Raw genomic sequence first — 72,089 nt, 5'->3', positions numbered from 1 at the left:
CAGGTTTTCACTGCCAATACATGGCTGAGGTGGGTGATTGACTTGTTCTGTCTTCTGTCTTTTCTTGGTTAGGATTCTGAGTCCACCATTTTGATTGGGGAGGTCTCCAAAGAAATTTTGTGTGAGGTATTCCCAGTCCAGTTTCTTGAATGTACTAGCAAGTGCAGGGCCCGGCACAGCCCATCAGCCCGCTCAGCTGGTTGTTGCAGTTCTTGGGTTGGTTCTGTTTTCAGTCCCGACTTCCACTGGAACCAATGGGTGTTGCAGTCCAGCCTGATGCTGCCCAGCACAGGCTCGGCCATCACTCTTGCTTCACTCACATAACTTCTGTGGCTGTTCTGATGACAGGGAGCATTCTGATTGGCTGCATCTCTAAGACCTCACAGGACTGTGTGGACCTATAAGCTGTCCAATCAGCAGCTGCCTGGTCATAGCAGCCCAGAATCCTGTAGCCTCAGCATTCTAGAAGAGCCATGGGGACAGCCTCCTCTGCATGGTGGAGAAAAATGGGTGAGTGGCTCAAGATCTGCTTTCTCTGGTCTTTCTTCCCCACAGGCCCTGGAAATGAGGATTTTCAGGCTCCATGGAAGCCAGCAGAGCGTGAGTGTGTGTGGTTGGGTTTCCCTTGAGTGTGAGTTTGGAAATCCGCTGAAAATGTAGTGAAGCCTGGGGCCTTTTCAGCACTGGTAGTGTGAAAGCATTTCACTTTTCTGTCAGTCAGAATGCTTGTGCCTCTCCGATGAGCCCAACGGATCCTAGCTCCCCATTAAATGTAGTGTGTGGAAAAGCATTTGGATTGTAGAAGAGCCAAGTCAAGCTGATTTCCATAGGCAGACATTACATGACATTTCCTGTCATGACTCTCAGTGAATTTTCTCTAGTGCAGTCCAGTGTCATGCAACTGGGTCCCCATAGTGCAAAAGGGGTCAGTCCAAGGACCAGGTGAGGTTCGATGTTGTGGTTAGGTGTAGGGTTAGAATCAGGGTTATAATTTTATCTAGAGATATGATAGTGTTTATGTCAAAGCCTAGATTTAAGGTTAGGACTGATTTTCTTTCCAAGGTTATATTAGGCCTATGTAAGTTATTAGGAATAGATCTAGGAATAAGTTTAGATGTAATTAGGGTTAGGGTTAGAACTAATGCTAAAGGTTAGGTTTAGTAGTGACATAACTTTTAGGATTGAGATATGACTTATTGTTAGCCCAGTGGTTAGGGTTTTGGGTAAACTTACAAATAGAATTAGGTACAGACCCTATGTTTTGTATGTTGCATTAAGCAGGATTCGCATTAGGATTTTTTGGGGGGGATAGATTAATGTTTGGATTAGTGGCAGATACAGAGTCTTGCTGTATTTCTGGTTCATAGTTAGTTTTCATTAGTGTTGGATTGAAGGTTATTGTTAGGATTGGTGTAAGGACTATGTGGCTTTAGAATACAGTTAGGGTTACAATGAATGTGAGGATTAAAGCTTGGCTACATTTAGGGTTAAGATGCTGTTTTGTGTTTAGTTTGATGGTTAGGTTAGAGTCCATGGTAGGATTACTCTGCTTAGAGCTTAGAGCTAGAGTTAATACTGGGGAGGGCTAATGCTAGCGCTAAAGTTCTGCTAGGGTTAAGGTTAGGACACAATCTAGTGTTAGGTTTATGATTAAGGTTTGGCTACATTTGGATTTAGGTTTTGTGTTATAATTAGGGCATTGATTTGGCTTAGCATTCGGGTAAAGATTCGGGTTAGCATTAGGGTTAGGTTTAGAAATACAGCTAGGGTAAGGTTCAGTATTAATGATAGGCTTAGTTATGTCTACATCTGTGTCAGGGTTGGAGTCAGGGTGAGGGCTATGCATTATGCCTAGTTTAGGATTAGAATAACCTGTATGATTGGGCCTAGAGCTAGAGTTAGTGTCGGAATTAGGGTTAGAATGATGGCAAGGATTAGGGATAATCATCATTTCTGGCTTAGGGTGTGCTGTAGGGTGTAATTAGTATTAGTGCTAGGCTATTAGATGGGGTCTGGGTAAGGGCTATGTCTAGGTGTAGGGTTAGGTTAATGCCTGGGTTTGAATTATGTTAATATTAGTGCTGGAGCGAGATTCGGAGTAAGAGTAGAGTTATTCCAGGATTATTGTTACGATTAAGACTTGATTCATACTTAGTAAGATTAGGATCATGGTCATAGCAAGAGTTAGGGTTCTTGTTAGTAGCTGAGTAAGAATTATGCTGGGTCTGGCACAATAGCCTAGCAGTAAAAGTTCTTGCCTTCCATGTGCCGAGATCACATTTGGTGCCAGTTCTAATTGCAGAAGGGCCACTTCCCATCAGCACCGTGATTGTGTTCTGGGAAAGCAATCTGGTATGGCCCAAAGCTTTGGGTTCCTGCACCCATGTGGAAGACCTGTGAGAGGCTCTGTGCTCCTGGCTTCAGATTGCTATGGCTATGGCAGTTATGGCTGCTTGGGGAGTGAATCATGAGATGGAAACTTTTCCTCTCTGTCTCTCCTGCTTTCTGTATATCTGACTTTGAAATGTAAAGAAAGAAATTATATAAAAAATGAATTAGGGCAAGTTCGGATTGAATTTTTGACAAGGGTCAACTTCAGTGTTAGGATTCTGCCTACAGCGTGGCTGATGATTACAGCTGTAAAAGTCAAGAGACTGAGTTAGCATTACACTCAGGGTTAGGCTTAGGAATAATGCTAAGGTTGGTTCTAGGTTTAGAGGTAGGTGTGGAAGGAGATTGAGGGTTAGGGTCAAGTTTAAGGCTGGGGTTTGAGATAGAGCTTGGGTTATTCCTTGAGATTATTATAATTTTGGTTTAGGATTAATGACAACCAAATCTTAACTCTCATCTAGCCCTAATGTGAGCACTAACCATAACCCTATCGTTAACCCTAAACTAATTTCCAATTCTAAATCTAACCCTGATTCGAAGTCGAGCCCTACCCCTGGCCCAAGTTCTAACCTTAATCCTATAATGAATCCTACTGTATCTCTGACCCCAGCACTATCCAAAGCTCAAATTCTAAATCTAACCCTAATAATTATGCCCTGATGCAAACTTTAGCCCTGCCCTAATCCTAAAGATGGGTTTACCTTGAATTAAAGCTCTAACCATAATACCAAATAAGTCTTAGATCATGGCCCTCTTCCTGTCCTAAACCTGACACTTCCCCTGACATTAAACTTAGCTCTAACCTGAACCCTCACACTGAGTTTCAACCAACTGCAGTCCTGGCCCTAACACTAATCATAGCTCTAAATCCTTTTACTAACTATTGCCCTAGTTCTAATGTTATCCTATCTGTATAACCATGGAGGTCTCCCTAATGTTAACCATAACATGAGCACCAATCATAGCCATAGTTGTAACTGTAGTCCTACTTTTCCTCCTAACTGAAAACCTAACCCTACTCTACCCTAAGAGTAACATCAAGTCATAGCCGTAATACTAACACTAACCTTAACCCTAAAACTAATATCCATTATCACTCTACTCCTAACTCTAGTTCTTTTTTTTTTTTCATTACAAAGTCAGACATACAGAGAGGAGGAGGACAGACAGACATGAACATCTTCCGTCCCATGATCCACTCCCCAAGTGAGCCACAACGGCCGGTGCTGTGCTGATCCAAAGCCGGGAGCCAGGAACCTCTTTCGGGTCTCCCACATGGGTGCAGGGTCTCAAGGCTTTGGGCCATCCTTGACTGCTTTCCCAGGCCACAAGCTGGGAGCTGGATGGGAAGTGGAGCTGCCGGGATTGGAACTGGCACCCATGTGGGATCCCGAGTGCATTCAAGGCGAGGACTTTAGCCACTAGTCCATGCTTCCGAGCCCTCTAGTTCTAACCTTAACTTCAACCTTAGCACTTGCCTTCACCCTAGGCCGAATGCTAACACCAGTCTTCAACCTAGTGACAATGTAGCACTCACCCAAACTTTGACACTAGCCCATTCCTAACACTGCAGATTTCCTTAACCTTAACTGTAATGCTAACCCTAATGCCAATCAAATCTCTAGCCATAATCCTAACGCTAGTCTTAACTTTTACTATAAAACTAGCCCTAATTCTAATCTTAACCCCAACATTAATACTTATCATAGATCTATGCTTTGACTTAACCCTGTGCCAAACACTAACCTTAATCCTTGTCCATCTCTACTGCTCACCCTAACCATAGTCCTACACCAATCATAATCCCAAGATTTTTAAAACAATGTAACTCATCATCTAAATATGAACGTTCAAGCTCAACATAATGCCAAGCAGAGTCATAGCTCCAAGTGTCACACCAGACCCAAACACAACACTAAAGATTCCCTTCATCCTGAACCAGCCGAGTTCCTGAAACAAATCTTCCCTGAGGCCAGCCCTTTCTGTAACTCTAAGCCAAGCCCTAGACTTTACCTGATCATACCCCTAGACCAAATGATGACCTGATTTCTACTACTAGTACTAAGTGCATCCCTAGCTCAAACACAAATCAAACTCCTAAAGCTAACCAAAACTCCTTTGGGCTTTGTTTAATTCTATTTTTGACAATCTTGACATAGTTCATTAGAGTGAAAAGGTTCAAGGGCGACAGGACAGTGGGTAAGGCTATTATTTCCACATTCTCTTCTTTGACTGTATGTGGGGGTAAATGGGGAGGGAGATAAAGGGAGAAGTCGCACCCAGTCTCCACCGGACCCCAGGTCCCTGATGTGGGGCATGCTCAGAGGGTCCTGCTCAAGTGGGTGTTTTGTTTGTTTGTTTTTTCTCAAGTGGTTTAGAGAGTTCAACAGTCATGAATTGCTGCCAATCTTGCAACTGCAAGTACGATGAGGTCTTTGAAGCATACACTGATTGACACAGTCCATCTCCGAGTCTGCGTGTGCCCAGGTTTTCACTGCCAATACATGGCTGAGGTGGGTGATTGACTTGTTCTGTCTTCTGTCTTTTCTTGGTTAGGATTCTGAGTCCACCATTTTGATTGGGGAGGTCTCCAAAGAAATTTTGTGTGAGGTATTCCCAGTCCAGTTTCTTGAATGTACTAGCAAGTGCAGGGCCCGGCACAGCCCATCAGCCCGCTCAGCTGGTTGTTGCAGTTCTTGGGTTGGTTCTGTTTTCAGTCCCGACTTCCACTGGAACCAATGGGTGTTGCAGTCCAGCCTGATGCTGCCCAGCACAGGCTCGGCCATCACTCTTGCTTCACTCACATAACTTCTGTGGCTGTTCTGATGACAGGGAGCATTCTGATTGGCTGCATCTCTAAGACCTCACAGGACTGTGTGGACCTATAAGCTGTCCAATCAGCAGCTGCCTGGTCATAGCAGCCCAGAATCCTGTAGCCTCAGCATTCTAGAAGAGCCATGGGGACAGCCTCCTCTGCATGGTGGAGAAAAATGGGTGAGTGGCTCAAGATCTGCTTTCTCTGGTCTTTCTTCCCCACAGGCCCTGGAAATGAGGATTTTCAGGCTCCATGGAAGCCAGCAGAGCGTGAGTGTGTGTGGTTGGGTTTCCCTTGAGTGTGAGTTTGGAAATCCGCTGAAAATGTAGTGAAGCCTGGGGCCTTTTCAGCACTGGTAGTGTGAAAGCATTTCACTTTTCTGTCAGTCAGAATGCTTGTGCCTCTCCGATGAGCCCAACGGATCCTAGCTCCCCATTAAATGTAGTGTGTGGAAAAGCATTTGGATTGTAGAAGAGCCAAGTCAAGCTGATTTCCATAGGCAGACATTACATGACATTTCCTGTCATGACTCTCAGTGAATTTTCTCTAGTGCAGTCCAGTGTCATGCAACTGGGTCCCCATAGTGCAAAAGGGGTCAGTCCAAGGACCAGGTGAGGTTCGATGTTGTGGTTAGGTGTAGGGTTAGAATCAGGGTTATAATTTTATCTAGAGATATGATAGTGTTTATGTTAAAGCCTAGATTTAAGGTTAGGACTGATTTTCTTTCCAAGGTTATATTAGGCCTATGTAAGTTATTAGGAATAGATCTAGGAATAAGTTTAGATGTAATTAGGGTTAGGGTTAGAACTAATGCTAAAGGTTAGGTTTAGTAGTGACATAACTTTTAGGATTGAGATATGACTTATTGTTAGCCCAGTGGTTAGGGTTTTGGGTAAACTTACAAATAGAATTAGGTACAGACGCTATGTTTTGTATGTTGCATTAAGCAGGATTCGCATTAGGATTTTTTGGGGGGGATAGATTAATGTTTGGATTAGTGGCAGATACAGAGTCTTGCTGTATTTCTGGTTCATAGTTAGTTTTCATTAGTGTTGGATTGAAGGTTATTGTTAGGATTGGTGTAAGGACTATGTGGCTTTAGAATACAGTTAGGGTTACAATGAATGTGAGGATTAAAGCTTGGCTACATTTAGGGTTAAGATGCTGTTTTGTGTTTAGTTTGATGGTTAGGTTAGAGTCCATGGTAGGATTACTCTGCTTAGAGCTTAGAGCTAGAGTTAATACTGGGGAGGGCTAATGCTAGCGCTAAAGTTCTGCTAGGGTTAAGGTTAGGACACAATCTAGTGTTAGGTTTATGATTAAGGTTTGGCTACATTTGGATTTAGGTTTTGTGTTATAATTAGGGCATTGATTTGGCTTAGCATTCGGGTAAAGATTCGGGTTAGCATTAGGGTTAGGTTTAGAAATACAGCTAGGGTAAGGTTCAGTATTAATGATAGGCTTAGTTATGTCTACATCTGTGTCAGGGTTGGAGTCAGGGTGAGGGCTATGCATTATGCCTAGTTTAGGATTAGAATAACCTGTATGATTGGGCCTAGAGCTAGAGCTAGTGTCGGAATTAGGGTTAGAATGATGGCAAGGATTAGGGATAATCATCATTTCTGGCTTAGGGTGTGCTGTAGGGTGTAATTAGTATTAGTGCTAGGCTATTAGATGGGGTCTGGGTAAGGGCTATGTCTAGGTGTAGGGTTAGGTTAATGCCTGGGTTTGAATTATGTTAATATTAGTGCTGGAGCGAGATTCGGAGTAAGAGTAGAGTTATTCCAGGATTAGTGTTACGATTAAGACTTGATTCATACTTAGTAAGATTAGGATCATGGTCATAGCAAGAGTTAGGGTTCTTGTTAGTAGCTGAGTAAGAATTATGCTGGGTCTGGCACAATAGCCTAGCAGTAAAAGTTCTTGCCTTCCATGTGCCGAGATCACATTTGGTGCCAGTTCTAATTGCAGAAGGGCCACTTCCCATCAGCACCGTGATTGTGTTCTGGGAAAGCAATCTGGTATGGCCCAAAGCTTTGGGTTCCTGCACCCATGTGGAAGACCTGTGAGAGGCTCTGTGCTCCTGGCTTCAGATTGCTATGGCTATGGCAGTTATGGCTGCTTGGGGAGTGAATCATGAGATGGAAACTTTTCCTCTCTGTCTCTCCTGCTTTCTGTATATCTGACTTTGAAATGTAAAGAAAGAAATTATATAAAAAATGAATTAGGGCAAGTTCAGATTGAATTTTTGACAAGGGTCAACTTCAGTGTTAGGATTCTGCCTACAGCGTGGCTGATGATTACAGCTGTAAAAGTCAAGAGACTGAGTTAGCATTACAGTCAGGGTTAGGCTTAGGAATAATGCTAAGGTTGGTTCTAGGTTTAGAGGTAGGTGTGGAAGGAGATTGAGGGTTAGGGTCAAGTTTAAGGCTGGGGTTTGAGATAGAGCTTGGGTTATTTCTTGAGATTATTATAATTTTGGTTTAGGATTAATGACAACCAAATCTTAACTCTCATCTAGCCCTAATGTGAGCACTAACCATAACCCTAGCGTTAACCCTAAACTAATTCCCAATTCTAAATCTAGCCCTGATTCGAAGTCGAGTCCTACCCCTCGCCCAAGTTCTAACCTTAATCCTATAATGAATCCTACTGTATCTCTGACCCCAGCACTATCCAAAGCTCAAATTCTAAATCTAACCCTAATAATTATGCCCTGATGCAAACTTTAGCCCTGCCCTAATCCTAAAGATGGGTTTACCTTGAATTAAAGCTCTAACCATAATACCAAATAAGTCTTAGATCATGGCCCTCTTCCTGTCCTAAACCTGACACTTCCCCTGACATTAAACTTAGCTCTAACCTGAACCCTCACACTGAGTTTCAACCAACTGCAGTCCTGGCCCTAACACTAATCATAGCTCTAAATCCTTTTACTAACTATTGCCCTAGTTCTAATGTTATCCTATCTGTATAACCATTGAGGTCTCCCTAATGTTAACCATAACATGAGCACCAATCATAGCCATAGTTGTAACTGTAGTCCTACTTTTCCTCCTAACTGAAAACCTAACCCTACTCTACCCTAAGAGTAACATCAAGTCATAGCCGTAATACTAACACTAACCTTAACCCTAAAACTAATATCCATTATCACTCTACTCCTAACTCTAGTTCTTTTTTTTTTTTCATTACAAAGTCAGACATACAGAGAGGAGGAGGAGAGACAGACATGAACATCTTCCGTCCCATGATCCACTCCCCAAGTGAGCCACAACGGCCGGTGCTGTGCTGATCCAAAGCCGGGAGCCAGGAACCTCTTTCGGGTCTCCCACATGGGTGCAGGGTCTCAAGGCTTTGGGCCATCCTTGACTGCTTTCCCAGGCCACAAGCTGGGAGCTGGATGGGAAGTGGAGCTGCCGGGATTGGAACTGGCACCCATGTGGGATCCCGAGTGCATTCAAGGCGAGGACTTTAGCCACTAGTCCATGCTTCCGAGCCCTCTAGTTCTAACCTTAACTTCAACCTTAGCACTTGCCTTCACCCTAGGCCGAATGCTAACACCAGTCTTCAACCTAGTGACAATGTAGCACTCACCCAAACTTTGACACTAGCCCATTCCTAACACTGCAGATTTCCTTAACCTTAACTGTAATGCTAACCCTAATGCCAATCAAATCTCTAGCCATAATCCTAACGCTAGTCTTAACTTTTACTATAAAACTAGCCCTAATTCTAATCTTAACCCCAACATTAATACTTATCATAGATCTATGCTTTGACTTAACCCTGTGCCAAACACTAACCTTAATCCTTGTCCATCTCTACTGCTCACCCTAACCATAGTCCTACACCAATCATAATCCCAAGATTTTTAAAACAATGTAACTCATCATCTAAATATGAACGTTCAAGCTCAACATAATGCCAAGCAGAGTCATAGCTCCAAGTGTCACACTAGACCCAAACACAACACTAAAGATTCCCTTCATCCTGAACCAGCCGAGTTCCTGAAACAAATCTTCCCTGAGGCCAGCCCTTTCTGTAACTCTAAGCCCAGCCCTAGACTTTACCTGATCATACCCCTAGACCAAATGATGACCTGATTTCTACTACTAGTACTAAGTGCATCCCTAGCTCAAACACAAATCAAACTCCTAAAGCTAACCAAAACTCCTTTGGGCTTTGTTTAATTCTATTTTTGACAATCTTGACATAGTTCATTAGAGTGAAAAGGTTCAAGGGCGACAGGACAGTGGGTAAGGCTATTATTTCCACATTCTCTTCTTTGACTGTATGTGGGGGTAAATGGGGAGGGAGATAAAGGGAGAAGTCGCACCCAGTCTCCACCGGACCCCAGGTCCCTGATGTGGGGCATGCTCAGAGGGTCCTGCTCAAGTGGGTGTTTTGTTTGTTTGTTTTTTCTCAAGTGGTTTAGAGAGTTCAACAGTCATGAATTGCTGCCAATCTTGCAACTGCAAGTACGATGAGGTCTTTGAAGCATACACTGATTGACACAGTCCATCTCCGAGTCTGCGTGTGCCCAGGTTTTCACTGCCAATACATGGCTGAGGTGGGTGATTGACTTGTTCTGTCTTCTGTCTTTTCTTGGTTAGGATTCTGAGTCCACCATTTTGATTGGGGAGGTCTCCAAAGAAATTTTGTGTGAGGTATTCCCAGTCCAGTTTCTTGAATGTACTAGCAAGTGCAGGGCCCGGCACAGCCCATCAGCCCGCTCAGCTGGTTGTTGCAGTTCTTGGGTTGGTTCTGTTTTCAGTCCCGACTTCCACTGGAACCAATGGGTGTTGCAGTCCAGCCTGATGCTGCCCAGCACAGGCTCGGCCATCACTCTTGCTTCACTCACATAACTTCTGTGGCTGTTCTGATGACAGGGAGCATTCTGATTGGCTGCATCTCTAAGACCTCACAGGACTGCGTGGCCCTATAAGCTGTCCAATCAGCAGCTGCCTGGTCATAGCAGCCCAGAATCCTGTAGCCTCAGCATTCTAGAAGAGCCATGGGGACAGCCTCCTCTGCATGGTGGAGAAAAATGGGTGAGTGGCTCAAGATCTGCTTTCTCTGGTCTTTCTTCCCCACAGGCCCTGGAAATGAGGATTTTCAGGCTCCATGGAAGCCAGCAGAGCGTGAGTGTGTGTGGTTGGGTTTCCCTTGAGTGTGAGTTTGGAAATCCGCTGAAAATGTAGTGAAGCCTGGGGCCTTTTCAGCACTGGTAGTGTGAAAGCATTTCACTTTTCTGTCAGTCAGAATGCTTGTGCCTCTCCGATGAGCCCAACGGATCCTAGCTCCCCATTAAATGTAGTGTGTGGAAAAGCATTTGGATTGTAGAAGAGCCAAGTCAAGCTGATTTCCATAGGCAGACATTACATGACATTTCCTGTCATGACTCTCAGTGAATTTTCTCTAGTGCAGTCCAGTGTCATGCAACTGGGTCCCCATAGTGCAAAAGGGGTCAGTCCAAGGACCAGGTGAGGTTCGATGTTGTGGTTAGGTGTAGGGTTAGAATCAGGGTTATAATTTTATCTAGAGATATGATAGTGTTTATGTCAAAGCCTAGATTTAAGGTTAGGACTGATTTTCTTTCCAAGGTTATATTAGGCCTATGTAAGTTATTAGGAATAGATCTAGGAATAAGTTTAGATGTAATTAGGGTTAGGGTTAGAACTAATGCTAAAGGTTAGGTTTAGTAGTGACATAACTTTTAGGATTGAGATATGACTTATTGTTAGCCCAGTGGTTAGGGTTTTGGGTAAACTTACAAATAGAATTAGGTACAGACCCTATGTTTTGTATGTTGCATTAAGCAGGATTCGCATTAGGATTTTTTGGGGGGGATAGATTAATGTTTGGATTAGTGGCAGATACAGAGTCTTGCTGTATTTCTGGTTCATAGTTAGTTTTCATTAGTGTTGGATTGAAGGTTATTGTTAGGATTGGTGTAAGGACTATGTGGCTTTAGAATACAGTTAGGGTTACAATGAATGTGAGGATTAAAGCTTGGCTACCTTTAGGGTTAAGATGCTGTTTTGTGTTTAGTTTGATGGTTAGGTTAGAGTCCATGGTAGGATTACTCTGCTTAGAGCTTAGAGCTAGAGTTAATACTGGGGAGGGCTAATGCTAGCGCTAAAGTTCTGCTAGGGTTAAGGTTAGGACACAATCTAGTGTTAGGTTTATGATTAAGGTTTGGCTACATTTGGATTTAGGTTTTGTGTTATAATTAGGGCATTGATTTGGCTTAGCATTCGGGTAAAGATTCGGGTTAGCATTAGGGTTAGGTTTAGAAATACAGCTAGGGTAAGGTTCAGTATTAATGATAGGCTTAGTTATGTCTACATCTGTGTCAGGGTTGGAGTCAGGGTGAGGGTTATGCATTATGCCTAGTTTAGGATTAGAATAACCTGTATGATTGGGCCTAGAGCTAGAGCTAGTGTCGGAATTAGGGTTAGAATGATGGCAAGGATTAGGGATAATCATCATTTCTGGCTTAGGGTGTGCTGTAGGGTGTAATTAGTATTAGTGCTAGGCTCTTAGATGGGGTCTGGGTAAGGGCTATGTCTAGGTGTAGGGTTAGGTTAATGCCTGGGTTTGAATTATGTTAATATTAGTGCTGGAGCGAGATTCGGAGTAAGAGTAGAGTTATTCCAGGATTAGTGTTACGATTAAGACTTGATTCATACTTAGTAAGATTAGGATCATGGTCATAGCAAGAGTTAGGGTTCTTGTTAGTAGCTGAGTAAGAATTATGCTGGGTCTGGCACAATAGCCTAGCAGTAAAAGTTCTTGCCTTCCATGTGCCGAGATCACATTTGGTGCCAGTTCTAATTGCAGAAGGGCCACTTCCCATCAGCACCGTGATTGTGTTCTGGGAAAGCAATCTGGTATGGCCCAAAGCTTTGGGTTCCTGCACCCATGTGGAAGACCTGTGAGAGGCTCTGTGCTCCTGGCTTCAGATTGCTATGGCTATGGCAGTTATGGCTGCTTGGGGAGTGAATCATGAGATGGAAACTTTTCCTCTCTGTCTCTCCTGCTTTCTGTATATCTGACTTTGAAATGTAAAGAAAGAAATTATATAAAAAATGAATTAGGGCAAGTTCAGATTGAATTTTTGACAAGGGTCAACTTCAGTGTTAGGATTCTGCCTACAGCGTGGCTGATGATTACAGCTGTAAAAGTCAAGAGACTGAGTTAGCATTACAGTCAGGGTTAGGCTTAGGAATAATGCTAAGGTTGGTTCTAGGTTTAGAGGTAGGTGTGGAAGGAGATTGAGGGTTAGGGTCAAGTTTAAGGCTGGGGTTTGAGATAGAGCTTGGGTTATTTCTTGAGATTATTATAATTTTGGTTTAGGATTAATGACAACCAAATCTTAACTCTCATCTAGCCCTAATGTGAGCACTAACCATAACCCTAGCGTTAACCCTAAACTAATTCCCAATTCTAAATCTAGCCCTGATTCGAAGTCGAGTCCTACCCCTCGCCCAAGTTCTAACCTTAATCCTATAATGAATCCTACTGTATCTCTGACCCCAGCACTATCCAAAGCTCAAATTCTAAATCTAACCCTAATAATTATGCCCTGATGCAAACTTTAGCCCTGCCCTAATCCTAAAGATGGGTTTACCTTGAATTAAAGCTCTAACCATAATACCAAATAAGTCTTAGATCATGGCCCTCTTCCTGTCCTAAACCTGACACTTCCCCTGACATTAAACTTAGCTCTAACCTGAACCCTCACACTGAGTTTCAACCAACTGCAGTCCTGGCCCTAACACTAATCATAGCTCTAAATCCTTTTACTAACTATTGCCCTAGTTCTAATGTTATCCTATCTGTATAACCATTGAGGTCTCCCTAATGTTAACCATAACATGAGCACCAATCATAGCCATAGTTGTAACTGTAGTCCTACTTTTCCTCCTAACTGAAAACCTAACCCTACTCTACCCTAAGAGTAACATCAAGTCATAGCCGTAATACTAACACTAACCTTAACCCTAAAACTAATATCCATTATCACTCTACTCCTAACTCTAGTTCTTTTTTTTTTTTCATTACAAAGTCAGACATACAGAGAGGAGGAGGAGAGACAGACATGAACATCTTCCGTCCCATGATCCACTCCCCAAGTGAGCCACAACGGCCGGTGCTGTGCTGATCCAAAGCCGGGAGCCAGGAACCTCTTTCGGGTCTCCCACATGGGTGCAGGGTCTCAAGGCTTTGGGCCATCCTTGACTGCTTTCCCAGGCCACAAGCTGGGAGCTGGATGGGAAGTGGAGCTGCCGGGATTGGAACTGGCACCCATGTGGGATCCCGAGTGCATTCAAGGCGAGGACTTTAGCCACTAGTCCATGCTTCCGAGCCCTCTAGTTCTAACCTTAACTTCAACCTTAGCACTTGCCTTCACCCTAGGCCGAATGCTAACACCAGTCTTCAACCTAGTGACAATGTAGCACTCACCCAAACTTTGACACTAGCCCATTCCTAACACTGCAGATTTCCTTAACCTTAACTGTAATGCTAACCCTAATGCCAATCAAATCTCTAGCCATAATCCTAACGCTAGTCTTAACTTTTACTATAAAACTAGCCCTAATTCTAATCTTAACCCCAACATTAATACTTATCATAGATCTATGCTTTGACTTAACCCTGTGCCAAACACTAACCTTAATCCTTGTCCATCTCTACTGCTCACCCTAACCATAGTCCTACACCAATCATAATCCCAAGATTTTTAAAACAATGTAACTCATCATCTAAATATGAACGTTCAAGCTCAACATAATGCCAAGCAGAGTCATAGCTCCAAGTGTCACACCAGACCCAAACACAACACTAAAGATTCCCTTCATCCTGAACCAGCCGAGTTCCTGAAACAAATCTTCCCTGAGGCCAGCCCTTTCTGTAACTCTAAGCCAAGCCCTAGACTTTACCTGATCATACCCCTAGACCAAATGATGACCTGATTTCTACTACTAGTACTAAGTGCATCCCTAGCTCAAACACAAATCAAACTCCTAAAGCTAACCAAAACTCCTTTGGGCTTTGTTTAATTCTATTTTTGACAATCTTGACATAGTTCATTAGAGTGAAAAGGTTCAAGGGCGACAGGACAGTGGGTAAGGCTATTATTTCCACATTCTCTTCTTTGACTGTATGTGGGGGTAAATGGGGAGGGAGATAAAGGGAGAAGTCGCACCCAGTCTCCACCGGACCCCAGGTCCCTGATGTGGGGCATGCTCAGAGGGTCCTGCTCAAGTGGGTGTTTTGTTTGTTTGTTTTTTCTCAAGTGGTTTAGAGAGTTCAACAGTCATGAATTGCTGCCAATCTTGCAACTGCAAGTACGATGAGGTCTTTGAAGCATACACTGATTGACACAGTCCATCTCCGAGTCTGCGTGTGCCCAGGTTTTCACTGCCAATACATGGCTGAGGTGGGTGATTGACTTGTTCTGTCTTCTGTCTTTTCTTGGTTAGGATTCTGAGTCCACCATTTTGATTGGGGAGGTCTCCAAAGAAATTTTGTGTGAGGTATTCCCAGTCCAGTTTCTTGAATGTACTAGCAAGTGCAGGGCCCGGCACAGCCCATCAGCCCGCTCAGCTGGTTGTTGCAGTTCTTGGGTTGGTTCTGTTTTCAGTCCCGACTTCCACTGGAACCAATGGGTGTTGCAGTCCAGCCTGATGCTGCCCAGCACAGGCTCGGCCATCACTCTTGCTTCACTCACATAACTTCTGTGGCTGTTCTGATGACAGGGAGCATTCTGATTGGCTGCATCTCTAAGACCTCACAGGACTGTGTGGACCTATAAGCTGTCCAATCAGCAGCTGCCTGGTCATAGCAGCCCAGAATCCTGTAGCCTCAGCATTCTAGAAGAGCCATGGGGACAGCCTCCTCTGCATGGTGGAGAAAAATGGGTGAGTGGCTCAAGATCTGCTTTCTCTGGTCTTTCTTCCCCACAGGCCCTGGAAATGAGGATTTTCAGGCTCCATGGAAGCCAGCAGAGCGTGAGTGTGTGTGGTTGGGTTTCCCTTGAGTGTGAGTTTGGAAATCCGCTGAAAATGTAGTGAAGCCTGGGGCCTTTTCAGCACTGGTAGTGTGAAAGCATTTCACTTTTCTGTCAGTCAGAATGCTTGTGCCTCTCCGATGAGCCCAACGGATCCTAGCTCCCCATTAAATGTAGTGTGTGGAAAAGCATTTGGATTGTAGAAGAGCCAAGTCAAGCTGATTTCCATAGGCAGACATTACATGACATTTCCTGTCATGACTCTCAGTGAATTTTCTCTAGTGCAGTCCAGTGTCATGCAACTGGGTCCCCATAGTGCAAAAGGGGTCAGTCCAAGGACCAGGTGAGGTTCGATGTTGTGGTTAGGTGTAGGGTTAGAATCAGGGTTATAATTTTATCTAGAGATATGATAGTGTTTATGTCAAAGCCTAGATTTAAGGTTAGGACTGATTTTCTTTCCAAGGTTATATTAGGCCTATGTAAGTTATTAGGAATAGATCTAGGAATAAGTTTAGATGTAATTAGGGTTAGGGTTAGAACTAATGCTAAAGGTTAGGTTTAGTAGTGACATAACTTTTAGGATTGAGATATGACTTATTGTTAGCCCAGTGGTTAGGGTTTTGGGTAAACTTACAAATAGAATTAGGTACAGACCCTATGTTTTGTATGTTGCATTAAGCAGGATTCGCATTAGGATTTTTTGGGGGGGATAGATTAATGTTTGGATTAGTGGCAGATACAGAGTCTTGCTGTATTTCTGGTTCATAGTTAGTTTTCATTAGTGTTGGATTGAAGGTTATTGTTAGGATTGGTGTAAGGACTATGTGGCTTTAGAATACAGTTAGGGTTACAATGAATGTGAGGATTAAAGCTTGGCTACATTTAGGGTTAAGATGCTGTTTTGTGTTTAGTTTGATGGTTAGGTTAGAGTCCATGGTAGGATTACTCTGCTTAGAGCTTAGAGCTAGAGTTAATACTGGGGAGGGCTAATGCTAGCGCTAAAGTTCTGCTAGGGTTAAGGTTAGGACACAATCTAGTGTTAGGTTTATGATTAAGGTTTGGCTACATTTGGATTTAGGTTTTGTGTTATAATTAGGGCATTGATTTGGCTTAGCATTCGGGTAAAGATTCGGGTTAGCATTAGGGTTAGGTTTAGAAATACAGCTAGGGTAAGGTTCAGTATTAATGATAGGCTTAGTTATGTCTACATCTGTGTCAGGGTTGGAGTCAGGGTGAGGGCTATGCATTATGCCTAGTTTAGGATTAGAATAACCTGTATGATTGGGCCTAGAGCTAGAGTTAGTGTCGGAATTAGGGTTAGAATGATGGCAAGGATTAGGGATAATCATCATTTCTGGCTTAGGGTGTGCTGTAGGGTGTAATTAGTATTAGTGCTAGGCTATTAGATGGGGTCTGGGTAAGGGCTATGTCTAGGTGTAGGGTTAGGTTAATGCCTGGGTTTGAATTATGTTAATATTAGTGCTGGAGCGAGATTCGGAGTAAGAGTAGAGTTATTCCAGGATTATTGTTACGATTAAGACTTGATTCATACTTAGTAAGATTAGGATCATGGTCATAGCAAGAGTTAGGGTTCTTGTTAGTAGCTGAGTAAGAATTATGCTGGGTCTGGCACAATAGCCTAGCAGTAAAAGTTCTTGCCTTCCATGTGCCGAGATCACATTTGGTGCCAGTTCTAATTGCAGAAGGGCCACTTCCCATCAGCACCGTGATTGTGTTCTGGGAAAGCAATCTGGTATGGCCCAAAGCTTTGGGTTCCTGCACCCATGTGGAAGACCTGTGAGAGGCTCTGTGCTCCTGGCTTCAGATTGCTATGGCTATGGCAGTTATGGCTGCTTGGGGAGTGAATCATGAGATGGAAACTTTTCCTCTCTGTCTCTCCTGCTTTCTGTATATCTGACTTTGAAATGTAAAGAAAGAAATTATATAAAAAATGAATTAGGGCAAGTTCGGATTGAATTTTTGACAAGGGTCAACTTCAGTGTTAGGATTCTGCCTACAGCGTGGCTGATGATTACAGCTGTAAAAGTCAAGAGACTGAGTTAGCATTACACTCAGGGTTAGGCTTAGGAATAATGCTAAGGTTGGTTCTAGGTTTAGAGGTAGGTGTGGAAGGAGATTGAGGGTTAGGGTCAAGTTTAAGGCTGGGGTTTGAGATAGAGCTTGGGTTATTCCTTGAGATTATTATAATTTTGGTTTAGGATTAATGACAACCAAATCTTAACTCTCATCTAGCCCTAATGTGAGCACTAACCATAACCCTATCGTTAACCCTAAACTAATTTCCAATTCTAAATCTAACCCTGATTCGAAGTCGAGCCCTACCCCTGGCCCAAGTTCTAACCTTAATCCTATAATGAATCCTACTGTATCTCTGACCCCAGCACTATCCAAAGCTCAAATTCTAAATCTAACCCTAATAATTATGCCCTGATGCAAACTTTAGCCCTGCCCTAATCCTAAAGATGGGTTTACCTTGAATTAAAGCTCTAACCATAATACCAAATAAGTCTTAGATCATGGCCCTCTTCCTGTCCTAAACCTGACACTTCCCCTGACATTAAACTTAGCTCTAACCTGAACCCTCACACTGAGTTTCAACCAACTGCAGTCCTGGCCCTAACACTAATCATAGCTCTAAATCCTTTTACTAACTATTGCCCTAGTTCTAATGTTATCCTATCTGTATAACCATGGAGGTCTCCCTAATGTTAACCATAACATGAGCACCAATCATAGCCATAGTTGTAACTGTAGTCCTACTTTTCCTCCTAACTGAAAACCTAACCCTACTCTACCCTAAGAGTAACATCAAGTCATAGCCGTAATACTAACACTAACCTTAACCCTAAAACTAATATCCATTATCACTCTACTCCTAACTCTAGTTCTTTTTTTTTTTTCATTACAAAGTCAGACATACAGAGAGGAGGAGGACAGACAGACATGAACATCTTCCGTCCCATGATCCACTCCCCAAGTGAGCCACAACGGCCGGTGCTGTGCTGATCCAAAGCCGGGAGCCAGGAACCTCTTTCGGGTCTCCCACATGGGTGCAGGGTCTCAAGGCTTTGGGCCATCCTTGACTGCTTTCCCAGGCCACAAGCTGGGAGCTGGATGGGAAGTGGAGCTGCCGGGATTGGAACTGGCACCCATGTGGGATCCCGAGTGCATTCAAGGCGAGGACTTTAGCCACTAGTCCATGCTTCCGAGCCCTCTAGTTCTAACCTTAACTTCAACCTTAGCACTTGCCTTCACCCTAGGCCGAATGCTAACACCAGTCTTCAACCTAGTGACAATGTAGCACTCACCCAAACTTTGACACTAGCCCATTCCTAACACTGCAGATTTCCTTAACCTTAACTGTAATGCTAACCCTAATGCCAATCAAATCTCTAGCCATAATCCTAACGCTAGTCTTAACTTTTACTATAAAACTAGCCCTAATTCTAATCTTAACCCCAACATTAATACTTATCATAGATCTATGCTTTGACTTAACCCTGTGCCAAACACTAACCTTAATCCTTGTCCATCTCTACTGCTCACCCTAACCATAGTCCTACACCAATCATAATCCCAAGATTTTTAAAACAATGTAACTCATCATCTAAATATGAACGTTCAAGCTCAACATAATGCCAAGCAGAGTCATAGCTCCAAGTGTCACACCAGACCCAAACACAACACTAAAGATTCCCTTCATCCTGAACCAGCCGAGTTCCTGAAACAAATCTTCCCTGAGGCCAGCCCTTTCTGTAACTCTAAGCCAAGCCCTAGACTTTACCTGATCATACCCCTAGACCAAATGATGACCTGATTTCTACTACTAGTACTAAGTGCATCCCTAGCTCAAACACAAATCAAACTCCTAAAGCTAACCAAAACTCCTTTGGGCTTTGTTTAATTCTATTTTTGACAATCTTGACATAGTTCATTAGAGTGAAAAGGTTCAAGGGCGACAGGACAGTGGGTAAGGCTATTATTTCCACATTCTCTTCTTTGACTGTATGTGGGGGTAAATGGGGAGGGAGATAAAGGGAGAAGTCGCACCCAGTCTCCACCGGACCCCAGGTCCCTGATGTGGGGCATGCTCAGAGGGTCCTGCTCAAGTGGGTGTTTTGTTTGTTTGTTTTTTCTCAAGTGGTTTAGAGAGTTCAACAGTCATGAATTGCTGCCAATCTTGCAACTGCAAGTACGATGAGGTCTTTGAAGCATACACTGATTGACACAGTCCATCTCCGAGTCTGCGTGTGCCCAGGTTTTCACTGCCAATACATGGCTGAGGTGGGTGATTGACTTGTTCTGTCTTCTGTCTTTTCTTGGTTAGGATTCTGAGTCCACCATTTTGATTGGGGAGGTCTCCAAAGAAATTTTGTGTGAGGTATTCCCAGTCCAGTTTCTTGAATGTACTAGCAAGTGCAGGGCCCGGCACAGCCCATCAGCCCGCTCAGCTGGTTGTTGCAGTTCTTGGGTTGGTTCTGTTTTCAGTCCCGACTTCCACTGGAACCAATGGGTGTTGCAGTCCAGCCTGATGCTGCCCAGCACAGGCTCGGCCATCACTCTTGCTTCACTCACATAACTTCTGTGGCTGTTCTGATGACAGGGAGCATTCTGATTGGCTGCATCTCTAAGACCTCACAGGACTGTGTGGACCTATAAGCTGTCCAATCAGCAGCTGCCTGGTCATAGCAGCCCAGAATCCTGTAGCCTCAGCATTCTAGAAGAGCCATGGGGACAGCCTCCTCTGCATGGTGGAGAAAAATGGGTGAGTGGCTCAAGATCTGCTTTCTCTGGTCTTTCTTCCCCACAGGCCCTGGAAATGAGGATTTTCAGGCTCCATGGAAGCCAGCAGAGCGTGAGTGTGTGTGGTTGGGTTTCCCTTGAGTGTGAGTTTGGAAATCCGCTGAAAATGTAGTGAAGCCTGGGGCCTTTTCAGCACTGGTAGTGTGAAAGCATTTCACTTTTCTGTCAGTCAGAATGCTTGTGCCTCTCCGATGAGCCCAACGGATCCTAGCTCCCCATTAAATGTAGTGTGTGGAAAAGCATTTGGATTGTAGAAGAGCCAAGTCAAGCTGATTTCCATAGGCAGACATTACATGACATTTCCTGTCATGACTCTCAGTGAATTTTCTCTAGTGCAGTCCAGTGTCATGCAACTGGGTCCCCATAGTGCAAAAGGGGTCAGTCCAAGGACCAGGTGAGGTTCGATGTTGTGGTTAGGTGTAGGGTTAGAATCAGGGTTATAATTTTATCTAGAGATATGATAGTGTTTATGTTAAAGCCTAGATTTAAGGTTAGGACTGATTTTCTTTCCAAGGTTATATTAGGCCTATGTAAGTTATTAGGAATAGATCTAGGAATAAGTTTAGATGTAATTAGGGTTAGGGTTAGAACTAATGCTAAAGGTTAGGTTTAGTAGTGACATAACTTTTAGGATTGAGATATGACTTATTGTTAGCCCAGTGGTTAGGGTTTTGGGTAAACTTACAAATAGAATTAGGTACAGACGCTATGTTTTGTATGTTGCATTAAGCAGGATTCGCATTAGGATTTTTTGGGGGGGATAGATTAATGTTTGGATTAGTGGCAGATACAGAGTCTTGCTGTATTTCTGGTTCATAGTTAGTTTTCATTAGTGTTGGATTGAAGGTTATTGTTAGGATTGGTGTAAGGACTATGTGGCTTTAGAATACAGTTAGGGTTACAATGAATGTGAGGATTAAAGCTTGGCTACATTTAGGGTTAAGATGCTGTTTTGTGTTTAGTTTGATGGTTAGGTTAGAGTCCATGGTAGGATTACTCTGCTTAGAGCTTAGAGCTAGAGTTAATACTGGGGAGGGCTAATGCTAGCGCTAAAGTTCTGCTAGGGTTAAGGTTAGGACACAATCTAGTGTTAGGTTTATGATTAAGGTTTGGCTACATTTGGATTTAGGTTTTGTGTTATAATTAGGGCATTGATTTGGCTTAGCATTCGGGTAAAGATTCGGGTTAGCATTAGGGTTAGGTTTAGAAATACAGCTAGGGTAAGGTTCAGTATTAATGATAGGCTTAGTTATGTCTACATCTGTGTCAGGGTTGGAGTCAGGGTGAGGGCTATGCATTATGCCTAGTTTAGGATTAGAATAACCTGTATGATTGGGCCTAGAGCTAGAGCTAGTGTCGGAATTAGGGTTAGAATGATGGCAAGGATTAGGGATAATCATCATTTCTGGCTTAGGGTGTGCTGTAGGGTGTAATTAGTATTAGTGCTAGGCTATTAGATGGGGTCTGGGTAAGGGCTATGTCTAGGTGTAGGGTTAGGTTAATGCCTGGGTTTGAATTATGTTAATATTAGTGCTGGAGCGAGATTCGGAGTAAGAGTAGAGTTATTCCAGGATTAGTGTTACGATTAAGACTTGATTCATACTTAGTAAGATTAGGATCATGGTCATAGCAAGAGTTAGGGTTCTTGTTAGTAGCTGAGTAAGAATTATGCTGGGTCTGGCACAATAGCCTAGCAGTAAAAGTTCTTGCCTTCCATGTGCCGAGATCACATTTGGTGCCAGTTCTAATTGCAGAAGGGCCACTTCCCATCAGCACCGTGATTGTGTTCTGGGAAAGCAATCTGGTATGGCCCAAAGCTTTGGGTTCCTGCACCCATGTGGAAGACCTGTGAGAGGCTCTGTGCTCCTGGCTTCAGATTGCTATGGCTATGGCAGTTATGGCTGCTTGGGGAGTGAATCATGAGATGGAAACTTTTCCTCTCTGTCTCTCCTGCTTTCTGTATATCTGACTTTGAAATGTAAAGAAAGAAATTATATAAAAAATGAATTAGGGCAAGTTCAGATTGAATTTTTGACAAGGGTCAACTTCAGTGTTAGGATTCTGCCTACAGCGTGGCTGATGATTACAGCTGTAAAAGTCAAGAGACTGAGTTAGCATTACAGTCAGGGTTAGGCTTAGGAATAATGCTAAGGTTGGTTCTAGGTTTAGAGGTAGGTGTGGAAGGAGATTGAGGGTTAGGGTCAAGTTTAAGGCTGGGGTTTGAGATAGAGCTTGGGTTATTTCTTGAGATTATTATAATTTTGGTTTAGGATTAATGACAACCAAATCTTAACTCTCATCTAGCCCTAATGTGAGCACTAACCATAACCCTAGCGTTAACCCTAAACTAATTCCCAATTCTAAATCTAGCCCTGATTCGAAGTCGAGTCCTACCCCTCGCCCAAGTTCTAACCTTAATCCTATAATGAATCCTACTGTATCTCTGACCCCAGCACTATCCAAAGCTCAAATTCTAAATCTAACCCTAATAATTATGCCCTGATGCAAACTTTAGCCCTGCCCTAATCCTAAAGATGGGTTTACCTTGAATTAAAGCTCTAACCATAATACCAAATAAGTCTTAGATCATGGCCCTCTTCCTGTCCTAAACCTGACACTTCCCCTGACATTAAACTTAGCTCTAACCTGAACCCTCACACTGAGTTTCAACCAACTGCAGTCCTGGCCCTAACACTAATCATAGCTCTAAATCCTTTTACTAACTATTGCCCTAGTTCTAATGTTATCCTATCTGTATAACCATTGAGGTCTCCCTAATGTTAACCATAACATGAGCACCAATCATAGCCATAGTTGTAACTGTAGTCCTACTTTTCCTCCTAACTGAAAACCTAACCCTACTCTACCCTAAGAGTAACATCAAGTCATAGCCGTAATACTAACACTAACCTTAACCCTAAAACTAATATCCATTATCACTCTACTCCTAACTCTAGTTCTTTTTTTTTTTTCATTACAAAGTCAGACATACAGAGAGGAGGAGGAGAGACAGACATGAACATCTTCCGTCCCATGATCCACTCCCCAAGTGAGCCACAACGGCCGGTGCTGTGCTGATCCAAAGCCGGGAGCCAGGAACCTCTTTCGGGTCTCCCACATGGGTGCAGGGTCTCAAGGCTTTGGGCCATCCTTGACTGCTTTCCCAGGCCACAAGCTGGGAGCTGGATGGGAAGTGGAGCTGCCGGGATTGAACTGGCACCCATGTGGGATCCCGAGTGCATTCAAGGCGAGGACTTTAGCCACTAGTCCATGCTTCCGAGCCCTCTAGTTCTAACCTTAACTTCAACCTTAGCACTTGCCTTCACCCTAGGCCGAATGCTAACACCAGTCTTCAACCTAGTGACAATGTAGCACTCACCCAAACTTTGACACTAGCCCATTCCTAACACTGCAGATTTCCTTAACCTTAACTGTAATGCTAACCCTAATGCCAATCAAATCTCTAGCCATAATCCTAACGCTAGTCTTAACTTTTACTATAAAACTAGCCCTAATTCTAATCTTAACCCCACATTAATACTTATCATAGATCTATGCTTTGACTTAACCCACTGTGCCAAACACTAACCTTAATCCTTGTCCATCTCTACTGCTCACCCTAACCATAGTCCTACACCAATCATAATCCCAAGATTTTTAAAACAATGTAACTCATCATCTAAATATGAACGTTCAAGCTCAACATAATGCCAAGCAGAGTCATAGCTCCAAGTGTCACACTAGACCCAAACACAACACTAAAGATTCCCTTCATCCTGAACCAGCCGAGTTCCTGAAACAAATCTTCCCTGAGGCCAGCCCTTTCTGTAACTCTAAGCCCAGCCCTAGACTTTACCTGATCATACCCCTAGACCAAATGATGACCTGATTTCTACTACTAGTACTAAGTGCATCCCTAGCTCAAACACAAATCAAACTCCTAAAGCTAACCAAAACTCCTTTGGGCTTTGTTTAATTCTATTTTTGACAATCTTGACATAGTTCATTAGAGTGAAAAGGTTCAAGGGCGACAGGACAGTGGGTAAGGCTATTATTTCCACATTCTCTTCTTTGACTGTATGTGGGGGTAAATGGGGAGGGAGATAAAGGGAGAAGTCGCACCCAGTCTCCACCGGACCCCAGGTCCCTGATGTGGGGCATGCTCAGAGGGTCCTGCTCAAGTGGGTGTTTTGTTTGTTTGTTTTTTCTCAAGTGGTTTAGAGAGTTCAACAGTCATGAATTGCTGCCAATCTTGCAACTGCAAGTACGATGAGGTCTTTGAAGCATACACTGATTGACACAGTCCATCTCCGAGTCTGCGTGTGCCCAGGTTTTCACTGCCAATACATGGCTGAGGTGGGTGATTGACTTGTTCTGTCTTCTGTCTTTTCTTGGTTAGGATTCTGAGTCCACCATTTTGATTGGGGAGGTCTCCAAAGAAATTTTGTGTGAGGTATTCCCAGTCCAGTTTCTTGAATGTACTAGCAAGTGCAGGGCCCGGCACAGCCCATCAGCCCGCTCAGCTGGTTGTTGCAGTTCTTGGGTTGGTTCTGTTTTCAGTCCCGACTTCCACTGGAACCAATGGGTGTTGCAGTCCAGCCTGATGCTGCCCAGCACAGGCTCGGCCATCACTCTTGCTTCACTCACATAACTTCTGTGGCTGTTCTGATGACAGGGAGCATTCTGATTGGCTGCATCTCTAAGACCTCACAGGACTGCGTGGCCCTATAAGCTGTCCAATCAGCAGCTGCCTGGTCATAGCAGCCCAGAATCCTGTAGCCTCAGCATTCTAGAAGAGCCATGGGGACAGCCTCCTCTGCATGGTGGAGAAAAATGGGTGAGTGGCTCAAGATCTGCTTTCTCTGGTCTTTCTTCCCCACAGGCCCTGGAAATGAGGATTTTCAGGCTCCATGGAAGCCAGCAGAGCGTGAGTGTGTGTGGTTGGGTTTCCCTTGAGTGTGAGTTTGGAAATCCGCTGAAAATGTAGTGAAGCCTGGGGCCTTTTCAGCACTGGTAGTGTGAAAGCATTTCACTTTTCTGTCAGTCAGAATGCTTGTGCCTCTCCGATGAGCCCAACGGATCCTAGCTCCCCATTAAATGTAGTGTGTGGAAAAGCATTTGGATTGTAGAAGAGCCAAGTCAAGCTGATTTCCATAGGCAGACATTACATGACATTTCCTGTCATGACTCTCAGTGAATTTTCTCTAGTGCAGTCCAGTGTCATGCAACTGGGTCCCCATAGTGCAAAAGGGGTCAGTCCAAGGACCAGGTGAGGTTCGATGTTGTGGTTAGGTGTAGGGTTAGAATCAGGGTTATAATTTTATCTAGAGATATGATAGTGTTTATGTCAAAGCCTAGATTTAAGGTTAGGACTGATTTTCTTTCCAAGGTTATATTAGGCCTATGTAAGTTATTAGGAATAGATCTAGGAATAAGTTTAGATGTAATTAGGGTTAGGGTTAGAACTAATGCTAAAGGTTAGGTTTAGTAGTGACATAACTTTTAGGATTGAGATATGACTTATTGTTAGCCCAGTGGTTAGGGTTTTGGGTAAACTTACAAATAGAATTAGGTACAGACCCTATGTTTTGTATGTTGCATTAAGCAGGATTCGCATTAGGATTTTTTGGGGGGGATAGATTAATGTTTGGATTAGTGGCAGATACAGAGTCTTGCTGTATTTCTGGTTCATAGTTAGTTTTCATTAGTGTTGGATTGAAGGTTATTGTTAGGATTGGTGTAAGGACTATGTGGCTTTAGAATACAGTTAGGGTTACAATGAATGTGAGGATTAAAGCTTGGCTACCTTTAGGGTTAAGATGCTGTTTTGTGTTTAGTTTGATGGTTAGGTTAGAGTCCATGGTAGGATTACTCTGCTTAGAGCTTAGAGCTAGAGTTAATACTGGGGAGGGCTAATGCTAGCGCTAAAGTTCTGCTAGGGTTAAGGTTAGGACACAATCTAGTGTTAGGTTTATGATTAAGGTTTGGCTACATTTGGATTTAGGTTTTGTGTTATAATTAGGGCATTGATTTGGCTTAGCATTCGGGTAAAGATTCGGGTTAGCATTAGGGTTAGGTTTAGAAATACAGCTAGGGTAAGGTTCAGTATTAATGATAGGCTTAGTTATGTCTACATCTGTGTCAGGGTTGGAGTCAGGGTGAGGGTTATGCATTATGCCTAGTTTAGGATTAGAATAACCTGTATGATTGGGCCTAGAGCTAGAGCTAGTGTCGGAATTAGGGTTAGAATGATGGCAAGGATTAGGGATAATCATCATTTCTGGCTTAGGGTGTGCTGTAGGGTGTAATTAGTATTAGTGCTAGGCTCTTAGATGGGGTCTGGGTAAGGGCTATGTCTAGGTGTAGGGTTAGGTTAATGCCTGGGTTTGAATTATGTTAATATTAGTGCTGGAGCGAGATTCGGAGTAAGAGTAGAGTTATTCCAGGATTAGTGTTACGATTAAGACTTGATTCATACTTAGTAAGATTAGGATCATGGTCATAGCAAGAGTTAGGGTTCTTGTTAGTAGCTGAGTAAGAATTATGCTGGGTCTGGCACAATAGCCTAGCAGTAAAAGTTCTTGCCTTCCATGTGCCGAGATCACATTTGGTGCCAGTTCTAATTGCAGAAGGGCCACTTCCCATCAGCACCGTGATTGTGTTCTGGGAAAGCAATCTGGTATGGCCCAAAGCTTTGGGTTCCTGCACCCATGTGGAAGACCTGTGAGAGGCTCTGTGCTCCTGGCTTCAGATTGCTATGGCTATGGCAGTTATGGCTGCTTGGGGAGTGAATCATGAGATGGAAACTTTTCCTCTCTGTCTCTCCTGCTTTCTGTATATCTGACTTTGAAATGTAAAGAAAGAAATTATATAAAAAATGAATTAGGGCAAGTTCAGATTGAATTTTTGACAAGGGTCAACTTCAGTGTTAGGATTCTGCCTACAGCGTGGCTGATGATTACAGCTGTAAAAGTCAAGAGACTGAGTTAGCATTACAGTCAGGGTTAGGCTTAGGAATAATGCTAAGGTTGGTTCTAGGTTTAGAGGTAGGTGTGGAAGGAGATTGAGGGTTAGGGTCAAGTTTAAGGCTGGGGTTTGAGATAGAGCTTGGGTTATTTCTTGAGATTATTATAATTTTGGTTTAGGATTAATGACAACCAAATCTTAACTCTCATCTAGCCCTAATGTGAGCACTAACCATAACCCTAGCGTTAACCCTAAACTAATTCCCAATTCTAAATCTAGCCCTGATTCGAAGTCGAGTCCTACCCCTCGCCCAAGTTCTAACCTTAATCCTATAATGAATCCTACTGTATCTCTGACCCCAGCACTATCCAAAGCTCAAATTCTAAATCTAACCCTAATAATTATGCCCTGATGCAAACTTTAGCCCTGCCCTAATCCTAAAGATGGGTTTACCTTGAATTAAAGCTCTAACCATAATACCAAATAAGTCTTAGATCATGGCCCTCTTCCTGTCCTAAACCTGACACTTCCCCTGACATTAAACTTAGCTCTAACCTGAACCCTCACACTGAGTTTCAACCAACTGCAGTCCTGGCCCTAACACTAATCATAGCTCTAAATCCTTTTACTAACTATTGCCCTAGTTCTAATGTTATCCTATCTGTATAACCATTGAGGTCTCCCTAATGTTAACCATAACATGAGCACCAATCATAGCCATAGTTGTAACTGTAGTCCTACTTTTCCTCCTAACTGAAAACCTAACCCTACTCTACCCTAAGAGTAACATCAAGTCATAGCCGTAATACTAACACTAACCTTAACCCTAAAACTAATATCCATTATCACTCTACTCCTAACTCTAGTTCTTTTTTTTTTTCATTACAAAGTCAGACATACAGAGAGGAGGAGGAGAGACAGACATGAACATCTTCCGTCCCATGATCCACTCCCCAAGTGAGCCACAACGGCCGGTGCTGTGCTGATCCAAAGCCGGGAGCCAGGAACCTCTTTCGGGTCTCCCACATGGGTGCAGGGTCTCAAGGCTTTGGGCCATCCTTGACTGCTTTCCCAGGCCACAAGCTGGGAGCTGGATGGGAAGTGGAGCTGCCGGGATTGGAACTGGCACCCATGTGGGATCCCGAGTGCATTCAAGGCGAGGACTTTAGCCACTAGTCCATGCTTCCGAGCCCTCTAGTTCTAACCTTAACTTCAACCTTAGCACTTGCCTTCACCCTAGGCCGAATGCTAACACCAGTCTTCAACCTAGTGACAATGTAGCACTCACCCAAACTTTGACACTAGCCCATTCCTAACACTGCAGATTTCCTTAACCTTAACTGTAATGCTAACCCTAATGCCAATCAAATCTCTAGCCATAATCCTAACGCTAGTCTTAACTTTTACTATAAAACTAGCCCTAATTCTAATCTTAACCCCAACATTAATACTTATCATAGATCTATGCTTTGACTTAACCCTGTGCCAAACACTAACCTTAATCCTTGTCCATCTCTACTGCTCACCCTAACCATAGTCCTACACCAATCATAATCCCAAGATTTTTAAAACAATGTAACTCATCATCTAAATATGAACGTTCAAGCTCAACATAATGCCAAGCAGAGTCATAGCTCCAAGTGTCACACCAGACCCAAACACAACACTAAAGATTCCCTTCATCCTGAACCAGCCGAGTTCCTGAAACAAATCTTCCCTGAGGCCAGCCCTTTCTGTAACTCTAAGCCAAGCCCTAGACTTTACCTGATCATACCCCTAGACCAAATGATGACCTGATTTCTACTACTAGTACTAAGTGCATCCCTAGCTCAAACACAAATCAAACTCCTAAAGCTAACCAAAACTCCTTTGGGCTTTGTTTAATTCTATTTTTGACAATCTTGACATAGTTCATTAGAGTGAAAAGGTTCAAGGGCGACAGGACAGTGGGTAAGGCTATTATTTCCACATTCTCTTCTTTGACTGTATGTGGGGGTAAATGGGGAGGGAGATAAAGGGAGAAGTCGCACCCAGTCTCCACCGGACCCCAGGTCCCTGATGTGGGGCATGCTCAGAGGGTCCTGCTCAAGTGGGTGTTTTGTTTGTTTGTTTTTTCTCAAGTGGTTTAGAGAGTTCAACAGTCATGAATTGCTGCCAATCTTGCAACTGCAAGTACGATGAGGTCTTTGAAGCATACACTGATTGACACAGTCCATCTCCGAGTCTGCGTGTGCCCAGGTTTTCACTGCCAATACATGGCTGAGGTGGGTGATTGACTTGTTCTGTCTTCTGTCTTTTCTTGGTTAGGATTCTGAGTCCACCATTTTGATTGGGGAGGTCTCCAAAGAAATTTTGTGTGAGGTATTCCCAGTCCAGTTTCTTGAATGTACTAGCAAGTGCAGGGCCCGGCACAGCCCATCAGCCCGCTCAGCTGGTTGTTGCAGTTCTTGGGTTGGTTCTGTTTTCAGTCCCGACTTCCACTGGAACCAATGGGTGTTGCAGTCCAGCCTGATGCTGCCCAGCACAGGCTCGGCCATCACTCTTGCTTCACTCACATAACTTCTGTGGCTGTTCTGATGACAGGGAGCATTCTGATTGGCTGCATCTCTAAGACCTCACAGGACTGTGTGGCCCTATAAGCTGTCCAATCAGCAGCTGCCTGGTCATAGCAGCCCAGAATCCTGTAGCCTCAGCATTCTAGAAGAGCCATGGGGACAGCCTCCTCTGCATGGTGGAGAAAAATGGGTGAGTGGCTCAAGATCTGCTTTCTCTGGTCTTTCTTCCCCACAGGCCCTGGAAATGAGGATTTTCAGGCTCCATGGAAGCCAGCAGAGCGTGAGTGTGTGTGGTTGGGTTTCCCTTGAGTGTGAGTTTGGAAATCCGCTGAAAATGTAGTGAAGCCTGGGGCCTTTTCAGCACTGGTAGTGTGAAAGCATTTCACTTTTCTGTCAGTCAGAATGCTTGTGCCTCTCCGATGAGCCCAACGGATCCTAGCTCCCCATTAAATGTAGTGTGTGGAAAAGCATTTGGATTGTAGAAGAGCCAAGTCAAGCTGATTTCCATAGGCAGACATTACATGACATTTCCTGTCATGACTCTCAGTGAATTTTCTCTAGTGCAGTCCAGTGTCATGCAACTGGGTCCCCATAGTGCAAAAGGGGTCAGTCCAAGGACCAGGTGAGGTTCGATGTTGTGGTTAGGTGTAGGGTTAGAATCAGGGTTATAATTTTATCTAGAGATATGATAGTGTTTATGTCAAAGCCTAGATTTAAGGTTAGGACTGATTTTCTTTCCAAGGTTATATTAGGCCTATGTAAGTTATTAGGAATAGATCTAGGAATAAGTTTAGATGTAATTAGGGTTAGGGTTAGAACTAATGCTAAAGGTTAGGTTTAGTAGTGACATAACTTTTAGGATTGAGATATGACTTATTGTTAGCCCAGTGGTTAGGGTTTTGGGTAAACTTACAAATAGAATTAGGTACAGACCCTATGTTTTGTATGTTGCATTAAGCAGGATTCGCATTAGGATTTTTTGGGGGGGATAGATTAATGTTTGGATTAGTGGCAGATACAGAGTCTTGCTGTATTTCTGGTTCATAGTTAGTTTTCATTAGTGTTGGATTGAAGGTTATTGTTAGGATTGGTGTAAGGACTATGTGGCTTTAGAATACAGTTAGGGTTACAATGAATGTGAGGATTAAAGCTTGGCTACCTTTAGGGTTAAGATGCTGTTTTGTGTTTAGTTTGATGGTTAGGTTAGAGTCCATGGTAGGATTACTCTGCTTAGAGCTTAGAGCTAGAGTTAATACTGGGGAGGGCTAATGCTAGCGCTAAAGTTCTGCTAGGGTTAAGGTTAGGACACAATCTAGTGTTAGGTTTATGATTAAGGTTTGGCTACATTTGGATTTAGGTTTTGTGTTATAATTAGGGCATTGATTTGGCTTAGCATTCGGGTAAAGATTCGGGTTAGCATTAGGGTTAGGTTTAGAAATACAGCTAGGGTAAGGTTCAGTATTAATGATAGGCTTAGTTATGTCTACATCTGTGTCAGGGTTGGAGTCAGGGTGAGGGTTATGCATTATGCCTAGTTTAGGATTAGAATAACCTGTATGATTGGGCCTAGAGCTAGAGCTAGTGTCGGAATTAGGGTTAGAATGATGGCAAGGATTAGGGATAATCATCATTTCTGGCTTAGGGTGTGCTGTAGGGTGTAATTAGTATTAGTGCTAGGCTCTTAGATGGGGTCTGGGTAAGGGCTATGTCTAGGTGTAGGGTTAGGTTAATGCCTGGGTTTGAATTATGTTAATATTAGTGCTGGAGCGAGATTCGGAGTAAGAGTAGAGTTATTCCAGGATTAGTGTTACGATTAAGACTTGATTCATACTTAGTAAGATTAGGATCATGGTCATAGCAAGAGTTAGGGTTCTTGTTAGTAGCTGAGTAAGAATTATGCTGGGTCTGGCACAATAGCCTAGCAGTAAAAGTTCTTGCCTTCCGTGTGCCGAGATCACATTTGGTGCCAGTTCTAATTGCAGAAGGGCCACTTCCCATCAGCACCGTGATTGTGTTCTGGGAAAGCAATCTGGTATGGCCCAAAGCTTTGGGTTCCTGCACCCATGTGGAAGACCTGTGAGAGGCTCTGTGCTCCTGGCTTCAGATTGCTATGGCTATGGCAGTTATGGCTGCTTGGGGAGTGAATCATGAGATGGAAACTTTTCCTCTCTGTCTCTCCTGCTTTCTGTATATCTGACTTTGAAATGTAAAGAAAGAAATTATATAAAAAATGAATTAGGGCAAGTTCAGATTGAATTTTTGACAAGGGTCAACTTCAGTGTTAGGATTCTGCCTACAGCGTGGCTGATGATTACAGCTGTAAAAGTCAAGAGACTGAGTTAGCATTACAGTCAGGGTTAGGCTTAGGAATAATGCTAAGGTTGGTTCTAGGTTTAGAGGTAGGTGTGGAAGGAGATTGAGGGTTAGGGTCAAGTTTAAGGCTGGGGTTTGAGATAGAGCTTGGGTTATTTCTTGAGATTATTATAATTTTGGTTTAGGATTAATGACAACCAAATCTTAACTCTCATCTAGCCCTAATGTGAGCACTAACCATAACCCTAGCGTTAACCCTAAACTAATTCCCAATTCTAAATCTAGCCCTGATTCGAAGTCGAGTCCTACCCCTCGCCCAAGTTCTAACCTTAATCCTATAATGAATCCTACTGTATCTCTGACCCCAGCACTATCCAAAGCTCAAATTCTAAATCTAACCCTAATAATTATGCCCTGATGCAAACTTTAGCCCTGCCCTAATCCTAAAGATGGGTTTACCTTGAATTAAAGCTCTAACCATAATACCAAATAAGTCTTAGATCATGGCCCTCTTCCTGTCCTAAACCTGACACTTCCCCTGACATTAAACTTAGCTCTAACCTGAACCCTCACACTGAGTTTCAACCAACTGCAGTCCTAGCCCTAACACTAATCATAGCTCTAAATCCTTTTACTAACTATTGCCCTAGTTCTAATGTTATCCTATCTGTATAACCATTGAGGTCTCCCTAATGTTAACCATAACATGAGCACCAATCATAGCCATAGTTGTAACTGTAGTCCTACTTTTCCTCCTAACTGAAAACCTAACCCTACTCTACCCTAAGAGTAACATCAAGTCATAGCCGTAATACTAACACTAACCTTAACCCTAAAACTAATATCCATTATCACTCTACTCCTAACTCTAGTTCTTTTTTTTTTTTTTCATTACAAAGTCAGACATACAGAGAGGAGGAGGAGAGACAGACATGAACATCTTCCGTCCCATGATCCACTCCCCAAGTGAGCCACAACGGCCGGTGCTGTGCTGATCCAAAGCCGGGAGCCAGGAACCTCTTTCGGGTCTCCCACATGGGTGCAGGGTCTCAAGGCTTTGGGCCATCCTTGACTGCTTTCCCAGGCCACAAGCTGGGAGCTGGATGGGAAGTGGAGCTGCCGGGATTGGAACTGGCACCCATGTGGGATCCCGAGTGCATTCAAGGCGAGGACTTTAGCCACTAGTCCATGCTTCCGAGCCCTCTAGTTCTAACCTTAACTTCAACCTTAGCACTTGCCTTCACCCTAGGCCGAATGCTAACACCAGTCTTCAACCTAGTGACAATGTAGCACTCACCCAAACTTTGACACTAGCCCATTCCTAACACTGCAGATTTCCTTAACCTTAACTGTAATGCTAACCCTAATGCCAATCAAATCTCTAGCCATAATCCTAACGCTAGTCTTAACTTTTACTATAAAACTAGCCCTAATTCTAATCTTAACCCCAACATTAATACTTATCATAGATCTATGCTTTGACTTAACCCTGTGCCAAACACTAACCTTAATCCTTGTCCATCTCTACTGCTCACCCTAACCATAGTCCTACACCAATCATAATCCCAAGATTTTTAAAACAATGTAACTCATCATCTAAATATGAACGTTCAAGCTCAACATAATGTCAAGCAGAGTCATAGCTCCAAGTGTCACACCAGACCCAAACACAACACTAAAGATTCCCTTCATCCTGAACCAGCCGAGTTCCTGAAACAAATCTTCCCTGAGGCCAGCCCTTTCTGTAACTCTAAGCCCAGCCCTAGACTTTACCTGATCATACCCCTAGACCAAATGATGACCTGATTTCTACTACTAGTACTAAGTGCATCCCTAGCTCAAACACAAATCAAACTCCTAAAGCTAACCAAAACTCCTTTGGGCTTTGTTTAATTCTATTTTTGACAATCTTGACATAGTTCATTAGAGTGAAAAGGTTCAAGGGCGACAGGACAGTGGGTAAGGCTATTATTTCCACATTCTCTTCTTTGACTGTATGTGGGGGTAAATGGGGAGGGAGATAAAGGGAGAAGTCGCACCCAGTCTCCACCGGACCCCAGGTCCCTGATGTGGGGCATGCTCAGAGGGTCCTGCTCAAGTGGGTGTTTTGTTTGTTTGTTTTTTCTCAAGTGGTTTAGAGAGTTCAACAGTCATGAATTGCTGCCAATCTTGCCACTGCAAGTACGATGAGGTCTTTGAAGCATACACTGATTGACACAGTCCATCTCCGAGTCTGCGTGTGCCCAGGTTTTCACTGCCAATACATGGCTGAGGTGGGTGATTGACTTGTTCTGTCTTCTGTCTTTTCTTGGTTAGGATTCTGAGTCCACCATTTTGATTGGGGAGGTCTCCAAAGAAATTTTGTGTGAGGTATTCCCAGTCCAGTTTCTTGAATGTACTAGCAAGTGCAGGGCCCGGCACAGCCCATCAGCCCGCTCAGCTGGTTGTTGCAGTTCTTGGGTTGGTTCTGTTTTCAGTCCCGACTTCCACTGGAACCAATGGGTGTTGCAGTCCAGCCTGATGCTGCCCAGCACAGGCTCGGCCATCACTCTTGCTTCACTCACATAACTTCTGTGGCTGTTCTGATGACAGGGAGCATTCTGATTGGCTGCATCTCTAAGACCTCACAGGACTGCGTGGCCCTATAAGCTGTCCAATCAGCAGCTGCCTGGTCATAGCAGCCCAGAATCCTGTAGCCTCAGCATTCTAGAAGAGCCATGGGGACAGCCTCCTCTGCATGGTGGAGAAAAATGGGTGAGTGGCTCAAGATCTGCTTTCTCTGGTCTTTCTTCCCCACAGGCCCTGGAAATGAGGATTTTCAGGCTCCATGGAAGCCAGCAGAGCGTGAGTGTGTGTGGTTGGGTTTCCCTTGAGTGTGAGTTTGAAAATCCGCTGAAAATGTAGTGAAGCCTGGGGCCTTTTCAGCACTGGTAGTGTGAAAGCATTTCACTTTTCTGTCAGTCAGAATGCTTGTGCCTCTCCGATGAGCCCAACGGATCCTAGCTCCCCATTAAATGTAGTGTGTGGAAAAGCATTTGGATTGTAGAAGAGCCAAGTCAAGCTGATTTCCATAGGCAGACATTACATGACATTTCCTGTCATGACTCTCAGTGAATTTTCTCTAGTGCAGTCCAGTGTCATGCAACTGGGTCCCCATAGTGCAAAAGGGGTCAGTCCAAGGACCAGGTGAGGTTCGATGTTGTGGTTAGGTGTAGGGTTAGAATCAGGGTTATAATTTTATCTAGAGATATGATAGTGTTTATGTCAAAGCCTAGATTTAAGGTTAGGACTGATTTTCTTTCCAAGGTTATATTAGGCCTATGTAAGTTATTAGGAATAGATCTAGGAATAAGTTTAGATGTAATTAGGGTTAGGGTTAGAACTAATGCTAAAGGTTAGGTTTAGTAGTGACATAACTTTTAGGATTGAGATATGACTTATTGTTAGCCCAGTGGTTAGGGTTTTGGGTAAACTTACAAATAGAATTAGGTACAGACCCTATGTTTTGTATGTTGCATTAAGCAGGATTCGCATTAGGATTTTTTGGGGGGGATAGATTAATGTTTGGATTAGTGGCAGATACAGAGTCTTGCTGTATTTCTGGTTCATAGTTAGTTTTCATTAGTGTTGGATTGAAGGTTATTGTTAGGATTGGTGTAAGGACTATGTGGCTTTAGAATACAGTTAGGGTTACAATGAATGTGAGGATTAAAGCTTGGCTACCTTTAGGGTTAAGATGCTGTTTTGTGTTTAGTTTGATGGTTAGGTTAGAGTCCATGGTAGGATTACTCTGCTTAGAGCTTAGAGCTAGAGTTAATACTGGGGAGGGCTAATGCTAGCGCTAAAGTTCTGCTAGGGTTAAGGTTAGGACACAATCTAGTGTTAGGTTTATGATTAAGGTTTGGCTACATTTGGATTTAGGTTTTGTGTTATAATTAGGGCATTGATTTGGCTTAGCATTCGGGTAAAGATTCGGGTTAGCATTAGGGTTAGGTTTAGAAATACAGCTAGGGTAAGGTTCAGTATTAATGATAGGCTTAGTTATGTCTACATCTGTGTCAGGGTTGGAGTCAGGGTGAGGGTTATGCATTATGCCTAGTTTAGGATTAGAATAACCTGTATGATTGGGCCTAGAGCTAGAGCTAGTGTCGGAATTAGGGTTAGAATGATGGCAAGGATTAGGGATAATCATCATTTCTGGCTTAGGGTGTGCTGTAGGGTGTAATTAGTATTAGTGCTAGGCTCTTAGATGGGGTCTGGGTAAGGGCTATGTCTAGGTGTAGGGTTAGGTTAATGCCTGGGTTTGAATTATGTTAATATTAGTGCTGGAGCGAGATTCGGAGTAAGAGTAGAGTTATTCCAGGATTAGTGTTACGATTAAGACTTGATTCATACTTAGTAAGATTAGGATCATGGTCATAGCAAGAGTTAGGGTTCTTGTTAGTAGCTGAGTAAGAATTATGCTGGGTCTGGCACAATAGCCTAGCAGTAAAAGTTCTTGCCTTCCATGTGCCGAGATCACATTTGGTGCCAGTTCTAATTGCAGAAGGGCCACTTCCCATCAGCACCGTGATTGTGTTCTGGGAAAGCAATCTGGTATGGCCCAAAGCTTTGGGTTCCTGCACCCATGTGGAAGACCTGTGAGAGGCTCTGTGCTCCTGGCTTCAGATTGCTATGGCTATGGCAGTTATGGCTGCTTGGGGAGTGAATCATGAGATGGAAACTTTTCCTCTCTGTCTCTCCTGCTTTCTGTATATCTGACTTTGAAATGTAAAGAAAGAAATTATATAAAAAATGAATTAGGGCAAGTTCAGATTGAATTTTTGACAAGGGTCAACTTCAGTGTTAGGATTCTGCCTACAGCATGGCTGATGATTACAGCTGTAAAAGTCAAGAGACTGAGTTAGCATTACAGTCAGGGTTAGGCTTAGGAATAATGCTAAGGTTGGTTCTAGGTTTAGAGGTAGGTGTGGAAGGAGATTGAGGGTTAGGGTCAAGTTTAAGGCTGGGGTTTGAGATAGAGCTTGGGTTATTTCTTGAGATTATTGTAATTTTGGTTTAGGATTAATGACAACCAAATCTTAACTCTCATCTAGCCCTAATGTGAGCACTAACCATAACCCTAGCGTTAACCCTAAACTAATTCCCAATTCTAAATCTAGCCCTGATTCGAAGTCGAGTCCTACCCCTCGCCCAAGTTCTAACCTTAATCCTATAATGAATCCTACTGTATCTCTGACCCCAGCACTATCCAAAGCTCAAATTCTAAATCTAACCCTAATAATTATGCCCTGATGCAAACTTTAGCCCTGCCCTAATCCTAAAGATGGGTTTACCTTGAATTAAAGCTCTAACCATAATACCAAATAAGTCTTAGATCATGGCCCTCTTCCTGTCCTAAACCTGACACTTCCCCTGACATTAAACTTAGCTCTAACCTGAACCCTCACACTGAGTTTCAACCAACTGCAGTCCTGGCCCTAACACTAATCATAGCTCTAAATCCTTTTACTAACTATTGCCCTAGTTCTAATGTTATCCTATCTGTATAACCATTGAGGTCTCCCTAATGTTAACCATAACATGAGCACCAATCATAGCCATAGTTGTAACTGTAGTCCTACTTTTCCTCCTAACTGAAAACCTAACCCTACTCTACCCTAAGAGTAACATCAAGTCATAGCCGTAATACTAACACTAACCTTAACCCTAAAACTAATATCCATTATCACTCTACTCCTAACTCTAGTTCTTTTTTTTTTTTTCATTACAAAGTCAGACATACAGAGAGGAGGAGGAGAGACAGACATGAACATCTTCCGTCCCATGATCCACTCCCCAAGTGAGCCACAACGGCCGGTGCTGTGCTGATCCAAAGCCGGGAGCCAGGAACCTCTTTCGGGTCTCCCACATGGGTGCAGGGTCTCAAGGCTTTGGGCCATCCTTGACTGCTTTCCCAGGCCACAAGCTGGGAGCTGGATGGGAAGTGGAGCTGCCGGGATTGGAACTGGCACCCATGTGGGATCCCGAGTGCATTCAAGGCGAGGACTTTAGCCACTAGTCCATGCTTCCGAGCCCTCTAGTTCTAACCTTAACTTCAACCTTAGCACTTGCCTTCACCCTAGGCCGAATGCTAACACCAGTCTTCAACCTAGTGACAATGTAGCACTCACCCAAACTTTGACACTAGCCCATTCCTAACACTGCAGATTTCCTTAACCTTAACTGTAATGCTAACCCTAATGCCAATCAAATCTCTAGCCATAATCCTAACGCTAGTCTTAACTTTTACTATAAAACTAGCCCTAATTCTAATCTTAACCCCAACATTAATACTTATCATAGATCTATGCTTTGACTTAACCCTGTGCCAAACACTAACCTTAATCCTTGTCCATCTCTACTGCTCACCCTAACCATAGTCCTACACCAATCATAATCCCAAGATTTTTAAAACAATGTAACTCATCATCTAAATATGAACGTTCAAGCTCAACATAATGCCAAGCAGAGTCATAGCTCCAAGTGTCACACCAGACCCAAACACAACACTAAAGATTCCCTTCATCCTGAACCAGCCGAGTTCCTGAAACAAATCTTCCCTGAGGCCAGCCCTTTCTGTAACTCTAAGCCAAGCCCTAGACTTTACCTGATCATACCCCTAGACCAAACGATGACCTGATTTCTACTACTAGTACTAAGTGCATCCCTAGCTCAAACACAAATCAAACTCCTAAAGCTAACCAAAACTCCTTTGGGCTTTGTTTAATTCTATTTTTGACAATCTTGACATAGTTCATTAGAGTGAAAAGGTTCAAGGGCGACAGGACAGTGGGTAAGGCTATTATTTCCACATTCTCTTCTTTGACTGTATGTGGGGGTAAATGGGGAGGGAGATAAAGGGAGAAGTCGCACCCAGTCTCCACCGGACCCCAGGTCCCTGATGTGGGGCATGCTCAGAGGGTCCTGCTCAAGTGGGTGTTTTGTTTGTTTGTTTTTTCTCAAGTGGTTTAGAGAGTTCAACAGTCATGAATTGCTGCCAATCTTGCAACTGCAAGTACGATGAGGTCTTTGAAGCATACACTGATTGACACAGTCCATCTCCGAGTCTGCGTGTGCCCAGGTTTTCACTGCCAATACATGGCTGAGGTGGGTGATTGACTTGTTCTGTCTTCTGTCTTTTCTTGGTTAGGATTCTGAGTCCACCATTTTGATTGGGGAGGTGTCCAAAGAAATTTTGTGTGAGGTATTCCCAGTCCAGTTTCTTGAATGTACTAGCAAGTGCAGGGCCCGGCACAGCCCATCAGCCCGCTCAGCTGGTTGTTGCAGTTCTTGGGTTGGTTCTGTTTTCAGTCCCGACTTCCACTGGAACCAATGGGTGTTGCAGTCCAGCCTGATGCTGCCCAGCACAGGCTCGGCCATCACTCTTGCTTCACTCACATAACTTCTGTGGCTGTTCTGATGACAGGGAGCATTCTGATTGGCTGCATCTCTAAGACCTCACAGGACTGTGTGGCCCTATAAGCTGTCCAATCAGCAGCTGCCTGGTCATAGCAGCCCAGAATCCTGTAGCCTCAGCATTCTAGAAGAGCCATGGGGACAGCCTCCTCTGCATGGTGGAGAAAAATGGGTGAGTGGCTCAAGATCTGCTTTCTCTGGTCTTTCTTCCCCACAGGCCCTGGAAATGAGGATTTTCAGGCTCCATGGAAGCCAGCAGAGCGTGAGTGTGTGTGGTTGGGTTTCCCTTGAGTGTGAGTTTGGAAATCCGCTGAAAATGTAGTGAAGCCTGGGGCCTTTTCAGCACTGGTAGTGTGAAAGCATTTCACTTTTCTGTCAGTCAGAATGCTTGTGCCTCTCCGATGAGCCCAACGGATCCTAGCTCCCCATTAAATGTAGTGTGTGGAAAAGCATTTGGATTGTAGAAGAGCCAAGTCAAGCTGATTTCCATAGGCAGACATTACATGACATTTCCTGTCATGACTCTCAGTGAATTTTCTCTAGTGCAGTCCAGTGTCATGCAACTGGGTCCCCATAGTGCAAAAGGGGTCAGTCCAAGGACCAGGTGAGGTTCGATGTTGTGGTTAGGTGTAGGGTTAGAATCAGGGTTATAATTTTATCTAGAGATATGATAGTGTTTATGTCAAAGCCTAGATTTAAGGTTAGGACTGATTTTCTTTCCAAGGTTATATTAGGCCTATGTAAGTTATTAGGAATAGATCTAGGAATAAGTTTAGATGTAATTAGGGTTAGGGTTAGAACTAATGCTAAAGGTTAGGTTTAGTAGTGACATAACTTTTAGGATTGAGATATGACTTATTGTTAGCCCAGTGGTCAGGGTTTTGGGTAAACTTACAAATAGAATTAGGTACAGACCCTATGTTTTGTATGTTGCATTAAGCAGGATTCGCATTAGGATTTTTTGGGGGGGATAGATTAATGTTTGGATTAGTGGCAGATACAGAGTCTTGCTGTATTTCTGGTTCATAGTTAGTTTTCATTAGTGTTGGATTGAAGGTTATTGTTAGGATTGGTGTAAGGACTATGTGGCTTTAGAATACAGTTAGGGTTACAATGAATGTGAGGATTAAAGCTTGGCTACCTTTAGGGTTAAGATGCTGTTTTGTGTTTAGTTTGATGATTAGGTTAGAGTCCATGGTAGGATTACTCTGCTTAGAGCTTAGAGCTAGAGTTAATACTGGGGAGGGCTAATGCTAGCGCTAAAGTTCTGCTAGGGTTAAGGTTAGGACACAATCTAGTGTTAGGTTTATGATTAAGGTTTGGCTACATTTGGATTTAGGTTTTGTGTTATAATTAGGGCATTGATTTGGCTTAGCATTCGGGTAAAGATTCGGGTTAGCATTAGGGTTAGGTTTAGAAATACAGCTAGGGTAAGGTTCAGTATTAATGATAGGCTTAGTTATGTCTACATCTGTGTCAGGGTTGGAGTCAGGGTGAGGGCTATGCATTATGCCTAGTTTAGGATTAGAATAACCTGTATGATTGGGCCTAGAGCTAGAGCTAGTGTCGGAATTAGGGTTAGAATGATGGCAAGGATTAGGGATAATCATCATTTCTGGCTTAGGGTGTGCTGTAGGGTGTAATTAGTATTAGTGCTAGGCTATTAGATGGGGTCTGGGTAAGGGCTATGTCTAGGTGTAGGGTTAGGTTAATGCCTGGGTTTGAATTATGTTAATATTAGTGCTGGAGCGAGATTCGGAGTAAGAGTAGAGTTATTCCAGGATTAGTGTTACGATTAAGACTTGATTCATACTTAGTAAGATTAGGATCATGGTCATAGCAAGAGTTAGGGTTCTTGTTAGTAGCTGAGTAAGAATTATGCTGGGTCTGGCACAATAGCCTAGCAGTAAAAGTTCTTGCCTTCCATGTGCCGAGATCACATTTGGTGCCAGTTCTAATTGCAGAAGGGCCACTTCCCATCAGCACCGTGATTGTGTTCTGGGAAAGCAATCTGGTATGGCCCAAAGCTTTGGGTTCCTGCACCCATGTGGAAGACCTGTGAGAGGCTCTGTGCTCCTGGCTTCAGATTGCTATGGCTATGGCAGTTATGGCTGCTTGGGGAGTGAATCATGAGATGGAAACTTTTCCTCTCTGTCTCTCCTGCTTTCTGTATATCTGACTTTGAAATGTAAAGAAAGAAATTATATAAAAAATGAATTAGGGCAAGTTCAGATTGAATTTTTGACAAGGGTCAACTTCAGTGTTAGGATTCTGCCTACAGCGTGGCTGATGATTACAGCTGTAAAAGTCAAGAGACTGAGTTAGCATTACAGTCAGGGTTAGGCTTAGGAATAATGCTAAGGTTGGTTCTAGGTTTAGAGGTAGGTGTGGAAGGAGATTGAGGGTTAGGGTCAAGTTTAAGGCTGGGGTTTGAGATAGAGCTTGGGTTATTTCTTGAGATTATTATAATTTTGGTTTAGGATTAATGACAACCAAATCTTAACTCTCATCTAGCCCTAATGTGAGCACTAACCATAACCCTAGCGTTAACCCTAAACTAATTCCCAATTCTAAATCTAGCCCTGATTCGAAGTCGAGTCCTACCCCTCGCCCAAGTTCTAACCTTAATCCTATAATGAATCCTACTGTATCTCTGACCCCAGCACTATCCAAAGCTCAAATTCTAAATCTAACCCTAATAATTATGCCCTGATGCAAACTTTAGCCCTGCCCTAATCCTAAAGATGGGTTTACCTTGAATTAAAGCTCTAACCATAATACCAAATAAGTCTTAGATCATGGCCCTCTTCCTGTCCTAAACCTGACACTTCCCCTGACATTAAACTTAGCTCTAACCTGAACCCTCACACTGAGTTTCAACCAACTGCAGTCCTGGCCCTAACACTAATCATAGCTCTAAATCCTTTTACTAACTATTGCCCTAGTTCTAATGTTATCCTATCTGTATAACCATTGAGGTCTCCCTAATGTTAACCATAACATGAGCACCAATCATAGCCATAGTTGTAACTGTAGTCCTACTTTTCCTCCTAACTGAAAACCTAACCCTACTCTACCCTAAGAGTAACATCAAGTCATAGCCGTAATACTAACACTAACCTTAACCCTAAAACTAATATCCATTATCACTCTACTCCTAACTCTAGTTCTTTTTTTTTTTTCATTACAAAGTCAGACATACAGAGAGGAGGAGGAGAGACAGACATGAACATCTTCCGTCCCATGATCCACTCCCCAAGTGAGCCACAACGGCCGGTGCTGTGCTGATCCAAAGCCGGGAGCCAGGAACCTCTTTCGGGTCTCCCACATGGGTGCAGGGTCTCAAGGCTTTGGGCCATCCTTGACTGCTTTCCCAGGCCACAAGCTGGGAGCTGGATGGGAAGTGGAGCTGCCGGGATTGGAACTGGCACCCATGTGGGATCCCGAGTGCATTCAAGGCGAGGACTTTAGCCACTAGTCCATGCTTCCGAGCCCTCTAGTTCTAACCTTAACTTCAACCTTAGCACTTGCCTTCACCCTAGGCCGAATGCTAACACCAGTCTTCAACCTAGTGACAATGTAGCACTCACCCAAACTTTGACACTAGCCCATTCCTAACACTGCAGATTTCCTTAACCTTAACTGTAATGCTAACCCTAATGCCAATCAAATCTCTAGCCATAATCCTAACGCTAGTCTTAACTTTTACTATAAAACTAGCCCTAATTCTAATCTTAACCCCAACATTAATACTTATCATAGATCTATGCTTTGACTTAACCCTGTGCCAAACACTAACCTTAATCCTTGTCCATCTCTACTGCTCACCCTAACCATAGTCCTACACCAATCATAATCCCAAGATTTTTAAAACAATGTAACTCATCATCTAAATATGAACGTTCAAGCTCAACATAATGCCAAGCAGAGTCATAGCTCCAAGTGTCACACCAGACCCAAACACAACACTAAAGATTCCCTTCATCCTGAACCAGCCGAGTTCCTGAAACAAATCTTCCCTGAGGCCAGCCCTTTCTGTAACTCTAAGCCAAGCCCTAGACTTTACCTGATCATACCCCTAGACCAAATGATGACCTGATTTCTACTACTAGTACTAAGTGCATCCCTAGCTCAAACACAAATCAAACTCCTAAAGCTAACCAAAACTCCTTTGGGCTTTGTTTAATTCTATTTTTGACAATCTTGACATAGTTCATTAGAGTGAAAAGGTTCAAGGGCGACAGGACAGTGGGTAAGGCTATTATTTCCACATTCTCTTCTTTGACTGTATGTGGGGGTAAATGGGGAGGGAGATAAAGGGAGAAGTCGCACCCAGTCTCCACCGGACCCCAGGTCCCTGATGTGGGGCATGCTCAGAGGGTCCTGCTCAAGTGGGTGTTTTGTTTGTTTGTTTTTTCTCAAGTGGTTTAGAGAGTTCAACAGTCATGAATTGCTGCCAATCTTGCAACTGCAAGTACGATGAGGTCTTTGAAGCATACACTGATTGACACAGTCCATCTCCGAGTCTGCGTGTGCCCAGGTTTTCACTGCCAATACATGGCTGAGGTGGGTGATTGACTTGTTCTGTCTTCTGTCTTTTCTTGGTTAGGATTCTGAGTCCACCATTTTGATTGGGGAGGTCTCCAAAGAAATTTTGTGTGAGGTATTCCCAGTCCAGTTTCTTGAATGTACTAGCAAGTGCAGGGCCCGGCACAGCCCATCAGCCCGCTCAGCTGGTTGTTGCAGTTCTTGGGTTGGTTCTGTTTTCAGTCCCGACTTCCACTGGAACCAATGGGTGTTGCAGTCCAGCCTGATGCTGCCCAGCACAGGCTCGGCCATCACTCTTGCTTCACTCACATAACTTCTGTGGCTGTTCTGATGACAGGGAGCATTCTGATTGGCTGCATCTCTAAGACCTCACAGGACTGCGTGGCCCTATAAGCTGTCCAATCAGCAGCTGCCTGGTCATAGCAGCCCAGAATCCTGTAGCCTCAGCATTCTAGAAGAGCCATGGGGACAGCCTCCTCTGCATGGTGGAGAAAAATGGGTGAGTGGCTCAAGATCTGCTTTCTCTGGTCTTTCTTCCCCACAGGCCCTGGAAATGAGGATTTTCAGGCTCCATGGAAGCCAGCAGAGCGTGAGTGTGTGTGGTTGGGTTTCCCTTGAGTGTGAGTTTGGAAATCCGCTGAAAATGTAGTGAAGCCTGGGGCCTTTTCAGCACTGGTAGTGTGAAAGCATTTCACTTTTCTGTCAGTCAGAATGCTTGTGCCTCTCCGATGAGCCCAACGGATCCTAGCTCCCCATTAAATGTAGTGTGTGGAAAAGCATTTGGATTGTAGAAGAGCCAAGTCAAGCTGATTTCCATAGGCAGACATTACATGACATTTCCTGTCATGACTCTCAGTGAATTTTCTCTAGTGCAGTCCAGTGTCATGCAACTGGGTCCCCATAGTGCAAAAGGGGTCAGTCCAAGGACCAGGTGAGGTTCGATGTTGTGGTTAGGTGTAGGGTTAGAATCAGGGTTATAATTTTATCTAGAGATATGATAGTGTTTATGTCAAAGCCTAGATTTAAGGTTAGGACTGATTTTCTTTCCAAGGTTATATTAGGCCTATGTAAGTTATTAGGAATAGATCTAGGAATAAGTTTAGATGTAATTAGGGTTAGGGTTAGAACTAATGCTAAAGGTTAGGTTTAGTAGTGACATAACTTTTAGGATTGAGATATGACTTATTGTTAGCCCAGTGGTTAGGGTTTTGGGTAAACTTACAAATAGAATTAGGTACAGACCCTATGTTTTGTATGTTGCATTAAGCAGGATTCGCATTAGGATTTTTTGGGGGGGATAGATTAATGTTTGGATTAGTGGCAGATACAGAGTCTTGCTGTATTTCTGGTTCATAGTTAGTTTTCATTAGTGTTGGATTGAAGGTTATTGTTAGGATTGGTGTAAGGACTATGTGGCTTTAGAATACAGTTAGGGTTACAATGAATGTGAGGATTAAAGCTTGGCTACCTTTAGGGTTAAGATGCTGTTTTGTGTTTAGTTTGATGGTTAGGTTAGAGTCCATGGTAGGATTACTCTGCTTAGAGCTTAGAGCTAGAGTTAATACTGGGGAGGGCTAATGCTAGCGCTAAAGTTCTGCTAGGGTTAAGGTTAGGACACAATCTAGTGTTAGGTTTATGATTAAGGTTTGGCTACATTTGGATTTAGGTTTTGTGTTATAATTAGGGCATTGATTTGGCTTAGCATTCGGGTAAAGATTCGGGTTAGCATTAGGGTTAGGTTTAGAAATACAGCTAGGGTAAGGTTCAGTATTAATGATAGGCTTAGTTATGTCTACATCTGTGTCAGGGTTGGAGTCAGGGTGAGGGCTATGCATTATGCCTAGTTTAGGATTAGAATAACCTGTATGATTGGGCCTAGAGCTAGAGCTAGTGTCGGAATTAGGGTTAGAATGATGGCAAGGATTAGGGATAATCATCATTTCTGGCTTAGGGTGTGCTGTAGGGTGTAATTAGTATTAGTGCTAGGCTATTAGATGGGGTCTGGGTAAGGGCTATGTCTAGGTGTAGGGTTAGGTTAATGCCTGGGTTTGAATTATGTTAATATTAGTGCTGGAGCGAGATTCGGAGTAAGAGTAGAGTTATTCCAGGATTAGTGTTACGATTAAGACTTGATTCATACTTAGTAAGATTAGGATCATGGTCATAGCAAGAGTTAGGGTTCTTGTTAGTAGCTGAGTAAGAATTATGCTGGGTCTGGCACAATAGCCTAGCAGTAAAAGTTCTTGCCTTCCATGTGCCGAGATCACATTTGGTGCCAGTTCTAATTGCAGAAGGGCCACTTCCCATCAGCACCGTGATTGTGTTCTGGGAAAGCAATCTGGTATGGCCCAAAGCTTTGGGTTCCTGCACCCATGTGGAAGACCTGTGAGAGGCTCTGTGCTCCTGGCTTCAGATTGCTATGGCTATGGCAGTTATGGCTGCTTGGGGAGTGAATCATGAGATGGAAACTTTTCCTCTCTGTCTCTCCTGCTTTCTGTATATCTGACTTTGAAATGTAAAGAAAGAAATTATATAAAAAATGAATTAGGGCAAGTTCAGATTGAATTTTTGACAAGGGTCAACTTCAGTGTTAGGATTCTGCCTACAGCGTGGCTGATGATTACAGCTGTAAAAGTCAAGAGACTGAGTTAGCATTACAGTCAGGGTTAGGCTTAGGAATAATGCTAAGGTTGGTTCTAGGTTTAGAGGTAGGTGTGGAAGGAGATTGAGGGTTAGGGTCAAGTTTAAGGCTGGGGTTTGAGATAGAGCTTGGGTTATTTCTTGAGATTATTATAATTTTGGTTTAGGATTAATGACAACCAAATCTTAACTCTCATCTAGCCCTAATGTGAGCACTAACCATAACCCTAGCGTTAACCCTAAACTAATTCCCAATTCTAAATCTAGCCCTGATTCGAAGTCGAGTCCTACCCCTCGCCCAAGTTCTAACCTTAATCCTATAATGAATCCTACTGTATCTCTGACCCCAGCACTATCCAAAGCTCAAATTCTAAATCTAACCCTAATAATTATGCCCTGATGCAAACTTTAGCCCTGCCCTAATCCTAAAGATGGGTTTACCTTGAATTAAAGCTCTAACCATAATACCAAATAAGTCTTAGATCATGGCCCTCTTCCTGTCCTAAACCTGACACTTCCCCTGACATTAAACTTAGCTCTAACCTGAACCCTCACACTGAGTTTCAACCAACTGCAGTCCTGGCCCTAACACTAATCATAGCTCTAAATCCTTTTACTAACTATTGCCCTAGTTCTAATGTTATCCTATCTGTATAACCATTGAGGTCTCCCTAATGTTAACCATAACATGAGCACCAATCATAGCCATAGTTGTAACTGTAGTCCTACTTTTCCTCCTAACTGAAAACCTAACCCTACTCTACCCTAAGAGTAACATCAAGTCATAGCCGTAATACTAACACTAACCTTAACCCTAAAACTAATATCCATTATCACTCTACTCCTAACTCTAGTTCTTTTTTTTTTTTCATTACAAAGTCAGACATACAGAGAGGAGGAGGAGAGACAGACATGAACATCTTCCGTCCCATGATCCACTCCCCAAGTGAGCCACAACGGCCGGTGCTGTGCTGATCCAAAGCCGGGAGCCAGGAACCTCTTTCGGGTCTCCCACATGGGTGCAGGGTCTCAAGGCTTTGGGCCATCCTTGACTGCTTTCCCAGGCCACAAGCTGGGAGCTGGATGGGAAGTGGAGCTGCCGGGATTGGAACTGGCACCCATGTGGGATCCCGAGTGCATTCAAGGCGAGGACTTTAGCCACTAGTCCATGCTTCCGAGCCCTCTAGTTCTAACCTTAACTTCAACCTTAGCACTTGCCTTCACCCTAGGCCGAATGCTAACACCAGTCTTCAACCTAGTGACAATGTAGCACTCACCCAAACTTTGACACTAGCCCATTCCTAACACTGCAGATTTCCTTAACCTTAACTGTAATGCTAACCCTAATGCCAATCAAATCTCTAGCCATAATCCTAACGCTAGTCTTAACTTTTACTATAAAACTAGCCCTAATTCTAATCTTAACCCCAACATTAATACTTATCATAGATCTATGCTTTGACTTAACCCTGTGCCAAACACTAACCTTAATCCTTGTCCATCTCTACTGCTCACCCTAACCATAGTCCTACACCAATCATAATCCCAAGATTTTTAAAACAATGTAACTCATCATCTAAATATGAACGTTCAAGCTCAACATAATGCCAAGCAGAGTCATAGCTCCAAGTGTCACACCAGACCCAAACACAACACTAAAGATTCCCTTCATCCTGAACCAGCCGAGTTCCTGAAACAAATCTTCCCTGAGGCCAGCCCTTTCTGTAACTCTAAGCCAAGCCCTAGACTTTACCTGATCATACCCCTAGACCAAATGATGACCTGATTTCTACTACTAGTACTAAGTGCATCCCTAGCTCAAACACAAATCAAACTCCTAAAGCTAACCAAAACTCCTTTGGGCTTTGTTTAATTCTATTTTTGACAATCTTGACATAGTTCATTAGAGTGAAAAGGTTCAAGGGCGACAGGACAGTGGGTAAGGCTATTATTTCCACATTCTCTTCTTTGACTGTATGTGGGGGTAAATGGGGAGGGAGATAAAGGGAGAAGTCGCACCCAGTCTCCACCGGACCCCAGGTCCCTGATGTGGGGCATGCTCAGAGGGTCCTGCTCAAGTGGGTGTTTTGTTTGTTTGTTTTTTCTCAAGTGGTTTAGAGAGTTCAACAGTCATGAATTGCTGCCAATCTTGCAACTGCAAGTACGATGAGGTCTTTGAAGCATACACTGATTGACACAGTCCATCTCCGAGTCTGCGTGTGCCCAGGTTTTCACTGCCAATACATGGCTGAGGTGGGTGATTGACTTGTTCTGTCTTCTGTCTTTTCTTGGTTAGGATTCTGAGTCCACCATTTTGATTGGGGAGGTGTCCAAAGAAATTTTGTGTGAGGTATTCCCAGTCCAGTTTCTTGAATGTACTAGCAAGTGCAGGGCCCGGCACAGCCCATCAGCCCGCTCAGCTGGTTGTTGCAGTTCTTGGGTTGGTTCTGTTTTCAGTCCCGACTTCCACTGGAACCAATGGGTGTTGCAGTCCAGCCTGATGCTGCCCAGCACAGGCTCGGCCATCACTCTTGCTTCACTCACATAACTTCTGTGGCTGTTCTGATGACAGGGAGCATTCTGATTGGCTGCATCTCTAAGACCTCACAGGACTGTGTGGCCCTATAAGCTGTCCAATCAGCAGCTGCCTGGTCATAGCAGCCCAGAATCCTGTAGCCTCAGCATTCTAGAAGAGCCATGGGGACAGCCTCCTCTGCATGGTGGAGAAAAATGGGTGAGTGGCTCAAGATCTGCTTTCTCTGGTCTTTCTTCCCCACAGGCCCTGGAAATGAGGATTTTCAGGCTCCATGGAAGCCAGCAGAGCGTGAGTGTGTGTGGTTGGGTTTCCCTTGAGTGTGAGTTTGGAAATCCGCTGAAAATGTAGTGAAGCCTGGGGCCTTTTCAGCACTGGTAGTGTGAAAGCATTTCACTTTTCTGTCAGTCAGAATGCTTGTGCCTCTCCGATGAGCCCAACGGATCCTAGCTCCCCATTAAATGTAGTGTGTGGAAAAGCATTTGGATTGTAGAAGAGCCAAGTCAAGCTGATTTCCATAGGCAGACATTACATGACATTTCCTGTCATGACTCTCAGTGAATTTTCTCTAGTGCAGTCCAGTGTCATGCAACTGGGTCCCCATAGTGCAAAAGGGGTCAGTCCAAGGACCAGGTGAGGTTCGATGTTGTGGTTAGGTGTAGGGTTAGAATCAGGGTTATAATTTTATCTAGAGATATGATAGTGTTTATGTCAAAGCCTAGATTTAAGGTTAGGACTGATTTTCTTTCCAAGGTTATATTAGGCCTATGTAAGTTATTAGGAATAGATCTAGGAATAAGTTTAGATGTAATTAGGGTTAGGGTTAGAACTAATGCTAAAGGTTAGGTTTAGTAGTGACATAACTTTTAGGATTGAGATATGACTTATTGTTAGCCCAGTGGTTAGGGTTTTGGGTAAACTTACAAATAGAATTAGGTACAGACCCTATGTTTTGTATGTTGCATTAAGCAGGATTCGCATTAGGATTTTTTGGGGGGGATAGATTAATGTTTGGATTAGTGGCAGATACAGAGTCTTGCTGTATTTCTGGTTCATAGTTAGTTTTCATTAGTGTTGGATTGAAGGTTATTGTTAGGATTGGTGTAAGGACTATGTGGCTTTAGAATACAGTTAGGGTTACAATGAATGTGAGGATTAAAGCTTGGCTACATTTAGGGTTAAGATGCTGTTTTGTGTTTAGTTTGATGGTTAGGTTAGAGTCCATGGTAGGATTACTCTGCTTAGAGCTTAGAGCTAGAGTTAATACTGGGGAGGGCTAATGCTAGCGCTAAAGTTCTGCTAGGGTTAAGGTTAGGACACAATCTAGTGTTAGGTTTATGATTAAGGTTTGGCTACATTTGGATTTAGGTTTTGTGTTATAATTAGGGCATTGATTTGGCTTAGCATTCGGGTAAAGATTCGGGTTAGCATTAGGGTTAGGTTTAGAAATACAGCTAGGGTAAGGTTCAGTATTAATGATAGGCTTAGTTATGTCTACATCTGTGTCAGGGTTGGAGTCAGGGTGAGGGCTATGCATTATGCCTAGTTTAGGATTAGAATAACCTGTATGATTGGGCCTAGAGCTAGAGCTAGTGTCGGAATTAGGGTTAGAATGATGGCAAGGATTAGGGATAATCATCATTTCTGGCTTAGGGTGTGCTGTAGGGTGTAATTAGTATTAGTGCTAGGCTATTAGATGGGGTCTGGGTAAGGGCTATGTCTAGGTGTAGGGTTAGGTTAATGCCTGGGTTTGAATTATGTTAATATTAGTGCTGGAGCGAGATTCGGAGTAAGAGTAGAGTTATTCCAGGATTAGTGTTACGATTAAGACTTGATTCATACTTAGTAAGATTAGGATCATGGTCATAGCAAGAGTTAGGGTTCTTGTTAGTAGCTGAGTAAGAATTATGCTGGGTCTGGCACAATAGCCTAGCAGTAAAAGTTCTTGCCTTCCGTGTGCCGAGATCACATTTGGTGCCAGTTCTAATTGCAGAAGGGCCACTTCCCATCAGCACCGTGATTGTGTTCTGGGAAAGCAATCTGGTATGGCCCAAAGCTTTGGGTTCCTGCACCCATGTGGAAGACCTGTGAGAGGCTCTGTGCTCCTGGCTTCAGATTGCTATGGCTATGGCAGTTATGGCTGCTTGGGGAGTGAATCATGAGATGGAAACTTTTCCTCTCTGTCTCTCCTGCTTTCTGTATATCTGACTTTGAAATGTAAAGAAAGAAATTATATAAAAAATGAATTAGGGCAAGTTCAGATTGAATTTTTGACAAGGGTCAACTTCAGTGTTAGGATTCTGCCTACAGCGTGGCTGATGATTACAGCTGTAAAAGTCAAGAGACTGAGTTAGCATTACAGTCAGGGTTAGGCTTAGGAATAATGCTAAGGTTGGTTCTAGGTTTAGAGGTAGGTGTGGAAGGAGATTGAGGGTTAGGGTCAAGTTTAAGGCTGGGGTTTGAGATAGAGCTTGGGTTATTTCTTGAGATTATTATAATTTTGGTTTAGGATTAATGACAACCAAATCTTAACTCTCATCTAGCCCTAATGTGAGCACTAACCATAACCCTAGCGTTAACCCTAAACTAATTCCCAATTCTAAATCTAGCCCTGATTCGAAGTCGAGTCCTACCCCTCGCCCAAGTTCTAACCTTAATCCTATAATGAATCCTACTGTATCTCTGACCCCAGCACTATCCAAAGCTCAAATTCTAAATCTAACCCTAATAATTATGCCCTGATGCAAACTTTAGCCCTGCCCTAATCCTAAAGATGGGTTTACCTTGAATTAAAGCTCTAACCATAATACCAAATAAGTCTTAGATCATGGCCCTCTTCCTGTCCTAAACCTGACACTTCCCCTGACATTAAACTTAGCTCTAACCTGAACCCTCACACTGAGTTTCAACCAACTGCAGTCCTAGCCCTAACACTAATCATAGCTCTAAATCCTTTTACTAACTATTGCCCTAGTTCTAATGTTATCCTATCTGTATAACCATTGAGGTCTCCCTAATGTTAACCATAACATGAGCACCAATCATAGCCATAGTTGTAACTGTAGTCCTACTTTTCCTCCTAACTGAAAACCTAACCCTACTCTACCCTAAGAGTAACATCAAGTCATAGCCGTAATACTAACACTAACCTTAACCCTAAAACTAATATCCATTATCACTCTACTCCTAACTCTAGTTCTTTTTTTTTTTTTCATTACAAAGTCAGACATACAGAGAGGAGGAGGAGAGACAGACATGAACATCTTCCGTCCCATGATCCACTCCCCAAGTGAGCCACAACGGCCGGTGCTGTGCTGATCCAAAGCCGGGAGCCAGGAACCTCTTTCGGGTCTCCCACATGGGTGCAGGGTCTCAAGGCTTTGGGCCATCCTTGACTGCTTTCCCAGGCCACAAGCTGGGAGCTGGATGGGAAGTGGAGCTGCCGGGATTGGAACTGGCACCCATGTGGGATCCCGAGTGCATTCAAGGCGAGGACTTTAGCCACTAGTCCATGCTTCCGAGCCCTCTAGTTCTAACCTTAACTTCAACCTTAGCACTTGCCTTCACCCTAGGCCGAATGCTAACACCAGTCTTCAACCTAGTGACAATGTAGCACTCACCCAAACTTTGACACTAGCCCATTCCTAACACTGCAGATTTCCTTAACCTTAACTGTAATGCTAACCCTAATGCCAATCAAATCTCTAGCCATAATCCTAACGCTAGTCTTAACTTTTACTATAAAACTAGCCCTAATTCTAATCTTAACCCCAACATTAATACTTATCATAGATCTATGCTTTGACTTAACCCTGTGCCAAACACTAACCTTAATCCTTGTCCATCTCTACTGCTCACCCTAACCATAGTCCTACACCAATCATAATCCCAAGATTTTTAAAACAATGTAACTCATCATCTAAATATGAACGTTCAAGCTCAACATAATGCCAAGCAGAGTCATAGCTCCAAGTGTCACACCAGACCCAAACACAACACTAAAGATTCCCTTCATCCTGAACCAGCCGAGTTCCTGAAACAAATCTTCCCTGAGGCCAGCCCTTTCTGTAACTCTAAGCCCAGCCCTAGACTTTACCTGATCATACCCCTAGACCAAATGATGACCTGATTTCTACTACTAGTACTAAGTGCATCCCTAGCTCAAACACAAATCAAACTCCTAAAGCTAACCAAAACTCCTTTGGGCTTTGTTTAATTCTATTTTTGACAATCTTGACATAGTTCATTAGAGTGAAAAGGTTCAAGGGCGACAGGACAGTGGGTAAGGCTATTATTTCCACATTCTCTTCTTTGACTGTATGTGGGGGTAAATGGGGAGGGAGATAAAGGGAGAAGTCGCACCCAGTCTCCACCGGACCCCAGGTCCCTGATGTGGGGCATGCTCAGAGGGTCCTGCTCAAGTGGGTGTTTTGTTTGTTTGTTTTTTCTCAAGTGGTTTAGAGAGTTCAACAGTCATGAATTGCTGCCAATCTTGCAACTGCAAGTACGATGAGGTCTTTGAAGCATACACTGATTGACACAGTCCATCTCCGAGTCTGCGTGTGCCCAGGTTTTCACTGCCAATACATGGCTGAGGTGGGTGATTGACTTGTTCTGTCTTCTGTCTTTTCTTGGTTAGGATTCTGAGTCCACCATTTTGATTGGGGAGGTCTCCAAAGAAATTTTGTGTGAGGTATTCCCAGTCCAGTTTCTTGAATGTACTAGCAAGTGCAGGGCCCGGCACAGCCCATCAGCCCGCTCAGCTGGTTGTTGCAGTTCTTGGGTTGGTTCTGTTTTCAGTCCCGACTTCCACTGGAACCAATGGGTGTTGCAGTCCAGCCTGATGCTGCCCAGCACAGGCTCGGCCATCACTCTTGCTTCACTCACATAACTTCTGTGGCTGTTCTGATGACAGGGAGCATTCTGATTGGCTGCATCTCTAAGACCTCACAGGACTGCGTGGCCCTATAAGCTGTCCAATCAGCAGCTGCCTGGTCATAGCAGCCCAGAATCCTGTAGCCTCAGCATTCTAGAAGAGCCATGGGGACAGCCTCCTCTGCATGGTGGAGAAAAATGGGTGAGTGGCTCAAGATCTGCTTTCTCTGGTCTTTCTTCCCCACAGGCCCTGGAAATGAGGATTTTCAGGCTCCATGGAAGCCAGCAGAGCGTGAGTGTGTGTGGTTGGGTTTCCCTTGAGTGTGAGTTTGGAAATCCGCTGAAAATGTAGTGAAGCCTGGGGCCTTTTCAGCACTGGTAGTGTGAAAGCATTTCACTTTTCTGTCAGTCAGAATGCTTGTGCCTCTCCGATGAGCCCAACGGATCCTAGCTCCCCATTAAATGTAGTGTGTGGAAAAGCATTTGGATTGTAGAAGAGCCAAGTCAAGCTGATTTCCATAGGCAGACATTACATGACATTTCCTGTCATGACTCTCAGTGAATTTTCTCTAGTGCAGTCCAGTGTCATGCAACTGGGTCCCCATAGTGCAAAAGGGGTCAGTCCAAGGACCAGGTGAGGTTCGATGTTGTGGTTAGGTGTAGGGTTAGAATCAGGGTTATAATTTTATCTAGAGATATGATAGTGTTTATGTCAAAGCCTAGATTTAAGGTTAGGACTGATTTTCTTTCCAAGGTTATATTAGGCCTATGTAAGTTATTAGGAATAGATCTAGGAATAAGTTTAGATGTAATTAGGGTTAGGGTTAGAACTAATGCTAAAGGTTAGGTTTAGTAGTGACATAACTTTTAGGATTGAGATATGACTTATTGTTAGTCCAGTGGTTAGGGTTTTGGGTAAACTTACAAATAGAATTAGGTACAGACCCTATGTTTTGTATGTTGCATTAAGCAGGATTCGCATTAGGATTTTTTGGGGGGGATAGATTAATGTTTGGATTAGTGGCAGATACAGAGTCTTGCTGTATTTCTGGTTCATAGTTAGTTTTCATTAGTGTTGGATTGAAGGTTATTGTTAGGATTGGTGTAAGGACTATGTGGCTTTAGAATACAGTTAGGGTTACAATGAATGTGAGGATTAAAGCTTGGCTACCTTTAGGGTTAAGATGCTGTTTTGTGTTTAGTTTGATGGTTAGGTTAGAGTCCATGGTAGGATTACTCTGCTTAGAGCTTAGAGCTAGAGTTAATACTGGGGAGGGCTAATGCTAGCGCTAAAGTTCTGCTAGGGTTAAGGTTAGGACACAATCTAGTGTTAGGTTTATGATTAAGGTTTGGCTACATTTGGATTTAGGTTTTGTGTTATAATTAGGGCATTGATTTGGCTTAGCATTCGGGTAAAGATTCGGGTTAGCATTAGGGTTAGGTTTAGAAATACAGCTAGGGTAAGGTTCAGTATTAATGATAGGCTTAGTTATGTCTACATCTGTGTCAGGGTTGGAGTCAGGGTGAGGGTTATGCATTATGCCTAGTTTAGGATTAGAATAACCTGTATGATTGGGCCTAGAGCTAGAGCTAGTGTCGGAATTAGGGTTAGAATGATGGCAAGGATTAGGGATAATCATCATTTCTGGCTTAGGGTGTGCTGTAGGGTGTAATTAGTATTAGTGCTAGGCTCTTAGATGGGGTCTGGGTAAGGGCTATGTCTAGGTGTAGGGTTAGGTTAATGCCTGGGTTTGAATTATGTTAATATTAGTGCTGGAGCGAGATTCGGAGTAAGAGTAGAGTTATTCCAGGATTAGTGTTACGATTAAGACTTGATTCATACTTAGTAAGATTAGGATCATGGTCATAGCAAGAGTTAGGGTTCTTGTTAGTAGCTGAGTAAGAATTATGCTGGGTCTGGCACAATAGCCTAGCAGTAAAAGTTCTTGCCTTCCATGTGCCGAGATCACATTTGGTGCCAGTTCTAATTGCAGAAGGGCCACTTCCCATCAGCACCGTGATTGTGTTCTGGGAAAGCAATCTGGTATGGCCCAAAGCTTTGGGTTCCTGCACCCATGTGGAAGACCTGTGAGAGGCTCTGTGCTCCTGGCTTCAGATTGCTATGGCTATGGCAGTTATGGCTGCTTGGGGAGTGAATCATGAGATGGAAACTTTTCCTCTCTGTCTCTCCTGCTTTCTGTATATCTGACTTTGAAATGTAAAGAAAGAAATTATATAAAAAATGAATTAGGGCAAGTTCAGATTGAATTTTTGACAAGGGTCAACTTCAGTGTTAGGATTCTGCCTACAGCGTGGCTGATGATTACAGCTGTAAAAGTCAAGAGACTGAGTTAGCATTACAGTCAGGGTTAGGCTTAGGAATAATGCTAAGGTTGGTTCTAGGTTTAGAGGTAGGTGTGGAAGGAGATTGAGGGTTAGGGTCAAGTTTAAGGCTGGGGTTTGAGATAGAGCTTGGGTTATTTCTTGAGATTATTATAATTTTGGTTTAGGATTAATGACAACCAAATCTTAACTCTCATCTAGCCCTAATGTGAGCACTAACCATAACCCTAGCGTTAACCCTAAACTAATTCCCAATTCTAAATCTAGCCCTGATTCGAAGTCGAGTCCTACCCCTCGCCCAAGTTCTAACCTTAATCCTATAATGAATCCTACTGTATCTCTGACCCCAGCACTATCCAAAGCTCAAATTCTAAATCTAACCCTAATAATTATGCCCTGATGCAAACTTTAGCCCTGCCCTAATCCTAAAGATGGGTTTACCTTGAATTAAAGCTCTAACCATAATACCAAATAAGTCTTAGATCATGGCCCTCTTCCTGTCCTAAACCTGACACTTCCCCTGACATTAAACTTAGCTCTAACCTGAACCCTCACACTGAGTTTCAACCAACTGCAGTCCTAGCCCTAACACTAATCATAGCTCTAAATCCTTTTACTAACTATTGCCCTAGTTCTAATGTTATCCTATCTGTATAACCATTGAGGTCTCCCTAATGTTAACCATAACATGAGCACCAATCATAGCCATAGTTGTAACTGTAGTCCTACTTTTCCTCCTAACTGAAAACCTAACCCTACTCTACCCTAAGAGTAACATCAAGTCATAGCCGTAATACTAACACTAACCTTAACCCTAAAACTAATATCCATTATCACTCTACTCCTAACTCTAGTTCTTTTTTTTTTTTCATTACAAAGTCAGACATACAGAGAGGAGGAGGAGAGACAGACATGAACATCTTCCGTCCCATGATCCACTCCCCAAGTGAGCCACAACGGCCGGTGCTGTGCTGATCCAAAGCCGGGAGCCAGGAACCTCTTTCGGGTCTCCCACATGGGTGCAGGGTCTCAAGGCTTTGGGCCATCCTTGACTGCTTTCCCAGGCCACAAGCTGGGAGCTGGATGGGAAGTGGAGCTGCCGGGATTGGAACTGGCACCCATGTGGGATCCCGAGTGCATTCAAGGCGAGGACTTTAGCCACTAGTCCATGCTTCCGAGCCCTCTAGTTCTAACCTTAACTTCAACCTTAGCACTTGCCTTCACCCTAGGCCGAATGCTAACACCAGTCTTCAACCTAGTGACAATGTAGCACTCACCCAAACTTTGACACTAGCCCATTCCTAACACTGCAGATTTCCTTAACCTTAACTGTAATGCTAACCCTAATGCCAATCAAATCTCTAGCCATAATCCTAACGCTAGTCTTAACTTTTACTATAAAACTAGCCCTAATTCTAATCTTAACCCCAACATTAATACTTATCATAGATCTATGCTTTGACTTAACCCTGTGCCAAACACTAACCTTAATCCTTGTCCATCTCTACTGCTCACCCTAACCATAGTCCTACACCAATCATAATCCCAAGATTTTTAAAACAATGTAACTCATCATCTAAATATGAACGTTCAAGCTCAACATAATGCCAAGCAGAGTCATAGCTCCAAGTGTCACACCAGACCCAAACACAACACTAAAGATTCCCTTCATCCTGAACCAGCCGAGTTCCTGAAACAAATCTTCCCTGAGGCCAGCCCTTTCTGTAACTCTAAGCCAAGCCCTAGACTTTACCTGATCATACCCCTAGACCAAATGATGACCTGATTTCTACTACTAGTACTAAGTGCATCCCTAGCTCAAACACAAATCAAACTCCTAAAGCTAACCAAAACTCCTTTGGGCTTTGTTTAATTCTATTTTTGACAATCTTGACATAGTTCATTAGAGTGAAAAGGTTCAAGGGCGACAGGACAGTGGGTAAGGCTATTATTTCCACATTCTCTTCTTTGACTGTATGTGGGGGTAAATGGGGAGGGAGATAAAGGGAGAAGTCGCACCCAGTCTCCACCGGACCCCAGGTCCCTGATGTGGGGCATGCTCAGAGGGTCCTGCTCAAGTGGGTGTTTTGTTTGTTTGTTTTTTCTCAAGTGGTTTAGAGAGTTCAACAGTCATGAATTGCTGCCAATCTTGCAACTGCAAGTACGATGAGGTCTTTGAAGCATACACTGATTGACACAGTCCATCTCCGAGTCTGCGTGTGCCCAGGTTTTCACTGCCAATACATGGCTGAGGTGGGTGATTGACTTGTTCTGTCTTCTGTCTTTTCTTGGTTAGGATTCTGAGTCCACCATTTTGATTGGGGAGGTCTCCAAAGAAATTTTGTGTGAGGTATTCCCAGTCCAGTTTCTTGAATGTACTAGCAAGTGCAGGGCCCGGCACAGCCCATCAGCCCGCTCAGCTGGTTGTTGCAGTTCTTGGGTTGGTTCTGTTTTCAGTCCCGACTTCCACTGGAACCAATGGGTGTTGCAGTCCAGCCTGATGCTGCCCAGCACAGGCTCGGCCATCACTCTTGCTTCACTCACATAACTTCTGTGGCTGTTCTGATGACAGGGAGCATTCTGATTGGCTGCATCTCTAAGACCTCACAGGACTGCGTGGCCCTATAAGCTGTCCAATCAGCAGCTGCCTGGTCATAGCAGCCCAGAATCCTGTAGCCTCAGCATTCTAGAAGAGCCATGGGGACAGCCTCCTCTGCATGGTGGAGAAAAATGGGTGAGTGGCTCAAGATCTGCTTTCTCTGGTCTTTCTTCCCCACAGGCCCTGGAAATGAGGATTTTCAGGCTCCATGGAAGCCAGCAGAGCGTGAGTGTGTGTGGTTGGGTTTCCCTTGAGTGTGAGTTTGGAAATCCGCTGAAAATGTAGTGAAGCCTGGGGCCTTTTCAGCACTGGTAGTGTGAAAGCATTTCACTTTTCTGTCAGTCAGAATGCTTGTGCCTCTCCGATGAGCCCAACGGATCCTAGCTCCCCATTAAATGTAGTGTGTGGAAAAGCATTTGGATTGTAGAAGAGCCAAGTCAAGCTGATTTCCATAGGCAGACATTACATGACATTTCCTGTCATGACTCTCAGTGAATTTTCTCTAGTGCAGTCCAGTGTCATGCAACTGGGTCCCCATAGTGCAAAAGGGGTCAGTCCAAGGACCAGGTGAGGTTCGATGTTGTGGTTAGGTGTAGGGTTAGAATCAGGGTTATAATTTTATCTAGAGATATGATAGTGTTTATGTCAAAGCCTAGATTTAAGGTTAGGACTGATTTTCTTTCCAAGGTTATATTAGGCCTATGTAAGTTATTAGGAATAGATCTAGGAATAAGTTTAGATGTAATTAGGGTTAGGGTTAGAACTAATGCTAAAGGTTAGGTTTAGTAGTGACATAACTTTTAGGATTGAGATATGACTTATTGTTAGCCCAGTGGTTAGGGTTTTGGGTAAACTTACAAATAGAATTAGGTACAGACCCTATGTTTTGTATGTTGCATTAAGCAGGATTCGCATTAGGATTTTTTGGGGGGGATAGATTAATGTTTGGATTAGTGGCAGATACAGAGTCTTGCTGTATTTCTGGTTCATAGTTAGTTTTCATTAGTGTTGGATTGAAGGTTATTGTTAGGATTGGTGTAAGGACTATGTGGCTTTAGAATACAGTTAGGGTTACAATGAATGTGAGGATTAAAGCTTGGCTACCTTTAGGGTTAAGATGCTGTTTTGTGTTTAGTTTGATGGTTAGGTTAGAGTCCATGGTAGGATTACTCTGCTTAGAGCTTAGAGCTAGAGTTAATACTGGGGAGGGCTAATGCTAGCGCTAAAGTTCTGCTAGGGTTAAGGTTAGGACACAATCTAGTGTTAGGTTTATGATTAAGGTTTGGCTACATTTGGATTTAGGTTTTGTGTTATAATTAGGGCATTGATTTGGCTTAGCATTCGGGTAAAGATTCGGGTTAGCATTAGGGTTAGGTTTAGAAATACAGCTAGGGTAAGGTTCAGTATTAATGATAGGCTTAGTTATGTCTACATCTGTGTCAGGGTTGGAGTCAGGGTGAGGGTTATGCATTATGCCTAGTTTAGGATTAGAATAACCTGTATGATTGGGCCTAGAGCTAGAGCTAGTGTCGGAATTAGGGTTAGAATGATGGCAAGGATTAGGGATAATCATCATTTCTGGCTTAGGGTGTGCTGTAGGGTGTAATTAGTATTAGTGCTAGGCTCTTAGATGGGGTCTGGGTAAGGGCTATGTCTAGGTGTAGGGTTAGGTTAATGCCTGGGTTTGAATTATGTTAATATTAGTGCTGGAGCGAGATTCGGAGTAAGAGTAGAGTTATTCCAGGATTAGTGTTACGATTAAGACTTGATTCATACTTAGTAAGATTAGGATCATGGTCATAGCAAGAGTTAGGGTTCTTGTTAGTAGCTGAGTAAGAATTATGCTGGGTCTGGCACAATAGCCTAGCAGTAAAAGTTCTTGCCTTCCATGTGCCGAGATCACATTTGGTGCCAGTTCTAATTGCAGAAGGGCCACTTCCCATCAGCACCGTGATTGTGTTCTGGGAAAGCAATCTGGTATGGCCCAAAGCTTTGGGTTCCTGCACCCATGTGGAAGACCTGTGAGAGGCTCTGTGCTCCTGGCTTCAGATTGCTATGGCTATGGCAGTTATGGCTGCTTGGGGAGTGAATCATGAGATGGAAACTTTTCCTCTCTGTCTCTCCTGCTTTCTGTATATCTGACTTTGAAATGTAAAGAAAGAAATTATATAAAAAATGAATTAGGGCAAGTTCAGATTGAATTTTTGACAAGGGTCAACTTCAGTGTTAGGATTCTGCCTACAGCGTGGCTGATGATTACAGCTGTAAAAGTCAAGAGACTGAGTTAGCATTACAGTCAGGGTTAGGCTTAGGAATAATGCTAAGGTTGGTTCTAGGTTTAGAGGTAGGTGTGGAAGGAGATTGAGGGTTAGGGTCAAGTTTAAGGCTGGGGTTTGAGATAGAGCTTGGGTTATTTCTTGAGATTATTATAATTTTGGTTTAGGATTAATGACAACCAAATCTTAACTCTCATCTAGCCCTAATGTGAGCACTAACCATAACCCTAGCGTTAACCCTAAACTAATTCCCAATTCTAAATCTAGCCCTGATTCGAAGTCGAGTCCTACCCCTCGCCCAAGTTCTAACCTTAATCCTATAATGAATCCTACTGTATCTCTGACCCCAGCACTATCCAAAGCTCAAATTCTAAATCTAACCCTAATAATTATGCCCTGATGCAAACTTTAGCCCTGCCCTAATCCTAAAGATGGGTTTACCTTGAATTAAAGCTCTAACCATAATACCAAATAAGTCTTAGATCATGGCCCTCTTCCTGTCCTAAACCTGACACTTCCCCTGACATTAAACTTAGCTCTAACCTGAACCCTCACACTGAGTTTCAACCAACTGCAGTCCTGGCCCTAACACTAATCATAGCTCTAAATCCTTTTACTAACTATTGCCCTAGTTCTAATGTTATCCTATCTGTATAACCATTGAGGTCTCCCTAATGTTAACCATAACATGAGCACCAATCATAGCCATAGTTGTAACTGTAGTCCTACTTTTCCTCCTAACTGAAAACCTAACCCTACTCTACCCTAAGAGTAACATCAAGTCATAGCCGTAATACTAACACTAACCTTAACCCTAAAACTAATATCCATTATCACTCTACTCCTAACTCTAGTTCTTTTTTTTTTTTCATTACAAAGTCAGACATACAGAGAGGAGGAGGAGAGACAGACATGAACATCTTCCGTCCCATGATCCACTCCCCAAGTGAGCCACAACGGCCGGTGCTGTGCTGATCCAAAGCCGGGAGCCAGGAACCTCTTTCGGGTCTCCCACATGGGTGCAGGGTCTCAAGGCTTTGGGCCATCCTTGACTGCTTTCCCAGGCCACAAGCTGGGAGCTGGATGGGAAGTGGAGCTGCCGGGATTGGAACTGGCACCCATGTGGGATCCCGAGTGCATTCAAGGCGAGGACTTTAGCCACTAGTCCATGCTTCCGAGCCCTCTAGTTCTAACCTTAACTTCAACCTTAGCACTTGCCTTCACCCTAGGCCGAATGCTAACACCAGTCTTCAACCTAGTGACAATGTAGCACTCACCCAAACTTTGACACTAGCCCATTCCTAACACTGCAGATTTCCTTAACCTTAACTGTAATGCTAACCCTAATGCCAATCAAATCTCTAGCCATAATCCTAACGCTAGTCTTAACTTTTACTATAAAACTAGCCCTAATTCTAATCTTAACCCCAACATTAATACTTATCATAGATCTATGCTTTGACTTAACCCTGTGCCAAACACTAACCTTAATCCTTGTCCATCTCTACTGCTCACCCTAACCATAGTCCTACACCAATCATAATCCCAAGATTTTTAAAACAATGTAACTCATCATCTAAATATGAACGTTCAAGCTCAACATAATGCCAAGCAGAGTCATAGCTCCAAGTGTCACACCAGACCCAAACACAACACTAAAGATTCCCTTCATCCTGAACCAGCCGAGTTCCTGAAACAAATCTTCCCTGAGGCCAGCCCTTTCTGTAACTCTAAGCCAAGCCCTAGACTTTACCTGATCATACCCCTAGACCAAATGATGACCTGATTTCTACTACTAGTACTAAGTGCATCCCTAGCTCAAACACAAATCAAACTCCTAAAGCTAACCAAAACTCCTTTGGGCTTTGTTTAATTCTATTTTTGACAATCTTGACATAGTTCATTAGAGTGAAAAGGTTCAAGGGCGACAGGACAGTGGGTAAGGCTATTATTTCCACATTCTCTTCTTTGACTGTATGTGGGGGTAAATGGGGAGGGAGATAAAGGGAGAAGTCGCACCCAGTCTCCACCGGACCCCAGGTCCCTGATGTGGGGCATGCTCAGAGGGTCCTGCTCAAGTGGGTGTTTTGTTTGTTTGTTTTTTCTCAAGTGGTTTAGAGAGTTCAACAGTCATGAATTGCTGCCAATCTTGCAACTGCAAGTACGATGAGGTCTTTGAAGCATACACTGATTGACACAGTCCATCTCCGAGTCTGCGTGTGCCCAGGTTTTCACTGCCAATACATGGCTGAGGTGGGTGATTGACTTGTTCTGTCTTCTGTCTTTTCTTGGTTAGGATTCTGAGTCCACCATTTTGATTGGGGAGGTGTCCAAAGAAATTTTGTGTGAGGTATTCCCAGTCCAGTTTCTTGAATGTACTAGCAAGTGCAGGGCCCGGCACAGCCCATCAGCCCGCTCAGCTGGTTGTTGCAGTTCTTGGGTTGGTTCTGTTTTCAGTCCCGACTTCCACTGGAACCAATGGGTGTTGCAGTCCAGCCTGATGCTGCCCAGCACAGGCTCGGCCATCACTCTTGCTTCACTCACATAACTTCTGTGGCTGTTCTGATGACAGGGAGCATTCTGATTGGCTGCATCTCTAAGACCTCACAGGACTGTGTGGCCCTATAAGCTGTCCAATCAGCAGCTGCCTGGTCATAGCAGCCCAGAATCCTGTAGCCTCAGCATTCTAGAAGAGCCATGGGGACAGCCTCCTCTGCATGGTGGAGAAAAATGGGTGAGTGGCTCAAGATCTGCTTTCTCTGGTCTTTCTTCCCCACAGGCCCTGGAAATGAGGATTTTCAGGCTCCATGGAAGCCAGCAGAGCGTGAGTGTGTGTGGTTGGGTTTCCCTTGAGTGTGAGTTTGGAAATCCGCTGAAAATGTAGTGAAGCCTGGGGCCTTTTCAGCACTGGTAGTGTGAAAGCATTTCACTTTTCTGTCAGTCAGAATGCTTGTGCCTCTCCGATGAGCCCAACGGATCCTAGCTCCCCATTAAATGTAGTGTGTGGAAAAGCATTTGGATTGTAGAAGAGCCAAGTCAAGCTGATTTCCATAGGCAGACATTACATGACATTTCCTGTCATGACTCTCAGTGAATTTTCTCTAGTGCAGTCCAGTGTCATGCAACTGGGTCCCCATAGTGCAAAAGGGGTCAGTCCAAGGACCAGGTGAGGTTCGATGTTGTGGTTAGGTGTAGGGTTAGAATCAGGGTTATAATTTTATCTAGAGATATGATAGTGTTTATGTCAAAGCCTAGATTTAAGGTTAGGACTGATTTTCTTTCCAAGGTTATATTAGGCCTATGTAAGTTATTAGGAATAGATCTAGGAATAAGTTTAGATGTAATTAGGGTTAGGGTTAGAACTAATGCTAAAGGTTAGGTTTAGTAGTGACATAACTTTTAGGATTGAGATATGACTTATTGTTAGCCCAGTGGTTAGGGTTTTGGGTAAACTTACAAATAGAATTAGGTACAGACCCTATGTTTTGTATGTTGCATTAAGCAGGATTCGCATTAGGATTTTTTGGGGGGGATAGATTAATGTTTGGATTAGTGGCAGATACAGAGTCTTGCTGTATTTCTGGTTCATAGTTAGTTTTCATTAGTGTTGGATTGAAGGTTATTGTTAGGATTGGTGTAAGGACTATGTGGCTTTAGAATACAGTTAGGGTTACAATGAATGTGAGGATTAAAGCTTGGCTACCTTTAGGGTTAAGATGCTGTTTTGTGTTTAGTTTGATGGTTAGGTTAGAGTCCATGGTAGGATTACTCTGCTTAGAGCTTAGAGCTAGAGTTAATACTGGGGAGGGCTAATGCTAGCGCTAAAGTTCTGCTAGGGTTAAGGTTAGGACACAATCTAGTGTTAGGTTTATGATTAAGGTTTGGCTACATTTGGATTTAGGTTTTGTGTTATAATTAGGGCATTGATTTGGCTTAGCATTCGGGTAAAGATTCGGGTTAGCATTAGGGTTAGGTTTAGAAATACAGCTAGGGTAAGGTTCAGTATTAATGATAGGCTTAGTTATGTCTACATCTGTGTCAGGGTTGGAGTCAGGGTGAGGGTTATGCATTATGCCTAGTTTAGGATTAGAATAACCTGTATGATTGGGCCTAGAGCTAGAGCTAGTGTCGGAATTAGGGTTAGAATGATGGCAAGGATTAGGGATAATCATCATTTCTGGCTTAGGGTGTGCTGTAGGGTGTAATTAGTATTAGTGCTAGGCTCTTAGATGGGGTCTGGGTAAGGGCTATGTCTAGGTGTAGGGTTAGGTTAATGCCTGGGTTTGAATTATGTTAATATTAGTGCTGGAGCGAGATTCGGAGTAAGAGTAGAGTTATTCCAGGATTAGTGTTACGATTAAGACTTGATTCATACTTAGTAAGATTAGGATCATGGTCATAGCAAGAGTTAGGGTTCTTGTTAGTAGCTGAGTAAGAATTATGCTGGGTCTGGCACAATAGCCTAGCAGTAAAAGTTCTTGCCTTCCATGTGCCGAGATCACATTTGGTGCCAGTTCTAATTGCAGAAGGGCCACTTCCCATCAGCACCGTGATTGTGTTCTGGGAAAGCAATCTGGTATGGCCCAAAGCTTTGGGTTCCTGCACCCATGTGGAAGACCTGTGAGAGGCTCTGTGCTCCTGGCTTCAGATTGCTATGGCTATGGCAGTTATGGCTGCTTGGGGAGTGAATCATGAGATGGAAACTTTTCCTCTCTGTCTCTCCTGCTTTCTGTATATCTGACTTTGAAATGTAAAGAAAGAAATTATATAAAAAATGAATTAGGGCAAGTTCAGATTGAATTTTTGACAAGGGTCAACTTCAGTGTTAGGATTCTGCCTACAGCGTGGCTGATGATTACAGCTGTAAAAGTCAAGAGACTGAGTTAGCATTACAGTCAGGGTTAGGCTTAGGAATAATGCTAAGGTTGGTTCTAGGTTTAGAGGTAGGTGTGGAAGGAGATTGAGGGTTAGGGTCAAGTTTAAGGCTGGGGTTTGAGATAGAGCTTGGGTTATTTCTTGAGATTATTATAATTTTGGTTTAGGATTAATGACAACCAAATCTTAACTCTCATCTAGCCCTAATGTGAGCACTAACCATAACCCTAGCGTTAACCCTAAACTAATTCCCAATTCTAAATCTAGCCCTGATTCGAAGTCGAGTCCTACCCCTCGCCCAAGTTCTAACCTTAATCCTATAATGAATCCTACTGTATCTCTGACCCCAGCACTATCCAAAGCTCAAATTCTAAATCTAACCCTAATAATTATGCCCTGATGCAAACTTTAGCCCTGCCCTAATCCTAAAGATGGGTTTACCTTGAATTAAAGCTCTAACCATAATACCAAATAAGTCTTAGATCATGGCCCTCTTCCTGTCCTAAACCTGACACTTCCCCTGACATTAAACTTAGCTCTAACCTGAACCCTCACACTGAGTTTCAACCAACTGCAGTCCTAGCCCTAACACTAATCATAGCTCTAAATCCTTTTACTAACTATTGCCCTAGTTCTAATGTTATCCTATCTGTATAACCATTGAGGTCTCCCTAATGTTAACCATAACATGAGCACCAATCATAGCCATAGTTGTAACTGTAGTCCTACTTTTCCTCCTAACTGAAAACCTAACCCTACTCTACCCTAAGAGTAACATCAAGTCATAGCCGTAATACTAACACTAACCTTAACCCTAAAACTAATATCCATTATCACTCTACTCCTAACTCTAGTTCTTTTTTTTTTTTCATTACAAAGTCAGACATACAGAGAGGAGGAGGAGAGACAGACATGAACATCTTCCGTCCCATGATCCACTCCCCAAGTGAGCCACAACGGCCGGTGCTGTGCTGATCCAAAGCCGGGAGCCAGGAACCTCTTTCGGGTCTCCCACATGGGTGCAGGGTCTCAAGGCTTTGGGCCATCCTTGACTGCTTTCCCAGGCCACAAGCTGGGAGCTGGATGGGAAGTGGAGCTGCCGGGATTGGAACTGGCACCCATGTGGGATCCCGAGTGCATTCAAGGCGAGGACTTTAGCCACTAGTCCATGCTTCCGAGCCCTCTAGTTCTAACCTTAACTTCAACCTTAGCACTTGCCTTCACCCTAGGCCGAATGCTAACACCAGTCTTCAACCTAGTGACAATGTAGCACTCACCCAAACTTTGACACTAGCCCATTCCTAACACTGCAGATTTCCTTAACCTTAACTGTAATGCTAACCCTAATGCCAATCAAATCTCTAGCCATAATCCTAACGCTAGTCTTAACTTTTACTATAAAACTAGCCCTAATTCTAATCTTAACCCCAACATTAATACTTATCATAGATCTATGCTTTGACTTAACCCTGTGCCAAACACTAACCTTAATCCTTGTCCATCTCTACTGCTCACCCTAACCATAGTCCTACACCAATCATAATCCCAAGATTTTTAAAACAATGTAACTCATCATCTAAATATGAACGTTCAAGCTCAACATAATGCCAAGCAGAGTCATAGCTCCAAGTGTCACACCAGACCCAAACACAACACTAAAGATTCCCTTCATCCTGAACCAGCCGAGTTCCTGAAACAAATCTTCCCTGAGGCCAGCCCTTTCTGTAACTCTAAGCCAAGCCCTAGACTTTACCTGATCATACCCCTAGACCAAATGATGACCTGATTTCTACTACTAGTACTAAGTGCATCCCTAGCTCAAACACAAATCAAACTCCTAAAGCTAACCAAAACTCCTTTGGGCTTTGTTTAATTCTATTTTTGACAATCTTGACATAGTTCATTAGAGTGAAAAGGTTCAAGGGCGACAGGACAGTGGGTAAGGCTATTATTTCCACATTCTCTTCTCTGACTGTATGTGGGGGTAAATGGGGAGGGAGATAAAGGGAGAAGTCGCACCCAGTCTCCACCGGACCCCAGGTCCCTGATGTGGGGCATGCTCAGAGGGTCCTGCTCAAGTGGGTGTTTTGTTTGTTTGTTTTTTCTCAAGTGGTTTAGAGAGTTCAACAGTCATGAATTGCTGCCAATCTTGCAACTGCAAGTACGATGAGGTCTTTGAAGCATACACTGATTGACACAGTCCATCTCCGAGTCTGCGTGTGCCCAGGTTTTCACTGCCAATACATGGCTGAGGTGGGTGATTGACTTGTTCTGTCTTCTGTCTTTTCTTGGTTAGGATTCTGAGTCCACCATTTTGATTGGGGAGGTCTCCAAAGAAATTTTGTGTGAGGTATTCCCAGTCCAGTTTCTTGAATGTACTAGCAAGTGCAGGGCCCGGCACAGCCCATCAGCCCGCTCAGCTGGTTGTTGCAGTTCTTGGGTTGGTTCTGTTTTCAGTCCCAACTTCCACTGGAACCAATGGGTGTTGCAGTCCAGCCTGATGCTGCCCAGCACAGGCTCGGCCATCACTCTTGCTTCACTCACATAACTTCTGTGGCTGTTCTGATGACAGGGAGCATTCTGATTGGCTGCATCTCTAAGACCTCACAGGACTGCGTGGCCCTATAAGCTGTCCAATCAGCAGCTGCCTGGTCATAGCAGCCCAGAATCCTGTAGCCTCAGCATTCTAGAAGAGCCATGGGGACAGCCTCCTCTGCATGGTGGAGAAAAATGGGTGAGTGGCTCAAGATCTGCTTTCTCTGGTCTTTCTTCCCCACAGGCCCTGGAAATGAGGATTTTCAGGCTCCATGGAAGCCAGCAGAGCGTGAGTGTGTGTGGTTGGGTTTCCCTTGAGTGTGAGTTTGGAAATCCGCTGAAAATGTAGTGAAGCCTGGGGCCTTTTCAGCACTGGTAGTGTGAAAGCATTTCACTTTTCTGTCAGTCAGAATGCTTGTGCCTCTCCGATGAGCCCAACGGATCCTAGCTCCCCATTAAATGTAGTGTGTGGAAAAGCATTTGGATTGTAGAAGAGCCAAGTCAAGCTGATTTCCATAGGCAGACATTACATGACATTTCCTGTCATGACTCTCAGTGAATTTTCTCTAGTGCAGTCCAGTGTCATGCAACTGGGTCCCCATAGTGCAAAAGGGGTCAGTCCAAGGACCAGGTGAGGTTCGATGTTGTGGTTAGGTGTAGGGTTAGAATCAGGGTTATAATTTTATCTAGAGATATGATAGTGTTTATGTCAAAGCCTAGATTTAAGGTTAGGACTGATTTTCTTTCCAAGGTTATATTAGGCCTATGTAAGTTATTAGGAATAGATCTAGGAATAAGTTTAGATGTAATTAGGGTTAGGGTTAGAACTAATGCTAAAGGTTAGGTTTAGTAGTGACATAACTTTTAGGATTGAGATATGACTTATTGTTAGCCCAGTGGTTAGGGTTTTGGGTAAACTTACAAATAGAATTAGGTACAGACCCTATGTTTTGTATGTTGCATTAAGCAGGATTCGCATTAGGATTTTTTGGGGGGGATAGATTAATGTTTGGATTAGTGGCAGATACAGAGTCTTGCTGTATTTCTGGTTCATAGTTAGTTTTCATTAGTGTTGGATTGAAGGTTATTGTTAGGATTGGTGTAAGGACTATGTGGCTTTAGAATACAGTTAGGGTTACAATGAATGTGAGGATTAAAGCTTGGCTACCTTTAGGGTTAAGATGCTGTTTTGTGTTTAGTTTGATGGTTAGGTTAGAGTCCATGGTAGGATTACTCTGCTTAGAGCTTAGAGCTAGAGTTAATACTGGGGAGGGCTAATGCTAGCGCTAAAGTTCTGCTAGGGTTAAGGTTAGGACACAATCTAGTGTTAGGTTTATGATTAAGGTTTGGCTACATTTGGATTTAGGTTTTGTGTTATAATTAGGGCATTGATTTGGCTTAGCATTCGGGTAAAGATTCGGGTTAGCATTAGGGTTAGGTTTAGAAATACAGCTAGGGTAAGGTTCAGTATTAATGATAGGCTTAGTTATGTCTACATCTGTGTCAGGGTTGGAGTCAGGGTGAGGGCTATGCATTATGCCTAGTTTAGGATTAGAATAACCTGTATGATTGGGCCTAGAGCTAGAGCTAGTGTCGGAATTAGGGTTAGAATGATGGCAAGGATTAGGGATAATCATCATTTCTGGCTTAGGGTGTGCTGTAGGGTGTAATTAGTATTAGTGCTAGGCTCTTAGATGGGGTCTGGGTAAGGGCTATGTCTAGGTGTAGGGTTAGGTTAATGCCTGGGTTTGAATTATGTTAATATTAGTGCTGGAGCGAGATTCGGAGTAAGAGTAGAGTTATTCCAGGATTAGTGTTACGATTAAGACTTGATTCATACTTAGTAAGATTAGGATCATGGTCATAGCAAGAGTTAGGGTTCTTGTTAGTAGCTGAGTAAGAATTATGCTGGGTCTGGCACAATAGCCTAGCAGTAAAAGTTCTTGCCTTCCATGTGCCGAGATCACATTTGGTGCCAGTTCTAATTGCAGAAGGGCCACTTCCCATCAGCACCGTGATTGTGTTCTGGGAAAGCAATCTGGTATGGCCCAAAGCTTTGGGTTCCTGCACCCATGTGGAAGACCTGTGAGAGGCTCTGTGCTCCTGGCTTCAGATTGCTATGGCTATGGCAGTTATGGCTGCTTGGGGAGTGAATCATGAGATGGAAACTTTTCCTCTCTGTCTCTCCTGCTTTCTGTATATCTGACTTTGAAATGTAAAGAAAGAAATTATATAAAAAATGAATTAGGGCAAGTTCAGATTGAATTTTTGACAAGGGTCAACTTCAGTGTTAGGATTCTGCCTACAGCGTGGCTGATGATTACAGCTGTAAAAGTCAAGAGACTGAGTTAGCATTACAGTCAGGGTTAGGCTTAGGAATAATGCTAAGGTTGGTTCTAGGTTTAGAGGTAGGTGTGGAAGGAGATTGAGGGTTAGGGTCAAGTTTAAGGCTGGGGTTTGAGATAGAGCTTGGGTTATTTCTTGCATGAGGAAAATCTTCCAGTTCTCCCACTTGGGTGCAGGGTCCCAAAGCCTTCAGCCGTCCTTGACTGCTTTCCCAGGTCACAAGCAGTGAGCTGTATGGGAAGTGGAGCTGCCGTGATTAGAACCAATGCCCATATGGTATCCTGGGGTGTTCAAGGCAAGGACATTAGTTGCTAGTTCATGCTGCCTGGCCTGTAATTTTAATCTTAATCTCAACATTTGCATTTGCCTTAACCCCAGCCCTAATGCTAACACCAATCTTAATCCTAGAGGCAATGGCAGCACTCACCCAAGTTTATTACTAGCCCTTTCCTGACACTACAATTTTCCTTAATCGTAACTGTAATCCTAACAATATTGCCAATCAAATCTCTATCCTTATTTCTAATACTAGTGTTAACTCTTACTATAGAACTAGCCCTAATCAATCTTAACCTAATACAAATACCTGTCATAGTCCTATGCTTTTCCTTAACCCTATGCCAAAAACTAACCCTAATTCATGCCCATCCATACTACCAGCTCTAATCATAATCCTAGTCAAATGCTATTTCCAGAATTTTAATACAATCTAACTGAAATGTGAGCATTAAACTAAACATAATGCCAGCCATAGTCATAGACCCAACTGTAACACCAGATTTAAAGGCAACACTAAAGATTCCCTTAATCATGAACCTAGCCCTATTCCTGATACAAACCTTCCCTAAAGACAACCCTGTGTATAACTTTAAGCTAAGCCCTATGCTTTACCTAACAATACCATTAGACCAAATGACCCTACTAAGAGCATCCCCAGTTCAAACACAAATAAAACTCCTAAAGATAACCCTAATTCTTACAATAATCATAGCCATAGCCATAACCATACATGTGACCATAACCATAACTATCATCATAGTTTTACCTGTAGTCCTAATTCTTGCTGGAGACCAGCTGCAGCGAATTTCAGAGCTCAGGAAGGGTGCATGATTGGCACGAAAGAAGAGAAGGTGAGACACAAAGCACTACAGTGTGATACTTATAATAGACAACTCAGAA

This window comes from Ochotona princeps, chromosome 2 (genome assembly GCF_030435755.1).
Source record: "Ochotona princeps isolate mOchPri1 chromosome 2, mOchPri1.hap1, whole genome shotgun sequence".
NCBI classification, from domain to species: Eukaryota; Metazoa; Chordata; class Mammalia; order Lagomorpha; family Ochotonidae; genus Ochotona; species Ochotona princeps.
Note: the sequence above shows the minus strand (reverse complement) of the source record.